At 37.5% G+C, this 71,917-nt stretch overlaps 2 protein-coding genes across 8 annotated transcripts in view; both read left to right on the top strand.

Moving 5' to 3' along the window:
* The window catches only part of TMEM33 (transmembrane protein 33), a 185,775-nt gene extending 175,396 nt beyond the window's left edge, over positions 1-10,379 (top strand). For all 5 annotated transcript variants that reach the window (XM_049834765.1, XM_049834740.1, XM_049834750.1 and 2 more), the window contains 5 exons: positions 1-70; positions 1,006-1,073; positions 1,845-1,978; positions 3,923-4,006; positions 5,370-10,379. The exon at positions 1-70 is cut by the window's left edge and continues 118 nt beyond it. In XM_049834765.1, coding sequence (XP_049690722.1) covers positions 1-70; positions 1,006-1,073; positions 1,845-1,978; positions 3,923-4,006; positions 5,370-5,499 — 486 coding nt within the window. In that variant the 3' untranslated portion in view covers positions 5,500-10,379. The remainder of the gene's footprint in view (positions 71-1,005; positions 1,074-1,844; positions 1,979-3,922; positions 4,007-5,369) is intronic.
* A 12,075-nt stretch (positions 10,380-22,454) lies between these two features.
* On the top strand, positions 22,455-65,588 carry SLC30A9 (solute carrier family 30 member 9). 3 transcript variants are annotated; one of them, XM_049834622.1, is made up of 18 exons: positions 22,455-22,683; positions 24,656-24,832; positions 28,326-28,388; positions 31,934-32,033; positions 33,430-33,522; positions 33,915-33,997; positions 35,426-35,484; positions 36,273-36,340; positions 41,062-41,164; positions 44,526-44,581; positions 46,180-46,315; positions 46,729-46,768; positions 47,203-47,274; positions 47,734-47,841; positions 49,130-49,295; positions 54,866-54,995; positions 57,549-57,662; positions 59,174-65,588. In XM_049834622.1, the coding sequence occupies exons 1-18, from the start codon at positions 22,587-22,589 to the stop codon at positions 59,216-59,218; spliced, it is 1,710 nt and encodes a 569-aa protein (XP_049690579.1). In that variant the 5' UTR covers positions 22,455-22,586; the 3' UTR covers positions 59,219-65,588. The 3 variants fall into 3 exon arrangements, 1 of the variants encoding a protein (XP_049690579.1); XR_007510229.1 differs by lacking the exon at positions 54,866-54,995; XR_007510230.1 differs by lacking the exons at positions 57,549-57,662; positions 59,174-65,588 and adding an exon at positions 49,988-50,089 and having other exon boundaries at positions 54,866-54,939.
* Positions 65,589-71,917: the final 6,329 nt, after the last annotated feature.

Below are 71,917 nucleotides of genomic sequence, written 5' to 3'. Positions count from 1 at the left end.
GCTTTGCTGGAGGACAGCTGCCACTACCTGTTGTACTCTCTTATCTTTGTGAATTCCTACCCTGTTACAAGTATCCTTTACTTGTGTCATCCTGGTAATGTTGTTGAATATCTTAAAAACTTGATTCTTTTCATCACCTGATGAATGATTTGAAAAACTACTTTAAGCTAGAATATGTTAGCTATTCATAAAACATGCTTTATGTGAAATAGGAGAGGCTTATGTTGATTGATCCATATTCAGGTTAATCACCTCTATAAGTAGTACACTGCAGTCTCTGGCAACTTAGATTTTCTTTTCCTGAGACTTAAGTTCGGTGGATTTTATGACCAGCCTCAAGTGATACTTTGAAAAGCTGGTAACTTTCATTTATATACCAGTACGGGGTTTATATAGGACTCCTCCCTGTAAGCAATATTCAGTAGTAGCTTTTTCAGATAAGTTATTAAACAGATAAAGTCTGCAAAAAAGACTTACTCCTGTGGCTTGCCAAAGGTGACTGAAGAACTGACTTGACTTTATGCATATGCTTAATGTCCTACTCTTAAAATGTCTTTGGCAGAGGAATGTCTACATTCTTGCTCTCTAAAATCTGAATGGCTGGCTTGTTCCTTGATAAAGAAATGCATTTTGTAGCATCTCTTAATAAAAAAATATTAGGACTAAATGTGTTGGATAGATTTTAAGTAGTAACCTTGTGTGTCTTTCATGCAGAAAGAATGCATTTCAGTAGAAACATACTGGTGTGTAATAGCGTATGTTGTACTTTGCATACCTGCATACACACACATTTTGAAGTCAATAAAAATGCATAGCGAAGAGGTGTAAGAAGCAAAGGGAAGAGCTATAAATATGGCTGTTAGACGTATGTGTCTTAACCCAGTTAAGGTCATTCCAGCCAACTTCTTGCAAAAAGCCATTTAGCTATGACTTGTGTGTTAGCATAACATCACGGGGAAATGAAGCACTTGTGCAGCCTATAATTTTCCTTATCGCTTGCTTCAGTGAGTATTTTTCCTGTTCTGCTCTTTTCTTTGCTTCATGCTGCCACATATACAAAGAAGGTTCTTGATGTAAGTATGATATGATGTATGATACCATTAATACTGTTGGTATTCTTGGGTGTTATAAACATGTTTGAGTTGCAGCTATGGTTTCCTTTAGCTAGACTAGAGGAGTTAGAGTGAAATTGTAGTATTGAATCTCAGCACAGAGAATCTGAGAAGTCTTTTTCTGGGTTGCTCCCTGCCCCCCCCCCCTGCTGCCTTCTGTTATGACTCAATGATGTGTTGGAGTTGACACTAATTACTTTTCTTGAAATGCTATTCTTTGAAGGAAGCAAAAGCTGTGTAGCAGTTAAGTTGAAATTTAAGACATGTCTTTTCAAGCTAAACTGTAGCCTATGAAATTTAATGTTCTATCTCAGTAGTAAAATAACAAACTGCAGGGTGAGGCTAGCAAGCAAAATACTTGCCAGTTGGACAATGGTCAATGAACTACCTTGTGCAGCTTAATATAACTCCAAACTTTGGCGTTCCTAACTGGGCTATCTTGCAACCATAGGCCCCTTCCGTCCTAGTGGACAGAATAAGGCTCACGGCCATCTCGTTGCAGTTGAACCTAAAATGGGTGGGTAAAGGAATTGCAACTTTAATGCTATGTAATTACAGAGTTCCAAGCTTCCGGCAGTTTTCTTTGGGATACTAATCTCCGTACTTTCAAAGGATTTAATCTTAAAATGCTGAAATGAGTTGTAAATGATAATTGTTAGTATTTTGATTTCTTTGTGCTAGAGAAGATAGATGAAACTTGTATGTTTTCTGGCAATCTTTTTTTCTTTAAAGGCACGAAGTTCAAACAGTCTGCCCTTTCTGAGAAATCTTCTGGAGAAACTGAATGCTAATCAACAGAATATTCTAAAATTCATTGCTTGCAATGAAATTTTCCTGATGCCAGCTACAGTTTTTATGCTCTTCAGGTAAGAATTACCACAACTATTTTCATAATTGGAAACTTTCTACATAGGATTACTTTTTTGCAGGGAGAGTTCTCTGCTGGCCACAGATCTCCATTTGTATGGTTCTGGCTGACCAAGGCTTGAACTTGGGAGTTAAATTTATTTGATTCCTAGACTTCTCAAGTTGGTGCATCATGAAATCAAAAAGCATTCACTCTGATATAACTAAGCACCAAACCCCCCTTCCCTTTCATAGCATAGGTCACATTGTTGGGTCAAATTAAAGTTTTTCAGGCCTGTAAATTTTCTCCTACACTGTTCAGTAAGTTGAATTTTGGTCGGTGTAATAGAATATTAAGATCTTAAGCTTCACTGAAAGTGAACTCTTATTTTTGACTATTAGATTCCAGAAATTTAAGTGGCATGAAATTTCATTGTGCTAAAACTGTGCAAGCAGGAGTAGGTTATGTCCTCTACTGTGTTACTTCTGACCAGTGACCCTTGTTTTGTTTTTTGTGGTTTTTTTTAAATTTTTTATTCCATTTGGCTTTGCTGGCTGTGCAGACTGTTGAATTCATTTTGGGGATCTTGAGCATATGCATGTTAGAATCCTACTGAAATCATATAGGCATAATGACCTGCCAGTCACTGAAGTTTGGGTCATTTCCTTTTAATATTTGGAGGAGGAATAACACCCTTTGTTCTATGTAAGTTGTAGCACAGTGAGAGCATTTGTCTTGAGTGGTCTCGCAGGCAGCAGAAGGGAGGCTTTATCTTCTTGGAAGTTGGTAGAATGCTTAATTTGTCTTTATCTTTTGATATGTCAGCTGAACACTTCAATGCTCTAGCCCTGAAGGATTCCATTTTGTTTAAGGCCACTTACCAACTGACAGATACATTCTGTATCCAGTATCTGAAACTTTCAAGTGCTTTAAACTTCTCTTTAGGGTAACTTTTTTCTCTCTCTGTGGAGAATTTAGTATGCGAAGTGTTGCTACTTGGTATGTCATCTGGTAGATACTGAAGCTTATAAAAGATCATACACCAAATTTTGAAATCGTATAATGGTTAAATGCAGCTATTGTGAGAATTTGTTCTTTAAACTGTTTTAGAATATTAAATTGCTTGTAAATACTGCACAGGAGCAAGATTTCCTCTTTTTCCCTTTCTGTAGCTTACTTTCCTTTTCACCTTATTTTTTTTCTTCTGGGTAAAGATACTGCTCATACTTGAAGGAGCTCTAGTTACTGGAACTGTCATGTTCAACTTCAAACAGAGCTTTTTAATATTGTGTTATATAAAGAAGCTCCAGTTATTAAAATTAAACTCATGGTATTTCTGTGCTTTGCTATGTATGGTTTGTATGCTACCCTTTTGCTGTTTTACAGCACTGTGATGTGAAACACAGCAGCTTTGTAAAGTATCAAAACCTAATTTCAGTGTAACTGAAATAGTTGGATATCAGCTTGGCATTAATATCTCAATACAGCTATAATAGTCTCCAGTGTGTTCTGAGAAGTTTTGCAAAAGATATTAGAAATATGGTCCAGATGGTCAAAGTGCTACAATTGGAGCTGAAGAAGCTTGCTGTAACTGGACTACTTATGTCAGCCAATTTCTGTGCTTGACCAGCAAGCTTCTTAATCCTGAACAGGTGTCCACCATCACTTCTGTGATTCTTTGCCCACCACCAGAAATGAGGCATATAAAAAACTTCATAAATATAGAATCAATAAAAGAACAACACTTTAACTGCTTCATTGAGCAGTTTTGTTTTATAATGTAAGTTTCTGCTTTTGTAAGTGTATGGTTATGTACTCTTTCTTGTCAGATCTAGATTATCTGAACCAATGTGACCCCAATCTAGGTTTTTTTGAGCCTAAGTAGTTTGCTTGCTTTTATTGAGAAAAGTCTTGATTTTTTTTTTTTGTCAGTACTAAGCTCTACTTCTCTATTTTCTTGTAGTGGGCAAGGGAGTCTGCTCCAGCCATTCATTTACTATAGATTTCTTACATTACGCTACTCCTCTCGGCGAAATCCATACTGTCGGTAAGCACTAAATTGATTTTCAAAGTTCATGTCTAACTGCATAGTGTTTAGGCATTCATAAATTTTTCATTCTAAAATGAATGTATAACTCATAATACTGAATCTGCAAATAGTAATTGCAGAATGGGGAATACACCTGGATGCTAAACCACCCCCCCCCCCCCCCCCCCCCCAAACAGCTGGTTTAAGATTACATTTATTTCATATAACTGAACTTTTCTGAAATGTACCATCATCCTTGAATGGGAGCTTTCAGAACATGTTTGTGTAATTAAAATTGGGAAAAGAAAGTCTTTTAATTGTTCTGTAACCATTTACCAGAAAGGTGTCCTTATTTTTAGATTCCAGGCCTATCTGAGGCTAAGTCTATGCATGAACAGGCACTTATGAACTTGTGTAATGTTGACAGAAATAAAATCTGTGGATCTTAAACATGTTCATTACCTCCTTCAGTTAAATTCATAAGTCAGGTTAATTATAATTGAAGTAGAGCCTTATTGATTTTTGTTTGAAAGTTAGTCAAGCCAATGCCATTGCTTTAAACTTTGAAAACATAAATATTTCCATGAGGACTTGCTCAGGTCAGTGTTTTCTCAGAACTTTTCTTATGACAAGCGTTGTATAGCATAAGATTTTGTGAACATACTTTCCAGTCTGTTCACTACTCAATTAGAAAATGGTTTGCTAAATTACTGAGAATGTGGCTTTGGCTGCCATGGCATGCAAAGATAGGTCTGAGGATCGTAAACTTAATCACATCCTATTCCCTACTATTTTGTTTAGTTTGTTTGTTTGTTTTTAACAACAATCTATGAAGGTGCTTTACTACTTTCATATCTAAAAAAAATTTAAGTCGTGCAATACTAAAAGTTTCAGTAGAACTAGTTTATCCAAGATGTTCTGCTGGCATTTATGTAGTTTTAAGGGGTGGTGTGGGTTTTATTTCTCATGTCTGTCTTCTCATAGTTGCTTCTAGAGTGCAGGGTTCTTGCATTCTGACATGAAAGAGTGCAAACACACAATTACCTCCCAAGTCCTTACACTATTTCTGATAAAGCATTACTCTTCCTTTTTTTTTATAGTGTGGGTTTTTTTCTTGGAAGTGGAATTTTTCTGCTGTCTTTATATCTGTCCTCAGCTGAAAGCTGCTGACTAAAGTTAATTAAAATGTTGATGTTTAAAGGACGAGAGTTCTGAAGCTCTTGCAAGATACTGCAACACTGAGTTGATCTAAAGAACTTGTTAAGTAGAGTGTGTGTGGGGTGTTGAGAAAAGAAGTGAATGAAAAAGATAGATTTAGATGATATTTACTTCTGATAAGTGCTGTAGGATTTTAAAACTCTCTTTAAATCTGATTTTTCAGGACTCTCTTCACTGAGCTGAGGATTGTTGTTGAACATTTAATAATGAAGCCCTCATGCCCTGTTTTTGTAAGAAGACTATGCCTCAGCAGCATTTCCTTTATAAGCAGATTGGCACCAACTGTTGCATAGCCAAATTTCAGGCACTTGTGTTTTGTGAACATTATGAGCAGCTGGCACTTCTGCTGATGACTATAAATTCCTGGTTTTACAGTGATCTCACTCCAGGCTGTATAAAAATGTGTATATGCTTTTCTTGGAGATAATATGAAATTTAGCATATCAAAAGCAAGTCATGGAAACTTAAAATTACTGTGCTGTATTGCTAATTGGTGGAAAAAAAAAAGTAGCTGCATCCTATCCAAAACATGCCCAGTCATACAGAATTGGTTTTTTAGGAATCGAGGACTGTTTGAGGTTGATTAAAACTTTAAGAAGTCTGTGCTCAGTAGGTTTAAGTTAGTTGGAACTATAGCTACTGTAGGATGTCTCTAGTGGATAGCAATTGGTACACATACCTATGCAGTACACTTTGGACAGTGTTCTCCTGCTTACTAAATGTATCTGTAGAACCATTTTGTCTAAATTACTATACTCAATGTAAAAATATGGCCCACTTAGATTTTGATCCCTTTTGTTAAATTCAATCAAGCTGACATAGTTAACACCTTTTCTCAAGGAGAAGCTATTTTTATTAATACTATTTAAAAAGAACTCTTCCAAGTTTCTACCTTGTGACATAGTCTTACATTATGTTGTTGGAAGAAATCTCAAGACTCTGATCATGGAAAACTCTGTGCAGTTGTCTTGTCATAACAAGATGTTTTACCAAGCCAAATTGCTGACCTGTAGGCTTTTCAGACAAAGATGCAATGCTTAAACTTTTAACCACCTCTTAAGTGAACTAATCAATGTAAACGAAGTAACTTTTGTAGAATCATTGCAGATTTGTTCTTGTGTCCACATAAATGTGAGACTGCAGTAATTCAAGCATGTCAGCTTTTTAGAAAATTAATCTGTAGCTAGCTCTATATAAATTCTTATTCCAGTTTCTGAGACTCTCATTGTGATGGGAAATTTGCATAAAGGATTGCACCTGTTTAAGCAGCTTCTGAAACAAATGGGTGTAGGATTTTTTGGCATAAATCCTTCTGACTGATCTGAAGCTAGTGTCATGACTACAGAAGTGAATATTAAATTGAGTGCTGATTATGCATTCACCCAGCAGCTGAAAGGTAGGTCGTGGAAAAAGAATATTATCTGTCTGAACACAACTTCTTTCCGTAAATTCAGGGCAAACTATTTGCATAATCTTCTGTGGTTAATGTTAGTATTCTAATTGCATAAAATTAAATGGGTTTCATTGGCCTTTTGTAAACTTCTGTAGCATTGTACTTAACTATTCTTCCTTGGTCAGAGAAATCTTACGTGAAACACTTTTGAAAACAGTCTTGAAGCAAAGTATTTTCCTGTAACTATTGAGTTATCTTGTCTGTGATGTGGATATCATTCAGACTTGCCAGTTGTGTTAGTTTGTTAGATCAGAGCCATGTATTTATAAACTTAATTCATTTTTTGCTCAACCTCTTGGTACTTATGACCAATTGGTAATTCAATACGATATTTGACTACTAGTCTAGCTCTCTGAACATGATTAGCTATTTATAGAACACTTCCACACTGCAGAAGCAACTGCATGCAGTAATGCTATACAGCTGCTAAAGACTTGCAATGAGATTCACTATATGTATATCCTGTAATTTGAGGATTTTATAAAAACTAAAATTTCTACTGCAATAAAAGGAGTGTTAAATGTAATTTGCTAGGCTCTTCAAGCTTATTTTCTCTCTAACAGAACATACTGATGCTTGAACCTGGAAGTTGAGCAGAATGCTGTCCTGTGTGTATGTGTGCATGTTCTTATATCCCACTGCTGCTTGTGAATTGGGACATAATGTCTTGTGCATTTCTAAATTGTTTTTTAGGTAATCTTTGCTTTCTAAAGTGCAAAAATTTATGACCCTTTCCTTCAAAATTTAACCCAAGAATGAGCACTGCAACAACAGTTATCTAATCAGAGGAGAAATCTAGATCTACTTACAACCTGTTCAATTCTTCAGCACTATTCTAGACCCTCTTTCCTGTTACATGGTGTATTTTTCAAGTGGTGATATCAGATTCTGTTCAGCTCTTTGCACCACTGTGATTTAATATTTAATTTGGTCATCTAAATTCATCTTGCATACTGGGAGTAGAAGGCAAATAAATACTTGTGTAATTACTGTAAGCAAAATAACATATTACTTCTGAGAAAATTTTTGTGGCCTAAGACTGCTGTTATGGGTGCAGTCTACTGTTCCCTTAATTGTATGCTGTTACTAAATTAGAGACAAGTCTAAATTGGATCTGATGTATTTCAACTGTAACTGAAGGATGCTGTCTTGAGATCCAACTCTGTGAATGGATGAGGAAGATCAAAAGGAGTGAGTGAGATGTCAGTAAGTAGGGAGTTGGAAGATAGTGCCATGAAGTAGAGCTTTTATGTTGATACTGAATTTCTTGTTAACTCCTTCTATTAAGTCTTAAAAATAGATCAAGAGGAGGAAGATGTTTCATAAACAGGATTTGATTTGATTTGGCTAGTAGTATATTCTTGGATTTGCAAGGAGTTGCTTGACAAATGACTTGTGGCCTGGTAAAACTTGCCTCTCTGATGTGCCAAAAAAACATGGAACAATGGGGTAAGGATAACTTCGAAGCCAAATAAATAAGGCAACTAACCTGTACTCTGCATCAACTTTTTTTTACTGCAGCCTTTAGGTTGCCTAAGTGATAACACTGAGTTTCCTCAATGCTAGCAAAAACATTTTGTCCTTGTGCCTGCCTCCTTACCACAGTTTGTGACTGTTTCTATACTAACAAACACATGAAATGCTGGTTGTGTCCTGATAGCCTGAGATTTTTCTGGTGAAAATAACTGTATGTTCATGTTGCTGCACTGTCAACAGCTAGTGGTGATGCAGAGGCTGTAACAGAAGTCTGTGGTAGTAGAGAATTTTTGCAGCAGTCCGTAAAACACCTGCCAACCCCAAATGTGAAGCAGAAGAGTCTTTGTCCTGCTGAAAGGTTGTCTACCTAATGTGGTAATTGTTTCCACTGGTATACATCACAGTGGTGATTGTTTTCATCATCTTAGCTTTCATAAGCTGAAGTGCTGTTGCACAGATTCTGTGGGTAGACCTACCCCTTGCTGTCCACAAGCTTGCTGTAGAAGTGATGCTCCAGTGTAAGACTGGTCTGTTCTCACCTGTAGATAAATAAAGTGTCAGGACCCACTGGGTCTGTTGGAGTAGCTAATGCTAGTTGAGGTTTCTTACACACACAGTAATTCACTAATGCATCCATCCGTTCCTTTATTGTCTTTATACTTTTATTGTCATTTTTGTCCTGTCAGTTTTATGTTTTGCGCTCTTCTCTGGTGGATGTTCAAGGGGAGCAATATCTGTCAATATTTTAAGTTACATGTTTTAAGGATTTTTTTTTAGTATATTATAGTTATGAGCCACTATTCCAACAGTTTTTGAGCTGCTAACTATATATGTGATAGTACTGTTCCAAACAAATAATGTAGCTGGTGATTTTGTACAGTCTGTGTTGGACCTTTTTATCATTAGGCACTGGTATTGCAACATTTGCTGTGCAGATCCCTTTTTAATTAAGGAAGTACAGTTCCTGCCCATTTTACAGACAGGAACTGAGGCATGGAGGGAAAGACCACTTGCCTGAGGTGATGTAAGAGCTCTGGCAGAGCAGGAAATAGAAAAGAGTTGGACAAACATCCAGGGGAACTGCGATTTGTTTCTACACCACATATGACTTCTTGGTCCTGTTTCCAAAATGATAATAACTGCTGCTTACACAGTTTCAAAAAGTACTGTACCTTACGGTGCTCGGAGTAAGGGTAGCGAAGACCATTGAGCTAGAACAGCATGTTCTTTTAAACAGTGTCAAAAATTGATTCTCATTTGCAAGAGCTAGGTATAGCCCCTGGTATTGTCATCTTTCTGGTGAGGAAAAATAATGCAATAGAGTAAGATTGCAAGCACTTAGCCTACTAACATCTAGCATGTATGCTGATCTGTTGTAATTGTCTATAATTTTTAATTGCTGCAGTGCAAGTATTTGTGGTTAAACTATATATACTGAAAGTGGTTAGTTTATCTTTGTACTGTAACTTTTATTGTGTTACAATTATCTTAAAATCATAGGAAGAGTCAGACCTTGCTGTTTTAAATTGCCTTTTAAGGGTAGACCCTTAAGCAATCCTTTATATCAAAGATGCATTATCAGTATGGATAATGTAATTGAATTTAATCTTAAATGTGGATTCAAAAATATCTTTCTCATAAAATGTCAGCATTACTTACTAATTTTTCTGCAGAAGCTAGCTCTGTGCTAATAGCAGATATTGTGCAGGTAAGGGAGTTTCATTGCCTGGTTCTGTGCCATCCAGATGGTACAAACTTCTAAAATGAATTGAAAAATTCATCTTTTGCTTGTATTCAAGGACTGAGGCACAAAATGCTAATGTAAGGGCTCAGAGGGGAAATACAGTTCTCCTGCATATTTGAGAAAATGTGAAGCCCTTTCAAGAAAATCTAATAAACATAATAATCACAGGCTGCTGACACTAAGGAAAAAGCACCTCATTCGCTCTTTCTTTTATGCAGCGATTTACTGGTCCCTACTGATTTTCAAATTGGATCACTGCAGTAAATTATCCATGCCAGTACCTGTGAAGAAAGCACTGGGATCCATATTTGTTTAGTGCTGTGCTTAAATCAGCAAGAATGATAAATCTGATGGTATGAAATTGGAAATACCAAGGGTTTTTCTCAGTGAACGAGCAAGTATCTCCATTTGTAATTTATTGTGACCCTTTTTCACTGTATGTGCTTTGTATGTCAAATATTTATTTCAAAACAAATTAAATTGTTTTCTGTATTGATACAGCTATGGTTTTGTTGATGTTCTTGAAATCAAATTGTGTAGTTTTTTTTCTGGATTTAAAATATTACCAATATTGCGTTGCAAAACAGCACTTGTTCAAATCTCTGAGTTTGAGTTACTGACCAACAGCTTTGCATGTTAAGTGTTCTAGCTGTGTGTAGGGTGTTATGTTTTTTTGTCTTGGTTATTTTGTGTTTAGAATAGTGCAAGATGTAGTGAGCTACTTTAGTTTCTCATTTGCTTTTTCTAGAGAAAAAGGAAGATTAAGCCGTATATCAAAACCAAGAAAAGTTTATCCCTGTCTTAAGTCATTGGAGCTATTCTGTTTTACACCTGGTATAGGTAACACCAAGTCCTGTGAAAAAAATTTACCTATGTGCTCAGTTTACTACCATATTTTCAGTGCAGGTATTAATAAAGTTGACTGTACACCTGTGTTTTGGCAGGAGTCCTGTCCCTTTAATCTTAAAATAGGTTACTTTGTGACTATGATTATGTCCCACTGCCTTAGTAAATGCCACTGCTGAACTGAAAAGGAGTCATAGCTAGCACTTGATTATTTGGAATTTATATCAGCATAATAATAATTTGTTCTGCAACTAGTAAGCAAAATTATAAACCAGTGTTAATAATGTGACCCTACATTACCCTCTTCTTGTGGGCTAGGCCTAGCTCATTTGTGATGGCATGTTAAATAGCTGACTTCTCTTTAACCCCAATTCCAACCAGATAGGCTTTATTCTACCACAGCTGGCTACCACTATACAGCTGCAGTTTTGTTGAAGCAGTAGTGTGGATTGCTTTCTGAGGAGCCATGAAAGACTTGGTTCTTAAAGCAATGATTGATTTGAGTTCATCTTCCTTTATCCCAGTTTCCATGTGCCTGACCAGGATACCTTGCTTGTGAGGTGATGAGTGAAGTGTTGCAGCAGTCCAGACTCCTGCCTGGGGTGAGGAAACTGGTTTCCTTAAGAGCAAGTGCAGATCATGGTATTTTCATTTGCTCTGTGTATTCCTATGAATGTTAATTTATGCACCTTTGCCAATGTGAAGAGCTAGAGTGTGTTGGGTAAAGATGGTGTGTCAGTTGGTTGAGATATTTCACAGGAAAATTAAGCTGAAAATGAGAAATGGTAGAAGTGCAGGGCTAGATTATCTGCAAAGGTTAAAGCGATGTCAACTATAGTTTTCACAAAGATAGAAATGTAGTAGAAGGAAGAAGAATGGGGAGAAAAATAATGAGAATGCAGAATAGTTTAGCTCCATGACAAAAAGAGGTATGGAAATCCTACTGGGTGCTCTGTTGCTTTCACAAACCCCAATTCACCATTCATGGTTTCATGCCATCAGTATACTTTGGACAGTACTTAAGTTTTCTAGCTGTAAATTATTTCCAACTTAGTCTTTATGAAAATACTATTGGAATAGCATGTTTGGATGCTGCCACATTGCACAAGAGCTGACAGGCTGATCTTGGTTTACTTAAAATGGAAAACAGCTGCAATGGAATTGTGTTCTTGTCCATTATGTTTGAAGCTCCTGTAGTGGAAAAGTAGAGAAATAAATACGATGGTCTATATTGCTCTTGGCTTTTTTTTTTAAGCTTTTCTCTTTCCATGTTGCTTTGCTACATTTTTACACTGGCAGTCTAGGGGAAGATACAAGTGCAACTGCATGGAGTTTTGTCCTGATGTATGTTTGCTTCTGTGTGCGAAGGCACATATAGAACATAGTTGTACCTTAGCATTTTCAATTTTTTGTATTTATTTTTTAATCTAGAAAATCTGACCAAACAGTATTTTGAGATGACACGTTTGCCTATTACAATCCCTTTCAACATATTCTGCTATAGCAACTTCTGTTAGGTTCTGACTAAAGTGCAACAAAAACCATTGTGAATCCTTTTAGTGATAAAGTTTAAATCATAGCTGTTATTAGCAAGTTTTTTTTAATGGTAAATGGAAATCTGAAGTTGACTTTCTGAATTCTCATGTGTCCACTGGCATTTTATCAGTTGTATAACTGTAATACAGAGAAATACTGAAACCTTAGAAACTACAGTTAGAGCATGAAGCATTGGTTCAGCATGTGTTTGAGCATCCAGTGGTTCTATTCACATTTTTAATTCTCTCAATTTTTTTAACATCACTCTGGGGCAGAGGTAAGCAAGACATTTGGTTGCATCAATGTTTGTACTGTGGGTGATGGTCTTTATGCTTACTTCAAGCAGCAGATAAATGACTAAATAAAAGGTAATATTTGGAGGGTTCTTTGCTATTTGGATATGTTAATACACTTTGCTCTTTATGATTAAAGAACCTCTTTCTGCCCCCTGCCAGCCTTCTCTCTTTGCAGAGTGTTACATTTGTAAGGGAGATAGCTTGTAAATAAAGATTCTTGCACTGCATAGGTGCTTCTAATATACTGCCTTTATACACTTCAAAAGTACTAGTCAAACTTATTTCACATTCTTGCAATAAATTTTTTTTTCTTACAAGCAAAAGACTCAAGCTGCTTTTAAGCTGGTCCTTGTTTTGTTTATGTAAGAGATTGGAGGACAGGTGGAGTGGCAGGAGACTAGACCTGATGATGCAGGAAGCTTCCTCCAATCCTATGTTCCTATGCATGTCTGCAAATTACTGTAGAGAATAGGAGTAGTTGTTTCACTATGTTATGTATTATGTACCTAATATCGTGTTTAAGAATTTTAAACTAGCTTTCTGCTTTAGGATGAAGATAAGTGTTGCTAACCGTAACAGTTCTTCCTTACTCAAAGGCTGGAAAGCTTGTTTGACAATGTGATATGGTCATTTGAAATGAAATGGAATTCTTCTTTCATGTGCTAAACTTATTCCAAACCACTGACCTCTAGTGGCTGGTTTGCAACTATGAAGCAAAACATTTTAGTAATTTAATGTGCTCCTCATGTGTCTCTTGGCTGCCGGAGAGTCTTTTTCCCTTTACATTTCTTGGGAGAATAATGTTTCTTCACGATCTATTGTACTTTGCAAGTATCTGACTTGTGCATTAGAAAGGAGATCAAAAGAAAACCAGATTTATGGTTAAGATTTCTTTAAAGCAGTAACTACTCACAAGCCCAAATATTTGTTGTTTTTATTGCGAAGCTAGAAGACCCTATGATCTGTGAGAGCATCCCATAATAAAGATCTTAAAATGTTTATTGTCAAATCCTTGTAGCCATAAAGCACGGTAATTATGTTAGCATGTCCTGGTTTCAGCTGGGATAGTTAACTGTCTTCCTAGTAGCTGGTACAGTGCTATGTTTTGAGTTCAGTATGTGAAGAATGTTGATAACACACTGATGTCTTCAGTTGTTGCTCAGTAGTGTTTAGACTATAGTCAAGGATTTTCCAGCTTCTCATGCCCAGCCAGGGCACAAGAAGTTGGCACAGGACACAACCAAGGCACCTGACCCAAACTGGCCAACGGTGTATTCCAGACCATGGGATGTCATGTCCAGTATAGGAACTGGGAGTGGGGGCGGGGAATTGCCGCTTGGGGACTGGCGGTGTGTCTGTCGGCGGGTGGTGAGCAATTGCCCTGCGCATCATTTGTACATTCCAATCCTTTTATTATTGCTGTTGTCATTTTATTAGTGTTATAATTATCATTACTAGTTTCTTCTTTTCTGTTCTATTAAACCGTTCTTATCTCAACCCTGGAGTCTTACTTCTTTTTTCCCGATTTTCTCCCCCATCCCACTGGATGGGGGGGAGTGAGTGAGCGGCTGCGTGGTGCTTAGTTGTTGTCTGGGGTTAAACCACGACATAGCAGAATCCTGATTCCTTTTTGCTTAGGATGTTGCTACTTTACAATTGAAGTCTTTCCTACATGTGTAGGATTATTGATCCAGGAACATTAGTATTTTCATCTTTTTCCTGCATGACCATGAAGCACACATTTCTGAATGTATGCTGTATCAATCTTTCCCTTTTCCCTAGCTTGATTGTAGCTGCGTATGTCCCAGTATAACTCTCATTGATTTTTGTTGAGATAGGCAAGCGACTCTCCAGTGGGAGAGCAAGTTCTTTAAAAATGGAATGCTTCCCTTTAGGAAAAAAGAGTATTGGGTAGCTAAAAGGAGTGCCTGCATTACCATGTTAAATCAGAGGCATACTGTTTTTTTTTTTTTTTTAAGCGAATCCTGATTGTTCTCATTTACTGTGAAGCCAAACTGGAAGGTCTGCTCTAGGCTCGCTCCTAATGGGCTCCAGTCTGTCAGGGATGCAGGGCCTGACTGGTATGGGGGCTGCACTACTGCCAAGTTGTCCTGTGTGTACCGCGTGCACATGGTGATGGAGGGCTTCAAAACCATGGAGACAACATGTAGTGTCCTCAGGTCTTTTGAGCACTAAATAAAGGGCCGGATGATCTCTGCCTCTGTCTGCTGTCAACCTCTAGCTCTCAAAGTTTATCCCATCTTTCTCCTATCCTGATATTTCCTTTCTTTACCTGCCCTATCTCCTGTTGTTTGCTCTTGTGAAACCCTTTCTCTCTTCTGGAATTCCCTCCCTCTGCTTTATTGTACTCCTATTTCAACCAGTTCTGCACTACTGATGTCAGTGTAGCCTCCCAGAAGACCTGGCACGCGTCACCCGTGTTCCTGAGGAAAGAATGGGGTTGCCAGCCTGTGCCATGAGGACTGCGAGCGGCTCCAGCAGCAGCAGGAGGTCACTAGCTGCTTGGCTGCTGCTGGAGTCGAAAGGGCTGGTTGAACACTGCTGCCTGCAGTTCAAGAAACTGGAGATGACACTGCTGGTGTTCAGGTGAATGAACTGCATGTGAATAATGGGAAAAGCTTATCCACGTGCTGGAAATGAAAGGTATTTACTTCTAGTCTATGTTGATCTTTGACCTAGTGACCATGAAATAAGTTTACAGACCTGTGTGACTCGGTGTTATGCAGACTTCTGTAGATTCACCATTTTGTGCTTTGGAAGAGTCGTTCCCCTCATGCACCTGCCTGCCATGAAATGTTTTCTCTTTTTCTGTTAATTTAAATATTTTACCTGAAAAACCTAAAGGCCGTTTGGGATCACTGGACACTTCATATATTCATACTTTTTTTTTTTGGAACTCTCAGTATGTATTTGCTTGGTGTTAACAATATATGTGTAGGATCATAAAAGGTACAAAATCAAAACAGTCTTCCCCTTTTAAAAACCTTGCCATGCTGTATGGAAGACATACAAAGCAGGATGTTAAGAGAATTGCAAAGAGTAATTTAAACTAATATTAAGTCATTACCTCAGCTCTTGCTGCTGATCTGGGAACATTGTAAGTCTCCTCCACTGTATGAACTTGAAATCTTTAATGAATTTCAGATTTAAAAACATTCCAATTGGCTTTGTACTACATCCTTTTTCATTGTCCTGGTTTCAGCTGGGATGGAGTAAATTTTCTTCCTAGTAGCTGGTATAGTGCTGTGTTTTGGATTTAGGATGAGAAGAATGTTGATAACACACTGATGTTTTCAGTTGTTGCTCAGTAGTGTTCAGACTAAGTCAAGGATTTTTCAGCTTCTGATGCCCAGCCAGCAAGAATGCTGGAGGGGCACAAGAAACTGGGAGGGGACACAGCCAGGGCAGCCGACCCAAACTGACCAAAGGAATGTTCCATACCATGTGATGTCATGCCCAGTATATAAACTGGGGGGAGTTGGGTGGGGGGGGGGTGGGGTGGTGTGCAGATTGCTGCTTGAGGACTAACTGGGCATCAGTTGGTAACTGGTGAGCAATTGCATTGTGCATCACTTTTTTTAATATTCCAATTCTATTATTTAATTTAATAAAATTATCTTTTTTTTTGTCCTATTAAAGTGTCTTTATCTCATGAGTTTTACTTTTTTCCGATTCTTTTCCCCATCCCACTGGGGGGGGGGAGTGAGCAAGCAGCTGCGTGGTGCTTAGTTGCTGGCTGGGGTTAAACCACAACTGTCCTTTTTGGCACCCAACGTGGACCCCAGTGGGTTGAGATAACGATAAATCTGACTGGAATGCTTTACAAATTTATTGTAAGCATTCATTATATTAGTTCAATAGTTGCTGGTCACAATGTTGATTTATTTGCTCTCAAAGTCAGTGTGCTTGTTCTTAAAGTTGAATTATGTAATACCTTAGCGTATATGCTCCCTGTTGTGCCATTTATCACCTGTGGGAACTGGGCTAATGTTATCGTGTTGTACTTTGTAACGCTGGCTTATGATACAATGGAATTGCTGGTTGTGAAACTAACTAATCTGGTATTTGTACTCAGCATTGCCGTCATCTCCGTACCTCGGGAGCCATCTGTCAGAAACTATTAATAATTACACCTTTTACCTTTTCTCCTCAGAGACCCAATTCAAGGCGGGGAGACACATCTCTCCACCTTCCTCTTCTCCTCCAGGCAAATTACAATAGCTCTTGAGAATTTTGAAAATCCTTGGGATGTTCAAACCAGCATGTTCCTATTGCTATGTCTCCTGAATGTGTTCCAGATATTGTATAAGGCTAAACAATTATTTAAGAATATAACCCAGAGATCTGCCCCGAGGCTGGATAATCACAGGTGGCATGGCACGTGGGAGAGTGTGGGCAGGTATCTAGAGAACTTCTCACCGCCAATGGTTTGCAACTTCATTCCTGAACAACTACAGAACCCTGATGAAGTGACAAAATATTTGAAAGGAAAATGCTGTGGCTATTCTGAAGAGGCACAACTTACTGCCCTGTGCTGGGTCCTGGCCAGTATCTACCAAATGCTGCTCGACATTATGTAGCACCCTCAGGGGCAAGGGAGGGAAAACAGAGTGACAGGCACTGCGGCTACTCCAACCCTGGTGATAGGCATTGCAGCTGAACCAGAGAACCAACCTGTGCTAGTATCGGGTGTCCCTATACAGAAGAAATATACAAAAAAATCTAGTTCACTTAGTGAGGGATGAAGATGAACCAGGGTCATCACAAGAACAGGAGGAAGAGGCAGAACCAGAGGTAATCACCTGATCCCTATCCCTGAGCAAGCTGTGGGATATGCGAAAGGATTTCAGCTATTATCCAGGTCAGCACATTGCTACCTGGCTGCTCCGATGCTGGGACAATGGGGCTAGTAGCCTGGAATTAGAAGGTAGGGAAGCCAAGCAGCGGGATCCCTTTTTAGGGAAGGGGGGCTTTGACAAGGTGATCAGAAAAGGGACACAAGCCCTTGCCTCCTGAGGCAACTCCTGTCAAGTGTGAAGGAAAAGTTCCCTTTCAAGGAAGATGTTACATGTCAACCAGGCAAGTGGACCACTATGGAGAAAGGTCTCCATATGGAGAAGGGAATTAGCCATGCTAGCCATGATTTGTTATGACCTGGATGACGCAGTTACCCAGAGATCCAGATGACGTCCAATGCACGACCCACGTGGCAGAAGTTTGTATGGAGCGCACCATCGTTGTATGACAACCCGTGGGCAGTACTGACCTGGAAGGATGAAGAGGCACTGATGGTGGATGAAATGGCTTGCCAACTCTGGCAATATGAAGAAAACTTCTCTTCCTCCCTATGAGCCTGTGTCTCAGCTGTGGAAAAACTGTCCAAAAAAATCTGAAAACTGATCAAAGCGATTGAAAAGTCCTACTTCCCACTTGTACGGACCAGTATCTCAGCTATTAGGAGCAAGTGTTCTTCTGCTCAAGAGAGAATATAGAAGGTACACACCATGGGGTGCCCTGTGGTTTTACCTGTGTCATCACGGAGAGGACATGAGGAAGTAGGATGGAAAACCTACCTTGACCCTAGATGCGTGGGTACATGAGAGGAAAAACAAACACAAAAGGGGATTCTCCCTGGAAAAATGCTGCTCCAGTTTCCAGAGTAGAAGGGCTGATCTTACTTCTGATCCTCTTGAAGGGACTTCTAAGTAATTTTTACAAGAAGTGAGTAATGAATTCTCTGCCCAGGATTAGAGGGCCCTACCTCCAACCAGGTTTATTGGACTGTCTGGATTTGCTGGCCCGGCACCTCAGACCCACAGGAGTATAAGGCTGTGATGGACACTGGTGCACAGTGTAATGTCATCAAGTTATAAAGGGGCAGAACCCACCTGTATTTCTGGAGTGACAGGGGCATCTCAACAGCTAACTGTATTGGAAGCTGAAGTAAGCCTAACTGGGAATGAGTGGCAGAAACACCCCATTGTGACTGGCCCAGAGGCTCTGTGCATCTGGCATAGACTATCTCAGGAGGGGGTATTTTAAGGACCCAAAGGGGTATTGCTGGGCTTTCAGTATAGCTGCCTTGGAGATGGAGGAAATTAAACAGCCGTCTACCCTGCCTGGTCTCTCTGAGGACCCTTCTGCATGGGGTTGCTGAGGGTTAAAGAACAACAAGTGCCAGTTGCTACCACAATGGTGCAGTGGCGGCGATATCACACCAAGACTCCCTGGTTCCCATCCATAAGCTGATTTGTCAACTGGAGAGCCAAGGGGTGATCAGCAAAACTCGGTCACCCTTTAGCAGCCCCATAGGGCTAGTGCAAAAGTTTAATGGAGAGTGGAGACTAACAGCAGACTATCGTGGCCTGAATGAAGTCACACCGCTGCTGAGAGCTGCCGTGCCGGACAGGCTGGAACTTCAGTATGCACTGGAGTCAAAGGCAGCCAAGTGGAACGACACAATTAATATTGCTAATGTGTTTTTCTCAATCCCTTTGGCAGCAGAATGCTGGCCACAGCTTGTTTTCACTTGGAGCGATGTCCAGTACACCTGGAAATGACTGCCCCAGGGGTGGAAACAAAGCCCCACCATTTGCCATGAACTAATCCAGACTGCACTGGAAAAGGGTGAAGCTCTGGAACACCTGCAATACACTGATGACATCATATGGGGCAACACATCAGAAGAAGTTTTTGAGAAAGGGAAGAAAATTATCCAAATCCTTCTGAAAGACAGTTTTGCTATAAAATGAAGTAAGGTTAAGGGACTTGCACAGAGGATCCAGTTTTTAGGAATAAAATGGCAAGATGGACATCGTCAGATCCCGATGGATATGAAAAACAAAACAGCAGTTACATGTCCACTGACTAGTAAAAAGAAAACACGAGCTTTCTTAGGCATTGTGGGTTTTTGTAGAATGCATATTCCAAATTACAGTCTGATTGTAAGCCCTGTCTATCAAGTGATCTGGAAGAAGAACAATTTTAAATGGGGCCCTGAGCAACAACAAGCCTTTGAACAAATTAAACAGGAGCTTGTTCATGCAGTAGCACTTGGGCCAGTCTGGGCAGGACAAGATGTTAAAAATGTGCTCTACACTGCAGCCGAGGAGAATGGCCCTGCCTGGAGTCTCTGGCAGAGAGCACCTGGGGAGACCTGAGGCCAGCCCCTAGGGTTTTGGGGTCAGGGATATCGGGGATCCGAGGCTGCTATACCCCAGTTTTGGCAGTACATGAAGGAGTTCGAGCCACCTCAGAAGTGGTTGGTACTGAAGCACAGCTCCTCTTAGCACCCCGACTGCCGGTGCTGAGCTGGATGTTCAAAGGGAGGGTCTCCTCTACACATCAGACGACTGATGCCACGTGGAGTAAGTGGGTTGCGCTGATCACACAACAAACTCCAACAGGAAACCCTAGTCACCCAGGAATTGTGGAATTGATCGTGGACTGGCCAGAAGGCAACGTATTGCCAGAGGAGGAGGTGATGTGTGATGAAAAGGCCCCACTGTATAATAAACTGCCAGAAAATGAGAGGCAACCTCTATCTCCTAGCGAGAGGTTCAGATGGTACAGAAGCCCCCGCACAAGCATGACATATATAAATAATTTTTTTTTTTATCAGGTTGGTCAGAGTTTAGCAATGTAAATGTGAATGAGATTTTTTTTTTTTTTTAAACTGGCTTGATTTCATGAAATACGGGCTTAAAATAACTATTGAATAACCATTATTCAAAATTAAACCTTAGGATGCAATTCCAACTATATTGAATGAAAATGTTGCCACTTAGTGAGAAACAAGATCTCACAGCCTATTCACCATGGCTATATATAGTAGTCTTTGCCACAGGCAAAAAGTTGTTTAATTTAGTTTGGATGTGCTGAAATACATAACCAGTTCCCTATTATTTAGGGTGTTTCTCTATTCATTGGTAGTGATATCTACTGGTTGTGATGCTCATAAATAAGGATTTGAGATTTTTGTCTTGGGATGCTGCAGCTACATACCATGAACATGGTAGTTCCTTATCAATTGTTTTATGTACTTGGCTATCGCATACCGAATAGGCTGCTACTGATGCTCTTTTGCTTGTTGTTTGTCTCCTTCCTCAGGTTTCAGTAATAGAAAGATTCATGCAGAGCCCTTGGATCACGTGAATATTGGTTGACTGCCACACTGGTAGTATCTATTAATGTATATGGTATTTCAGCTTTATTATTTTCTTTCCTGTTTCATATTTACAACAACAAAACTAGATAAGGCAAATTCAATTATTTAGCTGGATAAAAGTATATGAAATAGTTTAGTAATTCCATTTGTGTTTGGATAGGAAATGATAAACCTAAAGAAAAATACTTGTAAAAGTAACATAACAGCACCTTTTCTAGAGTATAGCAGAGAGTCTTCAGGAATTACAAATGTTTCAAGAATTTCTGCTTATATTCTTTCAAATATCTTTATGCAGGGAAAAGAAAGGATACTCTGTTAACCTCACATTTCTCTTTTTTTTTTTTTTTTTTTTTTTACTGTTAGGCTCTTGCCAAAATTACAAGCAGCCAGCAAAACATACATCAGCTGCATGCTAGAGTCCAACTAAAATTGGTGAATCGACTCCATCTTTGGTACTTTATAACTTGCAGTGAATTTAGTATTTAACTCCATTGCTCTACATCTGTTACTTAATGATACAGCATCTGTTGCAATACTCTTGATTCACCTGGTATGGCTGTGATTGGACTATTGGGAAGATGGGTGTTAATTATTTTATGCAAGTATTTTACTCAATCTGCCTCCACTGGGCTTCTACGAAAACTTGTATTGGCAATGCTAATGACTAGCTGGCTGGTAAAGAAGTTACGTGCGAGCAAACCTTGTTCAAAATCTAATTGGGTATGTTACAGACAGGCACCATAATAATTCTCCACAGTGATCAAATGCTTTGTGGATTTTCAGGTGTACATTAATTATCTAAATTCCCTGCCAAGCTAACTTCTGGTGAGCTCCCACGTTCCTCATAGCGTGCAACTGAAGGCAAGGAAGGCAGAGACAGTTTGTCAGAGTCGCATAAACTAACAACAAAGCTATACTGGAAAAACATTGCCAATTTTTTTTTTTTAATTAAAAAAAAGCATGTAAACTGATGCCAGTGGGACTAATTGCACGCATGGTCCTGCGCCAGACTGTAGGTGAGAAGAGCAGAAGGCGGTGTCACAGCAGGGCTGGGATGGGTACAAGACATCACAACCCTCTGACAGCAGCATCAGCTGCAGGGCATTCTCTCTCTGCAGAAAGAAACAGGTTTTTAATTAATTTTTTTTTTTTTTTTTTCACCAGCACTGATCTGGGAAGCACATTTTAGGGGAGACCTAAGGGTAGGGAAGAGCATTATCACAAAAAAATCTCGCAAGCAGCTTTAGCTTGTGTGCTTTAATATTGTTACTACCGATAAAACCACGTCTCTTTACATGTTTTTACCTGTGCTAACGCGTTTAGCGTACATGCCTATGCCGTACACGCACGTCCATATTGCCTCTTTACTACGAGCAGCAAATTAGCCGTTCCCCCCGCAGGAGGCGCTCCCGACGCGTCCTTCGGGCGGATGCAGCCTCGCTGCAGGCGAGGCGGTGGAGGGCAGTTAGGGCCGAGTCGGTTTTAAGCGCCTGTCCGGCGCGGGGCCTCCCCGTCGCTCCCCCGGGCCCGGGAAGGCCTCGCCCGCCGCGGGCGCGGAGCTGAGGCGAGGCGACGCGGGGCGGGGCGGGGCAGGGCGGCTGGGCCGCTCCGCGCAGGCGCAGCGGGAGGGGCGGGTGAGTCAGCGGCGGCCGCTGGGCGTCGCGCCCGCCCGGCGGCCCCGAGGTCCCTTCGCACATCCGGGTGCCGAGGCCCCGCCCACCGCCGGCCTCCCGGCTACCGCCGCCGCAGCCGCGCCGGGCCTCTCCGATGCGAATCGCCGCTCGCTCGCCGGCCGCTGCCGTGCGGCGGGGAGCGGCCGGGCTCCGCGCGCGGTCGCCGCCATGATGCCGGCCCTGGCCGCCCAGCGGCGGGGCTGCCGTGGCCTCTACCGCCTGTACTTGCGGTGCCAGGCGGCGCCGCTCCCCCGCGCCTGCCACGGTGAGTCCCTCGGGGCCCGGCCCGCTGCCTTGCGCCGGCGGGCTGCTGGGAACCCCCCCGCCTCCGCGGGCCGGGCCGGCGGACCCCGGTGGAGCCTCGTAGAGAGCTGTAACGAAGGTGTAGTCGAGCTGCGAGCTCGCGTGGGGGAAAGCGAGTGCCAGCGCTCGCAGGCGGCGGCTGGCAGCCGGCCTCGGGCGCCAGCAGGGGCGGGGAGGGATTCCTCTGGAGGCCGTGGCGCTGCCCCCGGCTGCGGGGCGTCTCCGGGCCGGGGGCTGCCGTCCGAGTATCGGCCCGAAAAGGCGGGGGAACGCTCGAGTCGTTCAGCGCCTCGGTAGGCGAGGCGTGTGCGGACGTGCGTGATGCCTTGTCGCGGGTGTTTTCGCACGCCCTTCGTGGGCCCGCTGCCCTGTCGGCCCCACTCTTACGTAAGACTGACAACGTCACGCCCGTGTCGGGGTTGAAGTTTGCAGTAATTCTGTGAAGCGAAGCGCGGCCTCACAGGATTTTTGTGGGTCTGAGGAGCGAGGCCCGGCTTTTCCTTTAGGCCACAGGTCCGGTGAAATTTAAATTCTGACCGGCTGTTTCCCCCTTCACGTCATCACTTATGGTTGAATTGCAGCAAATACCCTTTCTCTTGAATGGTTTCTTTTGTATGTATGGATTAGTAGGAAAAACGTCCTCTAAACGTGCTGATCAAGTTTCCCTTTTTCAGCTGCTCCGGTATCACCAAAGCTTGGGGAAAAACACTGCTCCTCGTGTGCCATATGTTTATTGTAGTGTTTTATGAGTCGTAACCAGTAAGTTGACGGAGCTGCGTTCAGTTGATTTTTCTGGGCTTTTGTCACACTAGCAACAACTAATAGTTAGTAAGAGCTTATCTTACTTTTTTTTTGGTGAAACTGGTCTTCCGTAAGGTTCGGTTTGCTACGTGCACAGGTGCAGATGCCTTGGTACTGTAGAGGACTGAAATAAAAGCAAAGCTGTTCAGACTCTTATGGAATACACAGTCTTAAAATTAAATAAATAAAATAAAATATTTTCATTTTGTGAGAGGTGTGTTATTCATACATGATTAGTCATACTTGGTATGATTTGACTTAACAGCACTGCTTAATTTTTTTTTTAAATTTATTTATTCTTTTAATGAGTGCTTTCCAAAACAGCCAGTTTGCATGTTGCATTGGAGGAGTTATATGCCCTCTCTACAGAAGTGTTTATGCTGCCTAAACCAGGTTGGCCTGTACTTCATACAACTCTACTTTTGGCTGGTTTTTGAAATTGAAGATTGCCTACCCAGGGTGATTTCTCAGTAGGCTTTTTACATACTTACTTGTAATTTGTCTGTTGTAAATGTTGCAAAATTTAAGATTCTTCTGTATAAAATGTTTTATACAGAAATGTGTGCTTTTCTATGTAATTTCTTTGTAAGAGCAAGTTGCTCTTAATGCATAATGCACACAGTTCAAATTTTCTTAATTGGTAGGCTGTGGTTTCTACAGAGTATACACAGAGTGAAATGAAATGGCAACACTGCCTAATAGTTCTGTAGTGGTCTGTATTTGTTCTTTTATCAGTACTTGTTTTTTAAAGATTTTGAGGTGGTATGACTAGAACGGGACTTAATGTGTCAGTAAGCCAATCTTATTAAATAGCTTTGATTTTTGTTTTGGTTTTGTTTTTTTTTTTTTACCCCGTTAAGATCATCTAGAGGTCTTTGGAAAAAGTGTATACCGGATTGTTCGGGGAAAACCCCCTAATGTTAGAATAAAGTTTAAAAGTGGATGTTTGAAGGGAGGCAGTGAAAGCATGCTGTGTACTCCCATTTTGTAATTTCTAAACATGGGTAAAATAAGCATAAAGCAGTACTTAAAAGCTCACTTTCCATAACTTATGCAGGTATAGCTGGACCGCTTTCCCTTCTTTTTCCTTCCAAAATGGTTGCCTGAAATATCTTTTTTCCTTCCCCTGTTAGGATGGCAAGCTTCAATGAAAAGTGGGAGTCTGTCTTACATTCTGTCATGCAATCGTCTGCCTGTGCAGTTGATGAGTCAAGTGAGAGTTTATACCTCCAACGGTCAGAAAAAAGATCTTGGATCAGAAGATACAAATGGATCAACACCTGAAGAAACCCTGCATAAAATTGGAACAGGTAGTACTAAGTTAAAATAAAGAGTATTTATATAAATGTGAAAACTTTGTATTTAACAATTGATAACTTTTTTTTGTCCCAATTGTGTGCTATTACGGTTGCAGAATTCTTGGTATTTGTTGCTTGTAGGCATCTATATATATAAATTTCAAATGCGTAAGTAGGGAGGGATGCTGAAATTTATTTCTTTGTCATTCCAGTATTTAAAGGATTTAAGTTTAGAGTAATCAAATTTGAAGTGGCGATAATAAAATGTGGATGTCAGAAGGGATTGGGTGACTTAAGGGATAAGAAACGGAATGTATTACTTGTCTCTAACCACTTAGCTTGCTTACTTGGATTCTTTTTGTAGTATTGCAGGTTTGTTGTGTGAAGTGAACTAGTGATAAAGATTGAATGAGTGTGAATACTAAGCACTGTGACTTTTCCAGGTCAGGCTATAGATGACTGGTAAAGAAGGTCGAGCTGTTTCACTTGCTAGAGCTTTCTAATCTGACTGGTGCCAGAACTGCAGCATTCGCATTGAACACTTGGTACAATGGACATAACCTGACCCTCCTTGCTGTTCAATTTGATTGTCAATCCTGTGCTAGTTAGGTGCTTGTGAAATTCACAACTGTCTTGTCCTTGCTCCATCGTAGCGTCCTCTATTTTTTCTGCTTATTAAGTGTAGGACTGCACAGACATGTTTGGAAGACTACTGCGCTTAAGAGATAACAATGCATTTTAAAATGCTCTTCCTGTGTGCTTTTGTCTGAAACTAAATGGTCTACTAAAGAAAATTTCTTTCTCTTAATTGTCAGGTTAGCAGGTATTCGTTCTTTCTTTAGTAACTTTTAAATTCCTGAGGCTTACAGCAGTCTTTAAAAGCTGGTAACTATGGCCAGCTAAGAGTATTACTTTTCTGATGTTTTGAAGTACAAAAGTGGATATTAAATGTTGTTCTGAGTGTAACGATTAGATATTGTTTAAGTCTGTGATTGGATTTTAGAAGAGGATAATACTTAAGACCATTTACGTTCCTAGGAAAGTCTTAAGGTGAAGATGGCTTCTAGAGGGTAAGATTCTTGTCGAAGAATGTGTGCTTGAATACGGTGAAAGACTGTAGAGCCAGTTTTAGTTGTTGGTGTTTTCTGGGTTCTTAATGTGCAGTTACTGGTGTTAAACAACAGACGTGAAAACAGTCTAGCACTACGGCTTTCATGATTGCCTTAAGTTTATATAATTGTTGACTGTTATCATAAGGGGTGTTTCTGCCTTCTCCTACCCCTGTCTGATTATTCCCTCTCTTGTGCTGGCATTAATTACGTTTAGGCCTGTTTTGTGAAAAAACTAATTGCTTGTTTTGCAGAGGTAGGGTAGAGGTAGGATGGATCAGTAAGCTGATCCTTCTCACTGTCTCTAGAATGGCTGGAGGAGAGATGCTGCCCTCTGTGGCAGCGCAGCCTTGAGTCATAGTAAGCCTTGAGTGGAACTGCACTACGTGGGCACCATGAGACTTATCTTTTGTTGAGAGTGGGGTCTCACATATGCAAGTGTATATGGAAACTGCAGCCTAGAGATATTGTGCATAGATGAACAATCACTTTGAAGTTTATTTTGCAATTCATGTTGTTATATGCATGCTTCATAAGGGGGGGTGGTGTATTTTCTGGGGCCTAGTGGGTAGAATGTTCTTATGCATTGTGGACATATTACTACTGCTTATTTAAAAAAGCATGAGATTTTGATAGAATTCTGAACAGGTAATATACTACTTGTAAAGATTGCCATACTTTTCCAGAAACTTAAATATTTAGCAAATAACGGATATCTTTTGGACCTCCATTTCTTTATCTGTAAACTTGGGAAATGCTGTTGTGACATTGAAAATATTAACGTATTCATCTTGAAAGTTCTATCGTATCAGCTGCTGCTAGTCTGAAAAACAGTAATTGTGAATTCAAGTATTCTGTATTTTTTTTTCTCACTGATGCACTGTGATTTTGTCCATTCTCTAGGCTAAGGTAGTAAACTCTAAAAGGGTACTTGATGTACATAGATCTCTACGCGTATATATATAAATCTTGATACATCTCTACCTTTTTCTCCCCCCTCTGAAATCTTATGACTCAATCTTTTGTTAAATAGTGTTGGTGATTTTTCTTTTAATGACATAAATGGTGGCATGCAGTTTCTGAAAAGCAGCTACTGTTCAGTTTTTGCTAAGCAATCTTAGCTGAAGTTTTTTATCATGACTATTGATAGGTTGGCTGCCTGATGTTCTAAACCATGTAACAAAAGAAAGGAAAGGAACAGCAAAGGTTTTTTTTCTTCCGTTTTCAAGTCAATAACAGATAGGGGTGACTGTTTTAGGAATGCTAGTTATTTGTGGTCCAGCCTTATTTTTTGTGTAATAAGATCAGTTTCATAAATTTATAAGTGTTATTTTTCCAAGAAGGTATACTTGGATTGTTATTAGCCTTAGTCCTCAGTTGCTGTTAGGGCAATAACTAATTGCCTGATGAAAAGACAGTTATGTAGTTCAAGCTTCAAGAATATCTGACCTTTGACTAATTTGAGTAGTATGTTAAGCTAGGAGTATCTCACTAATTAACACAAACCTGCTTGAAAAATCTTCACTTTTTTATGTATCACTTTCAATACGGTCAGTTTTAATTTTGTTAATGACTGTGGATGTGTGGCAAACCTCCCATGTCAGAGAGTGTTAGGGCACAAAAGAGTGGGTGTGTTGGTTTGACGTGTTAGTATCATAAGGTTTTTTGTTCTAAAAGTTATGTCGAGATGTGTGAGGTAAGGATGCAATATTTGTGTTTTCAAGGAGTACTTCTGATTTCTAAGCAGAAATCTCACTGAAATTACTAGAATTTATTATTTTCCAAGTATTAAGATTCACTTAACAGTACTGTAAATTGTATTTTATTAGCTTTTTCTTGAGTCACATCCTCAAATTTCAAAACTAGCTAAAATACTTTTTCATTCTAGCTCCAGCTTGTGACACAAGAGTTGTGGATTTTAGTTTAAATATTCTGTATTTTAAGGAGCTTGCTTTTTGTAAGTAGTCCCTAAAAATTGAATTACAGCTTGAAAGCTCTATGAGACTGGGCTGATCAGCAGCCATAAGCTATATAGGATTCACTATATTTACTAATCTAAAATTCTGTATAAGACTTGCCCCACACCATAAGTGCACTGTTAAAATATTTTTAAAAAATTCAGGATACTTTTTGAAGTATGTTGCAAGTTCATGCTCTTCTGCTAGCTGCTAGGAGTTTATTGATCAGTGCTATATTAAATGTCTTTTTTTTTTTTTACTGTTTCTGTCTTTTGAGAGTTTTAAATGTTGGAAATCTAGCAAAAATGTTTTTTTTAATTGTTAGGGTGGAAAGCAACATTAAGATATATTCTTAATTTGTTATGTCTACCAAACTCTTTACTAAAAAGAAAAGTAGGTACTTCCATATTTACAGTGAGCTTTATTTTTATTTTACAGGACAAGATACTACCAATGCAGGTCAAAAGCAGTCTTTCCTTAAAGAGCCAATCCAAGTAAAAGGTAAAGAAATACTTCCTGTATTGAAACTCTACTGTTGTCTGCTGCTAGTAGGCAAAAAAAATAGGTGTAAGGAAACTGTGGTTCCTCTTCAATAGTGTACCAAGTTATGTGAATAACATTTTAAAACACACTTGTATGTCAGCTTTGTTTGGTATGCAGTTGTTTGAAAATGACTCCCAAAAAATCAAATGTAGCAATGTTCCTTCTAATTACTCACTCCTCTGTGTCTGTTTTTAATTATTTCATTTAAGCTGATGAGTTTGTCAGGAAAAGACTAATTTGTTTTCTCATGTTACCACAGTCTATCCTCCTTGCATGTTTTTAGGCATGTCCATTCACCATCTCAGACTTAATGGGGCTAAGCTTAATACTTGATCTTCCCCTGTTCTTTGTTCTAAGTCTTCATCTGTTCCTTCTTATTGCTAAGTTAATCTAATCAGTGTTGCTTCTAAATATATTGAGACCGCATGAACTGCCTAATCTGAATCCTGTAATGTTCCCATTTGTGCCTGTAGTAATGGTGGGTTGACCTTGGCTGGATGGGACCTCAACTGGGCAGGGGAGAGAAAATATAATGAAAGGCTTGTGGGTAGAGATAAGGACAGGGAGAGATTATTCACCAACTACTATCACTGGCAAAACAGACTCGACTTGGGGAAATTAGTTTAATTCATTACCAATCAAATCAGAGTAGGCTAATGAGGAATAAAACCTAAATCTTAAAACACCTTTTCCCCCACCCCTCCCTTCTTCCTGGGCTTAACTTTGCTCCTGATTTTCTCTACCTCCTCCCCACCCCCAGCAGCACAGGGGGATGGGAAATGGGGGTTGGGGTCAGTCCATCACACCTTGTCTCTGCTGCTCCTTCCTCCTCAGGGGCAGGACTCCTCACACTCCTCCCCTGCTCCAGCGTGGGGTCCCTCCCATGGGAGACAGTCCACCACGAACTTCTCCAACATGAGTCCTTCCCACAGGCTGCAGTCCTTCACGAACGGCTCCAGCCTGGGTCCCTTCCATGGGGTGCAGTCATTCAGGCACAGACTGCTCCAGCGTGGGTCCCCCGCAGGGTCACAGGTCCTGCCAGAAAACCTGCTCCAGCGTGGGGTCTCTCCACTGGTCCACAGGTCCTGCCAGGAGCCTGCTCCAGCGCGGGGTTCCCATGGGGTCACAGCCTTCTTTGGGCATCCACCTGCTCCAGCATGGGGTCTTCCACGGGCTGCAGGTGGAGATCTGCTCCACTGTGGACCTCCCTGGGCTGCAGGAGGACAGCCTGTCTCACCATGGTCTTCCCCACGGGCTGCAGGGGAATCTCTGCTCCAGCGCCTGGAGCACCTCCTCCCCATCCTTCTGCACTGACCTGGGGGTCTGCAGAGTTGTTTCTCACATATTCTCACTCCTCTCTCCGGCTGAAGTTTCTGTTGAGCAGCAACTTTTTCCCTTCTTAAATCTGTTATCCCAGAGGTGCTACCACCATTGCTGATGGGCTCAGCCTTGGCCAGCGGCGGGTCCGTCTTGGAGCCGGCTGGTATTGGCTCAGTTGGACACGGGGGAAGCTTCTAGCAGCTTCTCACAGAATCTGCCTCTGTAGTCCCCCTGCTACCAAAACCTTGCCATGGAAACCCAATACAAGTAGATACATCCTTTTGTCTTTAGTTACATTGTTTAAAAATGTAAGTGGATAAAATAAGGGCATAACTTTTTTTCATGTTTTTAATTTATCATGACTTGATTTAATTCCATCTTCACTCTGGTAGTTTCTATTTTGTTATTGTGGGAATTACGCTATTAAAAACTTCTGTGCTTTTGATCACTCCTAGCCTTCTATGTATGGAAAGAACTTTAAAGTGAAATGGCAGGTTTTATTTTAATAAAGTCTGTAAAAAAAAATAAATAAATCTCTAGAGTGAAAGTGACTCAGCAGGCTATAAACTGTATCAAAATTCCTTCCTGTTTTTCCCCAAATTTAAATTTGAAACCTCAAATAATAATACTTATTAGTAACAAGGTGAGATCAGTGTCTCTGTATGTGTATTTTCTGCACACTTTTATCTACATCCTTTATATCAATTTCTTTGGGTCTATTGTCATTTAGTGTACCTATGCAGGGGGAACATATGAGGTGCATAGGAGAAATCAGATAGACTGTGAAATTATTGTAAAAATAGATATATCTTGCCTCTGTAGATTATAGACGCACAAGCAAGAATGTTTATATTAAAGAATTTGATAGTGTCTAGAAGTAAATTTTAGTCTTCAGATGCTGCTGTGACTTATAAACTCATTGATCCAAGTATTACTAAGACAATAACATTTTTAAAGTATCACTAGTCTTAAAAATTTGTGCTATTTAAAGTGTTTTATTTACATCATCTTTTATTGGGCTTAGTCCTTCTCTTGGAAATACTAAATTGATTCCCCCCCCGTTTATTGCCAATTTTATGCAGTTATTTGAACTAAGGGTAGGATTGTTGAGATATTCTGCAATGTACAATTGGTTATAGTATTTTATTTTAGTGAAATTTACCTGTGTTTGATAAATCACAAGTTATCTTTTACTAAGGTTAATACACTTTGGATATATATCTGTTTTAAATAAGAAAAGATGGGAAACATTCTTCTTGTTTAAAAATGTTCATCCTGTTCTAACTTTAGTAAAGTGATAGACTGTTTTTAGGAAAGCTCTGATTTTTTTGTCAGAGCATTGTGGGATGAATATGATTACTCAAGTACTTACAAAAATCATTTAAGTTCAGACTGGATGACAGAAATCAGATTATGGTAAATATTGGTATCTAGTGTTAGTATCTTTCTGTAAGTATCCTTGTAAGTATCCTGTGACTTAAGGAGAAGTTCTGGACTAACTATAGAAATCACATCAGTCCTATGGTATGCAGGAAGTTTGTGTGTCTTCATGTGAAGATATAAGACTTCTCACATGCAGAATTTGGGCTTTTTGTTTTCAGTTGTGTTCTTGAATATTATATCCTTCAGCAGTTGTAGCTCTTCTTCCAATAAGCATAATGTTTTTAATGGAAGTGAGTGTATAGTGACTTACATTTGAAAATAAGATGAAGTTCTAAGCGTATAGACAAGCAGGAAATAATGGCATAAATTTTAAATTCCATTTATCCTTTTTCTGAATACATGTGGTATTCTTTTCCTTGTGCATGAAAATCTGATGCGATAGTAGTATGTCTTCTAGACATACAAAACAATGTAAATAAAGAATGCATATTTTTAATTGTTATAGATGCCCCATATTAAGTGTGCTAATTTTGAAAGTAATAGTTGAAAAAAACGAAGTATACAGTCTGTCTCAGTTCTCTGTATGGTCTGCAAAGGTCAAAAATCTTATCTCTAGAAGATGGAATTGGTTAAATATTGGAAAAAAAGAAATGTAAGTTTTCTGTTTCACTGACAAGCATTATTTTTCAGATCTCCACTTAGAGGTATCATGATACGACACTAGATTGAATTACCTTTTGAAGTTTCTACTGTAGTCTCCATGAGTGACATGACTTGCTTATCTATTTCTCTTTTTTAAGTGAAAGCAGTCCTTAAAAAAAGAGAGTATGGACCAAAATACACACAGAATAACTTCATCACTGGAGTCAGAGCAATAAATGAGTTTTGTCTTAAATCCAGGTACGATGGGTTTGAGTTGAAATTTAAATCGTGAATATTTGTTTGTTCGTATGTGCTTCAAAAGTAATTGTGATTATAGAGTAATCTATACACAGCAACTTTTTCTAAATGCTTTTGTGGTATACATAACCATAAGTGACTGAAGTTCTTATTTACTTAGTGTTACATGGATTAGAAACTTGCACTTAGTTTGTGTGTTTCTGTAGTTGCTTCTTAAAGTCATTTATTTGTACTTTCATGGCCATAAATGTAGTTAGGGGGTGTCCACCTCTACAGCAGCTAGTTACAGGGGGGAATGACAAATAACTCTTGTTTCAGCATTTTGGGGTCATGATAGTTTCATGTGAACATCTCTAAAAGATCAGTGGAAGCTTCATGTTATGTAATGTACTGTCTGTTATATCTGTAATTTGGAATAAAATATAATCTGGTTTGTTGTAACCTAACTATTGTTACTTGATTCATATTTACTGCCATTCACTATGTGGCATGCCTGCCAGCAGGTCTTACTGAGTATTGCTATAGTTCAGGTGTCTGTCAGATTTCACGCATATTATGTGTGTGACCCATATTAAATCTAAAGGCTTAGCAGCTTTGTTTATAATTTACTATGCTGTCACTGTACCTCCCCTGCTTTTACATATAGTGTATGTCATCAGACTTGGTCTTTGCTGAAAATCCAGTGACAAATTGTGCTTAGTCCTCTGCCATATTTTTATCAGAAGTGGCTTGTCATGCAGAGAAATAACTAGCTAAAGTTTTGCTGGATTGACCAAAAGAGGAGGGGAGGAAGAAAAAAGGGACTAGATAATTGGGTGGGCTAAAAATGAAATGTTCTGTTGTATTTTAAAAAATAAAATAAGAAAAAAACAATCCCTGATGCTTCTTAATGTAGATGCCCTAATGTGTAGCTCATCATAGGAAACTTATCTGTTCCCCCAAATAGTTTTATCTCCAACCTTTTATAGCTTGTGCTGGGTATGTAGGTTTTGAAGTTAAATTTCTTAATTTTTCATGTTGTGTGACTTCTGATTTCTGTTTAGAAATGTTAAGCCGTGAAACCTCTTGTTTAGCACTTGTGCATGTTATTAATTACATGCAGATCATTCGTCGGATGTTTTATTATTCAATATTTTATTACTTTGTCTTCCATCTGTAGTACTTCATGGTGTGAGGATATGATTTGGACTTTTGAGTGTGGAAACCACAGTGTTTTTTTCAATAGCATCCAAGAGAATGCTTGCTTCATGTTGTGTGTATGTTCTGTTTGTCTCAAGTAAACAACTTCAGTTTTTGTACTGCAAATTAATAATATTAAAATTGTGGAAGACATACAAGTAAAATTAGAATAATATGAACTGTTTCTTGCACTAAACTGTTTGTCCACTTTCCTTAGTGATTTAGACCAGCTGAGGAAAATTAAACGACGAAGCCCTCATGATGACACTGAGACTTTCACTGTGTACCTGAGATCGGATGTAGAGGCAAAGTAAGAACATTTTTATGAAGGAAAATGTTTGGATCATTTAAAATGGATTATCTGAGAGAGGAAAAAAACCCAACCCATTACAGTGTGAAAGGTTTACAATGTGAAAGGGCAGTAATGTTTTCCATTTTCTATCTGAACGCATTTTATACCCTCAACATTGTAGTAATTGCATGGTCTGTATAAAATTGGAGGGTATTTCATGTGTCCAAAGATTAAGTGCTGTCCTCAGCCCCCTCTTGCCCAGCTTTTTATTCTGTAAAGTAGTCTGCATGGCTTCTTATCAGAAAGAATGATGTGATGTTCTGCTTTTAGGAAAGGCATTTGTAATGTAGTCAAACTGAAAAGAAGTTGCATAAATAGAACCATTGTTAAGTTACTTTTACTCTGTGCAGGTCTCTTGAAGTTTGGGGTAGTCCAGAGGCTCTTGCTAGAGAAAGAAAACGACGTAAAGAGGCAGAGATCAAGTACAGAGAAAGTGAGTATAGAGTTTTCAAATACCTTCAGATGTAAACAACAAAGTATGATTGTTAGAAATCCACTAGATGGTGTGTTACTTCATTGAGAACCTACGAATTTGGAATTGGCAATTACTGATAAGGTTTTATAGCATAATGTTAGAGTAACACATTACTAACTATGCAGATATAGTCTGTTACTATCTTACAGTTTATCATCTATGTGATATAGCAAGAATATACATTCAGTTGAGATCTATAGTCATACTTTGATTTTTTGGGGGGCTTTGAGTTTTTTTTATTAGAATTCACATCTTCAATGGGTTTGGATTTTTTTTTTAATTGAGAATTTTGAAAAGACTTAAAACCAATCCAAACCTTGATACCATACTGTTACTCACTTATTTTTCCTCTGAGATGAATTCAGCTTACCTTTGTGCTTCAGAAGGGGGGGGGAACACCCCCAAATTGTCTTTTTGCTTAAAATTATTGATGTTGTCCTTGCTGGTATTATCAATAACATGTACAGTCAAATCATAGTTTGTAATGGATTTCGATCCGTCTAGTCAGTTGAAATCACAGGAGAGGCAATATTCAAGGTACTTATTCCAATTATGCACCTTCAAATTAGAGTGGTGGGTTTTTTTTTTTTTTTTTTTGTTTTTTTTTTTTTTTTTAAACAGTTCTGCCACTGAAACACCCTCCTAGTAAAAAGACTAGAGCTGCAGGCACTTGTTAAGGTACCTGTATTTGTACTGAGAGTGCAGTCAGTAGCTTAAAAACTTCTAGTATTCTAGAGCAACAGAATAATTCTTGGACATAATCAAGAAAATGAGATTTAAAAAAATACTGCTCAGTTATAATAGCATACTGAAATGTTGTATACGTGAAGTGGTAACACCCCTCCCCCTCTTTTTTGCATTCTTGTACTCCACTGACTGTTTTAATCTATTTAAATTATTTTGTACAATGTATTTTGTATAACTTTGTAGGGGAGAGTCTAGCATTACAGCTTCTAGATACTGTAGTATACCAATGTTTATTTTGAAGTTACTGAATATCATTAGTGGATGGAAAAATACTGACATTAAGAGACTTGCTTTGAAACATCCTTCCCCCTCTCCCTCGTGGTTAAGGGATAGGAGGGAGGCAGTAGAATGCCTGGAATTGGTATGGTGTATTTTATTTTTTTTCCCCTCTGTGTATCATCCTTTTTTGTTAGAAATGGCAATGACGTATAGGATCATAACAGATTGTATTTGGCATTTTGCATGATTATATAACAACATGTGTTTCTGATTAACAATACCAGTGGAAGAGTTTTTCACAAAGAAAGATAGACTATGTAGCTCTTACCAGAAGTTGACTGCTGCATAAAAAACACAGACTTCAGTTCCTGAAACTACTGGTTACTAGTATGTATTAATAATAATGATTTTGTATTGCAGATCTATTTAGAAACCAAAGGCTGTTGTGGGAGTACAAGGAGTTCTTTGGAAATACTAAGGTAAGAGATGTTTTAAAGTTTTTGGCTGGAAAAATACTACAACATGTACTGTGACACCTTTTGAAGGAAAGAGTTGTGAAACAGTTGAATAAGCTTAATTATTATTGGAAGTTTTATTTGCACTGTAACATACCTGATCTGTCTCTGATTGTAATGCAGTGATAAATGTTATGATGCCAGTTTAAATGGGTTCCTACTGTGGCAATGTAATCCACCGGTAAGGTGTGTGTGTGGGTTTGTTGGTTTTTTTTTTTGTTTTTTTTTTTAGTCAATTGCCACCTTGTTAACAAAATTTCAGCTGTATTTGTGATTTCATCTATATAAACATGTATAATAAATACATTACTAATATAAAGAAATGAAATAGGTTTCTTTAAGGTAAAAAAAAACCAAACCAAAACATTAACACTTTGCTCTGTGCCCTACTGGCCCTTCCTCTTTGCTTAAGCAGACCCATTGCCTAGATCCAGGTGCTCTGCTATGGTAGAATGATTTCTTAATCTTTCTGCTGCACAGCTGGCTCCTGTCCTTATGGTTGCAGTGGCCCCTGCTGGAGTTTTTGTTAGTTCTTTATTCTTTTTATAGCCATCCATTTGTAGAAATGTGTAAGACCCAACTGCAGTTTTGATGAGCATTCAGTAGTAAATTGGTAGGCTTCAAGGACTGTAGTTTCACTTTTGCAATAACAGGGCAATGCAAACTTTTTATTTAATAATTTGTATGGTAGGTCCTTCATGAGGTCAAGATTTGGTTATTTTATTTTAATAATATCTTATTTCTTTATGTAGCCACGCTCCAGTGCAGCAGCTATGTTTTTCAAGGGACCAGGGAAGGTGGTAATGGTAGCTATCTGCATGTAAGTATAAAAAAATAAATGTTTTGTTTATGCAAGTATAAAACAATTAATTTGTATTATCCTGGAAGTGACAGCAGTCTGTGTATTCAAGCTAAAGGTATCTGTGTCTCTGTAACTGAAGTTAATATTTATTCATTGTTGATGGGAGAGAGTTAAGGTAAATAAATTCATCAATATATAGAGATCAGGGATAGAATATATCTGATCAGAGATGAGCAAATTTTTTGAAGTTGATCAGGCTAAACAGTGTATTAAAGTAAACGCTAAAATTTTGAAGGACATGGAGAAGCAGGCATTTAAAGTTGTCCTTTTTTCTTGCTCTTTCTCGAGAGGAAGCTTTTCATATGTTTTGAACAATCTTCCATATAACCAACAGAAAAGAATTCACTTTTCTATTTCTGCTGTCACTCAGCTCTTTATCTTTCTAACTGAGAAGGAGATATTTTAGGAGGTTTTTGCCTTTCACTTGTCTTACAAGTTTGAATGAAACAAAACTAAACTAATGATCCTGATTTTTGAAGCAAATGAACACAGATACTATCTGGTATGAAATACACAGAAGCGTGTTAAGTTTCTCTCGGGAGATGATGGCTAAAATTTACTTGCCATAAAATCTGTAATTTTAAAAATAAATTTGATTTTATAAAAGGTATTTATTTGCTAAGACACTATGGATATAAGGGAGCAAAATAGAAACATAGGGAAAATGCTTTTTTGGCACAGGAAACATTTTGAGCAGGAAGTAACTTGAGTTTTTCTACAAAACTATATGCTTTTTGCTTGGGGGGGAAAAAACCACAAAGCTCGTTTGACTGAAAACCTCCCCCTTTCTTTATTGAGTATTCTACTAGTAACTACTCGGAGCTTTCCAAGTTAAAAAACATACAAGAACTGCTAGTATGGATGTTTCTAATGGAAAAAAAAAAAAAAAAGGGTGGGGTGGGGATGGGGGAAATGTTCTATGGCCACTTCTACCTCCTTCACTTTCTTATAATGATCTAGAGAAAACAGACCTTTCCTCCTGCTTTGTAAATAGGGCATTGCTATAAACATTGCACTCTCTTTATTTCATAAATAGCATTTGGATGATTAGGTATTTTTGTAGATGAATGCCTGGCAGCCAGGCCAGCAGAAGTTTGTAGAGCCTGTTGTATTTCTCAGTCATCTTTTTGTGGAGCTTTTTTTAGAAGTTAAAGGATCTTGTGGCCCTCAAATACCTGGTGATTTTTCAGAGATTAAGTCAAGGTCACCATCAGTGCTGCTGCTTTGGTGGCTCTGATTTTGTTGACATCAGCATGATTTTTAATGGCTTGTGGTTTTGGGTCAAGAAAGGCCGGTCTGTCTTAACTTCTCCAGTTGGAATGATTTGGTAGACTTTTCACCTTCGGGCACCCCCAGTGAGGATGAAATGTGGTTCAGTCAAAAGCAGAGTTCTTCACTATGGATCCACTTGGAGGGTATAGACCAGCTGCACTGGCACAGTTGATGTTGTTAATAGAATTCTGTGTGTGAGGAAAAACTTTGAAGCTCTGTTTGAGAAATACAGGAAGGTAATGTTTTTTTTATCAAAAAGGGAATAATCTATTATTAGTAAAACATTCTTCAGAGTCTGGTTGAAGTGATTTCATTGTCATGCTAATGCTTTACCTTTTGAACAATACAAAGTTTGCACAGTATATAATATTTTAAAAAAATGTTATAAGAATATTAGTAATGTTACTGCTTCTTTGGAAATAGATGTGATGAAATGTGTTTAGTTCTCAAATCTAGAGCCTAAATAGAAGATTGTTTTCCATAGATTCATAAGGATCTGAATAATTTGTTTGATTTTTTTTTTTAAATTTTGACTTTTTTTAATGTCCTTTCTTCAAAACCCTAAATATTTTATGTAGGTAGACAGGGATGGTTGTGTAAACTAGACCAGGTCCTTTTAGACTATTATCTTACTCTGTAAGGTACAGTATAAAAAGGGCGATCACATGATTGCACAATTCCCTATATGTATATTTCTCAATTCCCTGTAATTCCTGTTCCCCATATACATCTTGGGGTTTTGAGGTGGTTATCTTTTGAAACAAATTTGGAATGGTAGATATGTAAAAGCAAGTATTAATGTCCTTTAATTTTTTTCAAGTTTACAGTTCAGTCAGGATAGACTTATTTGAATTTGGTTTAATTGTAATTTAAATAGTTAAGTTAGGAACCTTGATTTGAATAATTGATTTTGATCTACTTTTGCATTTGTGTATTTCTGTGATTTTTTTTTTTTTGTCAAAGAAAGACTGATTCTGTTCGTGTATCAGAACATTTTAAAGTTGCCAATTAAATTTAGACTGTACACTAAAATTGACTTCTGACCGCAAGGAAGATGTATATCTGTTTCAACACCACCAACCCCCTCTTACCTCCCCTGCCCCCATTTGGTTGGTGAATGTCTGCCTCCTATGGGGACTTTGGACAACAGTTATGAACTGTTGTGTTGAATGAAACTGCTTATTTTCTAGGTGCAGAAGAGAGGCTTATTAGAAAATGCTGTATAGTAGGAGCTTTAATAAGCAAGAGAATCGTACCTAATGAATCACAGTGTTGGGGTTTTTTTGTTGTGTGTGGGTGGTTTTTTTTTTTTTTTTTTTTTTTTTTTTTGGTATTTCTTGGCATGATGTCCAAAACATTACAATAAAGTCCTTTTCAGACTTTACCTAGCTTTGGTTTGAGTTCTGTTAAGATTTCCTATTGTTTGAAGTCCATGCAGATAGAAATTAGGTAGCTAAATCAGGCAGTTCAGTTCATTTCACTACAATAGAGAAAATACTTTCTGAATTGGTGGTCACTGATGTAAAAGATAACTTTGGTTCAAACTGATTCAGAGTATTTTAGCTGTTTTCTCAGAATCTGCTAGTTTTGGATTATTTTTCCTCTGCTGTTAAAAAACTTTGTAGTATCTCTTCAACAGAATTTAGGCTTTCATAGGGCTTATTTTCAAATGCAGTGGTGAATTTGGTTTTTATAGCAATACATATTTTACTTGCGGTAAAAACATGACTTCCCCCCCCAACTGACTTTTATCTATTGTCTTATATTAATGTGAACATCTAGTCAGACAGGAAACACCAAATAGCCTTGATGGCTCTGTAGGCTCACAAGGTTTTTTGTAATTTCCCATTTAGCACTCTTCATCTTTCTACCCTATGTCTCCAACTTACTGGACATCTTTAACACATTGGTTTTCCTGGGCCTGACATTTGAAAATCTTAGTATGGTTTCTTTTTAGATTTCTAGGATGTCAAATCCCCCCACAAATTTGGAATTTGTAGGGGTGAAATAAAATACCAGCTGAGTGCCTGTTGTGTCATCTGAACAGGTGGGGGCCCCACAACTGAATTGTACCTTCAGATAAGCTGTCAACTCCATTAATACAACATTGAGAAGAACAATACATAAGTCAAGAGACTGTGCTCATGAATCTCACTGTAATTTAAGTAATTTTCTTTCTATGCTAAAGATGCACTATGCTGTGAGTTGGAAGAACTTGTAATTAACACAATGAGTTTAAATTATGGTTTAGTGTTACAACAGCCTTACTTTCTTCTTGGGTTATCCACTAACTTATGCATTTTTTTTACTTCACACCTATAAATCATGGTGATGCTTCACCACCTCATGAGGTTATGAGACTAAATAAAAAATTCTAAAGCACATTCAGGTCCTTGGATGTAAGGAGGTATAGAGAACAGTGCTATCTCTTGCTTGACGAAGTGGATGTACTCTCACAGAAATTCTTTAAGGATGACCTTGGAAATTAATGTTATTTAATCAACTGTATAATTTGGGGTATGGCAAGGGGCTGGACTTGTGCTTCCTCTAACTTAAATACAATTTCTTGGTTGTTCAAAAATGCAACTACAAGATGTTAATACTTAGTTATAACACTTAATTTCATTTTAATACTTTTAAAAATTGCCAATAAGCTAAACTCAAATATATTAAAAAAAGGTAGAGGAGAATGTTATAATCCTCTAGTCTGATTTTCTTTGCAATATGATTGTAACAATCTACTGATTCTGATAATGAATGTTTGAAGTGAGAATGTAGTCTTGGATTTTAGTGCTGGTAGTTACCTTTCTGTGTACAAGATAACACAATGTTTACTCAATTGAGCTTGTAACCTAAAAAAAGACTTGACCAGTCACACTGGACATCTTAATAGAAAAGTTCCATAGATTATTTTTACAGTGTAATCTAATGACAGCCTTGTCTTCCTGTCTGTTGTCTTATGTTCATATCCTACTGGGAATTGCCCAAACTGAGATTGAAGTGGGGAACCTTGCACTCCAGTATTAGGAGGGGATTTATAGGAGGCAAAGGATTGAAGAAATAGAGAAGCAAATCGTTAAGGCTTGTATTCTCCCCCTGGTAGGCAATTAATAGTGAATGTGATGGAAGTTTTCAGGAAGCGCAGCTTATTCAGGACTGCTTAGAAGTTAACAATTTTTGAAAAATAAATTGTATATCTCTACATATCAAGGTTAGCTGAAAGGGCTTTTTCACAGTAACCATGCAGAAAATCTGTATGCCTTATCTGCCTGTACAGGTCTCTAGTGATTAAACTGATACCACTTACTGGCAGGTAATGCATGATTATACAGCACTTGTGGTTTTGCTGAAAATATTAGAGGAAATATTCTGTTGTTCTTTAGCTTATTTCTTGTCTTTGTTTTCAGAAATGGGTTGAATTTTTTCTTTAAGCTACTTGCTTGGGTTTACACGGGTTCTGCAAGTATGTTTTCAGAAGCCATACATTCTTTAGCAGACACATGTAACCAGGTGAGTGTTTTTTCCATTCTGCTTAAGCTAGCACTTGTAATAATTTTTCAGGAATAAAGACTTACTTACAGTAAGTAGCTGTATTACACTTGAAAGCAATAATTCAATCTACTAGTGTTCCTTAGTTTGCCTATACTGTCTAAATAGTAAACACCAGAGAAACGAAAGCAGTATTTTCTTTAGGAGGACTATAGTGCATGGCAAAATACTCTGTTTTTCTTTACAAAGTTTGCTCATAGATAATATTGGCATTGTAGAGAGGCCTAGAAGTTCCAAGTTTATTAGCCACAACTCTTATTAAAAATTACTCTCAGATTCTGCTGTGGTGTATATTTATAGTGCTTTTCCTGTTCAATACCTGTGATCATTTTTGTACTGTTTTGTATGGTTTACATGCCTCCTAGAATTAACAGTAATATATTCTAGTCGGAAAAGAGCTAGTACTTCATCTAATGACCATTTAAATAATTCTGAGGCAAAACAGTCTTAAAGGTATTTTTTAAATAAACAGTTTGATTTGGGAGAGGGTGGGGTTTTGTTTCACTTTATAATTAAATAATTTCTGGTTTCAGTCATTCAGATTACAAAGCCTGCCCAGAGTGTGACAAGCTCTGTGTGCATGCAGTGGGAGGAAGATGTACTATTTTCTGTGTGTTATGTAGTATACATGTGTATTTTTTAGCTTCCCAGAGACAAAAGCAAATCTCACTTACAAAGTAGTGTTAATATTATATACAGTTTTTATCAAACTGTAGGCAGATGAAGGCATATTTTGCCAGAAATTCACATTAGTTTAGAAATACTGCTAAGCCCAAAGTTGTTTCTGCTGTTCCCCAATCTGAGTGCAAAGCTGTTGTTGCTCTGTTGGAAATTTACTCGACAAAACTAGTGGTTTCAACTAGTGGTTTCTGCAGTTTTATCTATTTGCTGTCTTTTTTTTTTTTTATATTGATGCCAGTAATTTGATGGAGGGTTTATAAGCTAACAGTAAAATAACAGACCGAGTCTTGAAACGTTAAATGCAGAAGGAATCTAGAAAGAGTCACCTGTAATTATAAATAAAATCTGTTTGAATGGTGTTTGGACTAGTATTTCTGCTAATACACTATTATTTGTAGTACATCTACATTATTTCAGACTGCCTGCCCCAATTAGTTCTGTTCTTTTCTAAACCCTTGTTTTTTCATATAATAGATTGTTCCATACTTTGGTTGCAGTTTATTTTCCCTATAACTGTCAAGATGGAAGTGCACCAAAAAAGGTTAAATGGGTTATAATATTACTCAAATATACAGGCATTAGGAAATAAGTTGCAGGACAGGCTTAATTTTGTTCGTCACAAGGCATATGTGTAATGTGACCAGCCTTATCTTTAGGAAGTGGTGTCAGAAGAAAATCTTAGTAATTTGGGTTACATGCTCCTTCCCCTCTGCCTTGCTCCCTGCCTTTCCTGGACAAGAATGATGTGTCGGTCATCTTAAAGGTTTATTGAGTGCCTGTCCAGATAATAAAAAAAAATTAAAATTAGGCGTTTTTAATTTTGTATTAATGTAAGAATGCAACAAGTCAGAATGTAGATTCTGAAGTGTTTTTTAGAAATGAGTTGAAAGAGAGGAGTTCTGGTAAGCAGAACTGTGCTCAGCTACTTCATGTATCATAAATGGGACTGGAAACTAAGATGATGTATGAAGTATACCTCTCTCTTATTTTGGTTAAATGTTAACTTGAAATACTTTTCCTGTCAGTTTTTGTAATAGAATGACAGACTTTGTTGTTGCTTTGTCATCTCTCGGTAGAATAATGATGAGAATTTGAGCATCTCTGTTTCTTTTTCTATTCCTAGACTGCCTTAGCAGCCTTGCATAGCACAAGTAGCCACATACCTGGCACATTTAGTTTGATAGGTGGTGTGGCAGACTCAGAGCTGGGCATGTAATATTAGTGTGCAGGGACAAAATTAATGTTTTTTCCACAATTTTCTTTAGTGTGCTTGAGGCATACATTACGAGACCTTGTAATTTCCCCTTCTCCCAGTGTAGAAAGAATTTTTCATGTTGCAGTTTTTGATATAGCAAGGCTTTGTAAACAAAAAAAGTACTTAAAGATGAGTGGCTGAAACCCACCTGCAGCTCAAGCAGGAGTCCTTGGATAGCTTCTGATTCATACAAAAATGCAAGTCTTGTGCTTCTCCAAATTTGAGGAATGCATGGAACCTTAGAGTAGACTTAATGTCTTAAAAAGCATTTTAAGGTAATTTTGGCTACCTTTTTGCTTCAGTTGTATCTAGTATGTTCTCTGTCCAGAAAGACTGAGTTGAGGATTCACATTTTGTTTTCTATTTTTCTGTAAATGGTTTTACACAACCTTTCAGCTGTTCCAGCTGTAAAGTGAAGTTGGGGTGCTACTAACTCAGCTGATAATACTTAAAGAAATTTATGGGGAGGTAGCCTTAAAATGTGTGATTTTCACTTGGCCAAGCATGTCAATTTATAGGTGAACCAAGTTTGATAGTGGTATTATCTACCACTTAAATGTGGAAGAGCTATGTGAAAGTTAAATGTTCCACTGGCAATGCAGGGGGTTTTTGCTCAAATATTCGAGTATGTGGTTTGGGGAAAAACGCAGGAGAAACCTTCCTGCCTCAAAGCAGCTTGCTGCTGCAAAGACTAGTGTGTCTAAATTTTAATACTTGTTATTATGTTTCAATAATTCATAGTCCTAAACCAAAGCATGTGCTTTGCAAAATCGAGGTCTAGATTTATAACTTACTGCATCAATAGTTTAATACATGCCTAATTAAATATATCCCAAATAGGCCATTTAGATAGCAAGAGGTTTTTATTTCTTTCTTCAAAATAATTTTTTTTTCTTTAGTTTGGAGAATACGAAGTTCACTGCTGAAAGCAGCTGCAGTGTAAAATTATTGCTTTAAATGTAGTATCCTATCACCATAGTCTCTCTATAATTTCTCTTCAAGAAGGATTTATTTAAATAGCTTTGTTTCCTGAACAACTTCATTCCTTCACATTGAAGCAGAGCAACAACACTTGTGATTACATGTAATGTTCGTTTTTGGTTGAAATTCTAAAATGATAATTAACAGTAATTATATATATACACACTATATAATTGCCAATATATTATATATATAGGTATAATTAACAATTTTGGGGGGGCAGTAGATTTAGGCGACAGATTTTGAAGTTTATATTCCAACTCTAATAAAATATCAGGAATAAAGCATATGTGCAGATCAGCAAATTGCATGTGCTTTTATCTTTCAAGTTCAGTTGATGTAGAATGTTTCAAAATATATATATATTTTTTTTTAACAAGGGTTTTTTCCTTTTATCCTAAATAGGCATTGCTAGCTTTGGGCATCAGTCAGTCTGCAAGGACGCCTGACCCTAGTCATCCGTAAGCTTTTTGAGTAAATAATGATTTTGGTAAATATATATAGGAGTAATTTCACTTCTTGTTTGTGTGTCACCTTGTTCTTTTTAATCTTCTGTTTCATATAGTTTCTGAAATGCATAGTTTCTGATTTTACAATAGATAAAATAAAAGGGTTTTCTTCCAAACTGCAGGAGTTTTAGCTTCAGTGGCTTGATGAATGCTGTATTTCATGGGTTGTTTTTTTTGTGGTCTGCAGGGTTGTTTCTCTTACATGTTGCCACGCCTCTCTCCAGCTGCTATTTCTGTACACCCTGCAACTTTTTTTCCTTCTTAAATATGTTATCACAGAGGCGCTACCACTATTGCTGATTGGCTTGGCCTTGGCTGGTGGCGAGGTCCGTCTTGGAGCCGACTGGTATTGGCTCTTTTGGACATAGGGGAAGCTTCCAGCAGCTTCTCACAGAAGCCACCCCTGTAACCCCCCTGCTACTGAAACCTTGCCATGCAAACCCAATACAAAGTTGTTCTAGGCTCTTCTACCTCTTCCGATGGATAGATTTACTTTGTTTTTAAACCCTGTTCATGTGAATTGCAAGATTTTTTTTAAAATAAAAAATACTGTCCTCTTCCTGTTTTCAAACAAGTGCTTTTCTGCTAGGCAGCTACTTGTCTCGTCTCGTAAGGAGATGTGTTTGACTTAAACTACTCTGGTTTTATCTGAGTAATAGGGATATTATTGATAGGTTTTTACAACTTCATGAAAGTTAAGCTAATCTCTTCATGAGGTTTTCTTGGTGTTGACCTTTACAATTCACACATTTGGGCAAGTCATTCATGCTGTAAGCACTAGTTCAAAATATGTCTAATTTGCAGAATTAGTTAAGATTTTCTTCATTAAGAGCATCAGGTAATTTGAAAAAATATTTTAATCTTAAATTTGTTTAAATATTCTTTGTGTCTCCTTCCCCTTTCCCATTTTTTTCCTTTCTTCTTTAATATAGTCTTTTGTACTATTGGTTTTTAAATCTTGCTAAAGAAATATACTGTTTGTAGTAGCAGTTAATATAAAAAAAAGGGAATAAATGTACGCTTTTAATATTGCTTTAGCTTTTCCCACTGCTCTTAAAAACTGCAAGTGTTGAATGTCTGCAGTTAGCTGAACTACTTAAAGATGTCACAAATTTTAATCCCTTTAAATTAGCATTATAAAATACATAGGCTGGCTGCCTATAAGGCTAGAGTTTTCATTTAGAAGTAGCATTTCAAGGAAATGTAAAAGTGACATGAATGTTGGGGGTTTTTTTTGTTTGTTTTGTTTTTTTTACTGTAGTAAAATCCTCAGTCTGTGCACAGGAGCTGATACAGCTGTGTAAATAGCTTGTTTAAAAATGAATTAGAAAAAGATCTATGCTTGATATCCTTGGCATGTACTAGATATCCTTTTCCAGGTGGCTTTTTTTCCTTGGGTTGGATTGGATTTGGCAGCTTTGTCTTAAATAGATGTCCAGTCATATGATGATAATTGAAGACATATAAAAATTAATGGAAAAAACTTGTAGATATGTTTGCAGAGATAAAGAATTTTATTTTACTAAATCGATTCCTTTGTTTTCATCTAGGTATGGTTTCACAAACATGCGCTATATTGCCTCCCTTATTAGCGGGGTGGGCATTTTCATGATGGGTGCAGGACTTTCTTGGTATCATGGGATCATAGGTTTACTCCACCCTCATCCTATAGAATCTCTTCTCTGGGTAAGCTAATCTTGTCTGATATTGTATCTAATGCTGGTGACTTAATAGAAAGTAATGGCATGGTCTGAAATTCATTTTCTGAGTCGGTTTGAATCCCGACACAATTAACTCAAATGATCCTAAATGAGAATGTGTTTTAAGAAAAAAAGCATGTTAAACTATAGCTGATCTTATAGCAAAATGAGCTGTTCTTTAAACACTGCATCTTCCCTTCATACCTCCCAAGAGGTCTTCCTTTCCCATTTTGCAATATATTGCATAATTCAAATATTGTTGGTTGCCTTCTGTTTAAGGACGGCTACATGACACAGTGGGTAACGAGGTTCTGGAATGCTGCGTTTGAATAGTCTATGGTAAAGAGATCTGTACGAATATGCATATAACATAGTAATTGAGACTTTTCTTTTATACAGGCATACTGCATTTTAGCAGGGTCATTGGTATCTGAAGGAGGTATGCAGTTTCAAGAAATATTTCTATTCAAGTATTCATAATCTCGAAGAGTACAGTGGAATTACAGTAATAATTGGCACTTGCTTACACAGTAAAGTTTTGAGCTCTGTTGCAAATACTTGTGTTGTAAACAAAAAAAGTTGGGAAAACTTTTTTTTCTTACCTGTCTACATAATAGAAGTTGAAGAACACATTATTTGGGAAGTATATGTAGAACGCCTTTTTGGTATTCAACTATCAGCGAATATAACTGTTCTGATTTGTATGGGAGATGCATGTAGAAAAGAAGATAACTTTATGCTTTGTCATTACTCAAATTATCAATAATCAGAGCTTTCTTGATGTTGCTATGATATGAAGTTCCATCTTTTCAAAATGGAAACAAGTCTTTTTGCCTCTCAACATTTTCAGCAACTACTTTGGTGTTGTTTCAGCTACCCTTCTTGTTGCTATAAATGAAATTCGCAGAAGTGCTCGAGCCAAGGGTCTGTCATTTTATCAATATGGTAAGTGTCGTTACAGCAATAAGGTATGTTGTTATTTAAAACAGAATCTATTTACCAGTGTTTGCATAACGAGAGAAACAATTTTGTCTGTTTTCCCTTTCCTCTTGCTATATTGATCTGTTTTCTATTCTAGTAACAAATACATTCTACAAGTTAGATGAAAACCTGTTAAGAAACAATACTTTGATACTTTTACTAAACTACTTGCATTTTTCATGTTAAATGCCTCTTAAAATTTTTCAAACATTTTGGAGAAGCTTTCATAATTGGCACAGGGCTTGTTCTGTGTATTTATGAATGCTTCCAGAAGTGTGCATATGCAAAAATTTGGTTTACGCTTATATACTTACGGAAATTTTTCTTTTAAGTTGCTGGTGTTAATATAGTTTAAGTACTGTGCATAATGTGGTAAAGCTAGCTTTCCAAAGCAATGTTATTTTTTTGTCGTTGTATATGCAGTTGTGCAGAGTCGTGATCCTAGCACAAACGTGGTGTTACTGGAGGATGCTGCAGCAGTTCTGAGTGTGGCTGTAGCTGCTACCTGTATGGGTCTGACTTCTTTAACAGGTAAAATTCTGCCTCAAACTGAGGCAAGCAGGATGTGAATTTCCTCCTGTGCGTGATAGGAACACAGAGCACTTAGTTTATATTGGTTGAGTAAAATACATCTCTACTTTTTTTGTGATACTTGTACTGTGTAAGCTTCTGGAGGTTTATACTGTTCTCTGATCAGATTTCTAGAAGTTTGAGTTGAAAATATGTAAAATATGAAAAAACCCATACTTTTTTAAATGTCTTATTATTGGTGGGGTTAAGCTTGAAAGAGTACTCACAGATGGGTCTAACTTCCTTTTGAGCTATTTTGTAATACAAACTAAGGGTTTTTTAACTGAACGTGTATTTATTGTCAGTTATGTAAATCCCTTTGTGCCATGGTGGGATTACATAATTTGAGCTTCATTATTCAGTGGTGTGCAGCTCCATGTGCATGTGGGGAGGATTTAAGGAAGCAGTTCTTTCCTTCCTTTTGATATGTAGTGGTATTAGTGTTATCTTCAGATTACAACAGCTGCTCCTGAACGGTGTGGCAAACCTAACTCACGCAGGTAGGATGATCTATATGGCAACTGATTCAAAGGCTGTCTTTGCTGCAGTTTTCTAAAGAAGAAAGATTATTTATTTGTCCCTTTTTAAGTATTGGCCTTGGCCTTTCAATTGTTTAAAAAAATAAATGTGGTAATTTTGTTTCTTGTGGCTTCTAATGACTTAGTTGCAAGTTTCAGTTTTATATAGAAGGCAGTTTTTTATTCCATCTCTAGTTTCTTTCATAAACTTAAAAATACCTTACTGTTTCTACAAATCTGAATATGAATGAATGTGTGTTTAAAACTTCTAAGTACTGTATTCCAGAAATGGTTAATTCTTGCAAGTTTCTGAGTTACTGATAAAAGAACACAGACTTTTGTGCTACTATCTGTGTTTAGGTGTATATAATTTTGTATTAATAAAGGTAAATCTGTACACAGAATCCCAAGTAGCTGACGAGTTTACTCATTTATTAGTCCTGCAGGAGACAGGAGTTGCTGAGGGACAGGAAGGACTTTTGAAACATTATCTTAAGATAACTTGTTTTCTTCCAGTTTCATTTTGTTCCTCAGTAGGAAAGAATTGCCAGTGCATTAAAAAAACCAAACCACCCAAAACCAAAACAAAAAAAGCCCACCAAGAAACCAAAACCCAACACCCCTCCCCCTCCAAAGCCCCTAAAACTATGTACTCTTTACCGTGTGAAATCTGAATTATCTGCTATGTTTTATAAATGCTCTGTGAAACTAATTTGATATGTCTTGTTTAGGAAACCCTTATTATGACAGTGTGGGGTCTCTAGGTGTTGGAACTTTATTAGGAACTGTGTCAGCATTTCTAATCTACACTAACACTGAAGCCCTTCTGGGACGATCCATTCAGCCTGAACAACTGCAGCGACTCACTGAGTTACTTGAAAGCGATCCTGTAGTAAGGTAAGAATCTTTACAGCTCAATCGCTACTAAGAACAACAAAAAGCAAAAAAAATAACATTTGGAAAAAATAGTTCAAGCACTTTAAATGAGAGAAATCTGGTGAAATTGATTATTTTTAGGGTGGATTCTTCTGTATTGAGATTTTAGAATCTTCGATAAGTGCATACTCGTACCTCTCATATTCCACAGCTGAAATAAAATTGCAAATATGTTCTAACAGTTACACTAATTACAGGAGTTGACAATGACTTAATGAGAAAGCCATCACAAAACTATTTTCAAATGCACGAAATGCAAGTGCTTACATGATACTGTAATGTTGCTTTTATAGTTTATTAGCACTTTAAATATTTAATTCTGTTACTGTTAATATTCAGCATCTGGAATTCTGTAGCTGTTGGCAGTGAAGTGCTGCAGTATTATGATGTAATAGATTCTGCATGGTAAATGCTTACAAAATGAACTTAATGCTAATTTTTCTTAAGAAATCTGCAATTTGTAGTGAAATAAATTTATAACTCATTGTAATTATGAAATCTTGTTTAAATGCTTTTTAAGGAGCTATTTTAGCTTTAAACACTATTAACCTTAATTTAGAAGCAACCCCCTTTTTTCTTCTTATTCTATATTCAGGAATACATTTCTGTGTAAATCAGCCGGAATATTTTGGTGCTTTTTTTTTTATTTGTAGTCATTAGTGAGCTCTGGAAAAAAACCCAAACAACCCAAGCCCATTAGTTAACACCAGAATACTTGAAAGAAAGTGCTGCATCATCTCAGTTGTGAGCAACAGGTCTGAACAACATGCCCTTCATTCCAGACGCTAAACAAGATTCCTTTCTTATTTTGGAACAGAATTGTGTTAGAATTTTCATGTGTCAGTAACTAAACTCCGTTAAAGTATTTGTGGTGGCCCTGGATTAGTCTAAATGGTGGAGCATGTGTCAACAGTGCTGTGTTAGACTAGGTGAGTTCACATGGTTATTTGTACATGACTTCTGTAGTTCTTTTTTTCCAAAGTGCACAGTTGGCTTTTGCTTTTCTCAGACTGGAATCATAAAATTTCTCCTATTCCAAGCACCCTTTTATATTATAATCCATTTTGTAGATGGCTATAACCTCTCAACAGAGCAGACTTCATCTCCTTCTTGCTGTAGACATTTTTTAAAAACATGAAGTAACTTTATTCTTCCTGCTTTTTTAAAAATTAAAAAACTGAAGACTTGGTAAAAAACCTGCATGTTTCTCTTAAGGTTAGAAGCTGAAACTCATTTAGGTACTTCTCATAACACTGTTTGCAGGACCTTTTGTATGCACTTTTGTCTTGAGTGATCTCTTTCTTAGATCCATTACATTATCCACTTTGATTTCTTCTAGCATACACTTCATCTTTGACCAAGTTCTTGTTGTAACAAGCCTAATATCTTGAGCTTGGTTAACTTACATATTCTAATAAGGCACTGGATCTTGATCTCAGAATTCTCTGAGGTGTAAATGTATATTACAGTTGCTTGTAACTAGGCAAAATTATGGGAAAAAGCTGCTCTAAATGTTTTTTTTCTTATTCCAACCTTTGGCTAGTTATGTTTTTTGGTTTGTTTGTTTTCAACTTTTTTCTGTGAAATGGGGAAGTCTTTTAGCTTCAAGTATTTCTTCAAAAGGCTACTTGTACATTTTCATCACATAGCTTTGGGCTTGTAAGAGTTTCAGCATTTTCTTGTACATTCCAAATCCCATTTTCTTAAATGGAGTTGTGTAGTAGTATGTCCTACTCTTACATTTTTTTTTTTTTCTAGTGACACAAAATGTAAAAGAAAAAGCTCCTGAGTACTGGTCTGCTTCTGAAGCTGTGATTCATATTTGCTCTTTTTATTTCAACCTTTCAGGGTTTTAAGCTGTCAAACTATATCTGAGTTCTCAATGCAATCCTTCTTGCAGCTGCTGCTTCCCAGAACAGTCCTCCCTTGCTCTTTCAGGGAGTGTTTGCAATCTTTATTTTCAGATGTGTTCTGCCAAATATGAAGGGGATATATTAGAGAATCATTTAGTATTCACCAGAAGGTATTTTAGATCCAAATTGACCAAAGGGTCCAGAAGGTCTGATTTCCACTGTCCCCTGTCCCTGTCAGCACCACCACCACTTAGCTTACTATTGTAGCAGTAGGTTGCCTGAACATCATGTTCCACTGCTAATTATGAAGTGTTTCATTTATCAGACAATAGTAACTGCTGTGCTACTAAAATAAATCTGTGTTGTTGATGTTTTTTCCCCAGCTAAATCTTGATTTATTTATTTATATTTTTTTTCAACAGAGGGCAGTTTGACAAGACCTACATTCCCTAAAACCTTAATGACTGGAATTAATGCTCTTAATATATAATTCTTTTCCCTACCTTTTTTCACTGTTTTTCCTTGGGTTGTCAGGTGAAGCTGTCTTTAGTTAAATGGATTGCCTCATTTGCTGTTCTTAAATTTTGGCACAGTGTTGTTAATCTACTCTTTTTTTGAATTCTCATCAGTATTGCAGGATGAAAAAATAATTGGCCTTCACAGTTATTCTTAGTTCTTTTTACTCTTGAATGCAACTTATGGAGCCTGCTGAATTAGAAGCATTTTTTTCCTTTTAAATATCCAGTATGCTTCTCTGCTACTAACAGGGAAATGTTTTGTTGTTTTAATACAGTTTTGCTTTTTTAGATCAAGACGACAATGATTATTGCATGTTTCTGCCTAATCTGTATCATCAGTAACAATTTTACCATTTCCATCTAGTAGCAGGCTTGTTTCCAGGTTATCTTTTGGTGTTGCTATACTTAAAAAATGTTGGTTTGTGTCACATACAGTGCCTTCTTTTATGCTTCTCCTATCAGTTTGCTGGACATCATAATTTCTTTCTTAGGCTCATGGCTATTTCCCCTTTCTTTTCATTTTGCTTGGTAATTTCTAGTTTTAGCCCTTATTTAATTTGTGATTCAGAATGGGCTTTCAGTCAGAGTTGTTCTCAGCTGGAAAATTATTTGATTTTGTTTTTTGCTGTACAAACATTCCATTCTTAACTCTCATTCACACCTTTGGTGTCTCTTTCTTGTGTTCAGCTTAACTGAAGTGTAGGAGATTAGGCTTTCAGAACTGTGAAATAAAATATATGATGTGGTACAGACTGTCCTGATTCTGTTCTTACGGAATGTAATCATGGATCCCTAGGCATAAACTATTCTTAATGACAGTTCCATCTTTTTAATTTTTACTTCATTGTAACAGCTATTGGGTAATGGTGCTGCTGTTGTGCTGGAAAAATCTGTTATTCTGGTTGGAGGAAAAAAAAATAGTATTACAACTCATGGCTCAAAACCAGTAACTTGATATCCTCTGACAAATCTTTCTTCAATGTGAAACTTGCTCTTTTCCCTAGTTTGAATTACCTACTAGCCATCCAGAAGCTTCCATAAGAAAGCTTTGTAGATTAAGTTTAGGCTACACATTTGTATTTTTGAATTATTAGTGATTTTTCTCCTCCTGACTCACTGTCTTATCTTTCTTGGACAGATTATAAGCAGTAAGGTAGACATTTTTTCTTCAAATTTACAGAATATGCATCATTCAACTGAATTCTATCAGGTTACTGCTTAATGAGAATCTCAAATATCTCTTGTTAGCTTATTGCATAGCTCCGATAGGCACTTGATACTTCTTCAACATTTTTGAATCACATGGATTCAAATTCTTTTCAGTAACCCTCACTGGATCACATCTGTTATCCTAAATACCCTTTGTGTGAGGAGGTAGTTTGCCAGTTAGGTTACTCCAGTTAATACTGTTATGATTTGGTAGCTTCCCACAGAATAGCTGTGTAAATTTAATTGGAGCTGGAAATTCTTTATTGCTACCAGTAAACTGATAGTTCTTTTAATTTGCTTAAATGTTTACTAAGATGTATTTTTTGGTGTTTCTATATTTAGTGCATGTTTTATTTCTTTTTTAATGTGCTTATCTCTCCTGCACCCTGAGTATTACAAGAAATATCCCATAAACATTTCCTGTGACTGTTCATCTTATATTTCAGCCTCCTGTTCTTTGTCAGCTGTTCACTCTAGCAGGCTACTTCTGAAATATATGCCTTCCACTTTCTTCCTGCACCGCCTGTGAAGTTAGTTCAGATTTATAAACATTCAGATGAGGAGAAACATTTCTAGTTCGGAAGAGTAAATTTGCTTAAGACAAAGGGCATGCTAAATTTAAAGATGCTGTGAAAATGCAGAACTTAGTAAAACGAATGGGGAAAAAAGTTTAGTAACTTTCCATCAAGTGAGCTTTATTGCTGAATCTAAATTTTGTGTTAGAATTTTAAAAATTATGAAGATTGCATTTTTCTGTTAATAAACCCGAAGTCTTTGGAATATTTTATGGTTGACTTCAGATACTTGTTTTGCTTTGGAAATGTCAGAAGAAGTAGTTTAAAAAATTTGAAACTTTTCTGTGATTTATGTCCCGTATTTTGGTATCCACTTTTTTTTTTCCTGGCCTTGATGGAAAAATGTGAAAACGTACTCTGCAGTGGCTACTTTAAATTCTACTTAGCCTTAAAGACAAACTAAGTTTCTGTTAATCTAATTAGAAAAAAAACCTAGAGTATTTTGTTATTTTATATTAATTCCATTGTTAAAATGCACCACAATATGTCTGGGTCCTGAGTTTGCTTCATATCTTTTTATCCCTGAAAAATAGAGGGCTTTTTGTTTATTACTTATATTCACACATCACAGAGTTTATCTAACAAACTGGAACAAAACTATGCTATGGAAAAGCAGAAGTTTTCAAAGGACCAAAAGATAAACATATTGCAACATTCATGTTCTACTATTTATTAGGAACCTTTAAATAAATATGTATGTTCAGCATTTGCAAACAGCTGTATTGTGACTAGTTGTGATCAATAATTCAACACGATCAAAAATTAGTTCCAAACACAGTATCCGTAACTTTCGTATATCAAATATAACTTTGATAGAAAATTCTCCAAAAGGCCATGCCTTTACAAATTGTAGTTATCTAGGAAAGGACACTTCTATAGTTGCAATGTGTGCTTTCAGTAATTGACAATAGATTATTGTTCCTTACATCAGAACTGAGGGTACTTAGATTGTTAACATGTCATGTATATGTACATGCACAAAGACTTTTGTATAGTAGCAAGTAAGTTGAACTTAAAAGTTTAACTCAGAATAGGGAAGTGCTCACATTCTATTGTGGGATGTTTTGGGTTTTTTTTATACTATTGGTCTAGTTCTAAATCTGCAATGCTTCTTGTAGTCTGTCTTTTATTACAGCGAGCCATTTCTAGATGTTTTGGTGTAGCGGATACCTGTGGAAGTGGTATAACCAGTTAAATATAAATCAGTATTTAATGGAAGTGTGTGGTGGCAAAATGAGGATATGTTAGTCAAAGGTAGTGGCCTTTTAAAATTACAGGATCATCTTACTGTGACGATATTGTTAATATCAGAATTTGAACTAGCTAGTTGTTTGTTTTATGTTGTTTTACATTTTTTAAAAAATTATGTGTTTCAGAGCAATTCATGATGTTAAAGCCACAGACATGGGAATGAGCAAAGTGAGATTCAAGGCAGAAGTAGACTTTGATGGACGGGTTGTTACTCGTTCTTACCTGGAAAAACAAGACATTGAACAGCTGCTACAAGTATGTTTAAAAAAAATAATTTTGGAACTTCCAGTATTTGATATTTACTTTCCAGTTTCAACTATGTCTAAACCCAAGATTTTCAAGTAGGTGACATATTTAAGTTTCTTAATTTTCAAGGATTGCAGATGTTTCTACTTTGTGTTAGTGTGTTAAATTTCTGTACATGGAATCATATTATGTGCTGCAGAAATAGAGCCACTTCTGGGCTGAGTAGGGCCTGGGTAGGAGGAGGACCAATCTTTTTTTTTTTTTTTTTTTTTTTTTTTTTTTTTTTTTTTTTTTTTTTTAGTTCAATTTTTTGTTAGAAAATACAGATTTGTCCAAAATAATTTTGATGAGAACATAGATATTCCAATAAATTTTTACTGAATTACAAGATCCCTAGTTAAAACTGGAAGCCTGTCACCTGAGAATAAGCATCTGTTTTTGCAGAGCTGTTTGCTTTGGGTGCTGGAGATGCAGTGTTACAGTTTACAGATTCTGCCATTCAGACTAGGCTTGAATATGGATTGCTTGCATCACATGACTTAGCATTTTGACAGCGTTTAACAATTAACCATCCTTAAGTAAGTGTCTGTCTCTGATTTTAGTGTTGTTCAGAGTAGCTTTTCTTAACCCCTCTCTTCAATATAGAAATGCAAAACTGCTTTCAGCTGGATTCTACATGGCAAAGCTATGAAGTAAAGACTAAATTATCTAAATTACAAGGAGAGTTTTAAGTGGGCAAAATGTTTTGCTTGCTTACCTGCTTTCATCAGTAACTTGCCTATATACATTTGCTTGTGTACCTACAAGATTTCTTTCTCTGCTGCACTTTCAAAATGAAAAGTAGATGTCAGATGTCTGCATTTTATGTCTGTTAAACACTACTTAGAAGTTATCTGAGTTTACGTTTAAATTACTGCAATTTTTTAAACCATTAGTCAGTGTCCCAGTTTTTAAAAAGTACCGCCCTTTAATGTCAAAATAAGAATGTATGTATATTATATATGTAATGCAGTAAGTGATCTGTTCATGTGTTGGATTTCAATTTGATACATTTTTGAGAAGAAAAGTGCCATTGGCTTTGTACAACTGAGGCACTGCAGGTTTGCTTGGTTTTATATTGCCAAGTCTCAGTTGTTTTGCTATTGCAGCTATTTAATATGCTACTTTTCTTTTCAAAGGTTTTGTTAGCTTTTGTTCTTTACCCACTATTCCCTTTGGCGATAGCATACAGCCTTCCCTGGTTCTTCCAACTAGTATTGTTGGGAAAGTTCTTCCTGATTGTTTCTAGGTTGGCAACTGTTTTCTTACCCAGGTCATTGTAGTTTCATGTAGTAACCTCGTGTCAGCTATAAAATCATGGTTGAAAGATAGCCGCTTTTAGCAGGACTCAGCCTCACAAAGTCAAGAGCGGACATAGTGCTTGCCTTTTGATCTATAGTTTTTCAAATAACTAGGTCATTCAGCTGGCACTGCTATCAACATTACTCTTTCTAAAGTTGTGAAATATTTGTTGAAATTCTGTCATTCAGATTAATCTCATTTCTTTTTCTTGTTAGACTTGCTGTGATCATAGTAATGGATTATTGTGGTTGGAATATCTTTTAAGCTCTCTCCAATTACATTATTCTTCCTCAGTTTTGGAGTAATGGGGAGGGAGGGAAGAAATTGATCTTGTGTTGCAGTTATATACACAAGAAGAATTAGCTATTTAATAATTACTCTGTTATCAGTAACCTGTTTGTTCTAAACATACTGCAGCTGTATTGCCTAAACTATGGCTGAGATACTACAGGGCAAATGGCTTCTGGCCAACTTGGTGTGAGACCTCTAGGGAAAGCTCATGACAGTGTTGTAATACCTGCTTTGTTGTTTCTGGTGTCTGTGGTTTTTTTTGGAGGGAGGAGCATAGTAGCATCTTGTCTTCCTTAACATCATTCCATCAGTCTTGTATGCTGTGGGTCTCCTAGTCTGAGTTCCTAACAAGTATGTTGGGAGTTTTGTGATATTATGGAGGAGCCGTATTTACAGCAGCATTCGTAGTAATCCTTGTGGGTTTTCAGATGAGTTGATAATGTGATGCCAGGAGTAAGCAGTGTAATGGAATAGCAAGAACATATGAAAATGAGGAAAGAATACACAGGGTACCCTGCTTTGCCTTGCTGTGAGCAAGGGATACCCCAGAACCTTTTAGAAAATGAATGAAATTCTCTAAACTTGGAAAATAAAGCAGGAAATCCATTAAAGATAGAAGGTGATTTTATATCAAGTACAGGAGGAAATCCATTAAAGAGAGAAGGTTTTATATCAAGTGCAGGTGTAATGGGAAGCCGGCTGTTTTCATTGAATAGATGCTACTCTTCTGTGTCTATGAGATATAAGAACAGATAACATTTTGAAAGGAAATGGCAAAAGCTGAAAAGTGTTTGGTGTTTGGTTTTTTTGGGAGGGTTTTTTTGTTTGGTTGGTTGTTTTTTTTCCCCACTTGAAACATGTCAGGACCCTCTGTAGTGTTGTTTCCTTTCTTTCCCTCATCTCAGCCTCCTAAATTTGATTTCTTCCTAGGAAATTCAACAAGTGAAAACTCTCGAAGAATTAGAAGCCTTCATGCTTAAGCATGGTGAGAATATCATTGACACACTGGGAGCTGAAGTAGACAGACTTGAGAAGGACCTAAAGGTAAAATTGAGCTGCTTATTAGGGAGTCCTTATTCAGTGATATACTTTAAACAATATGACTCCATCTACTTTTGGGGATTTTGTTTGTAAATATGGGAGAGGGGAAGAGGTCAATAATCCTAATGCAAATTTTCTTGCTATAGTATCATTAATTAAGTTCTGACCAGTAGCAAACCCTTACTTTGCCATTGATCTGTTTGTTATGTATTTTGTTCAATTTTATACCACTGTAGGACAATATTTTTGTGAAATGAGACCTGATCGTGTCTTTGTTACTGTATTCTCAGAATGTCAGGTTATTTACGGGCTGTTGAATTCTGTTTTGGTTGTAAAGAAGCAAATTTCAATTTATTTATTTATTTTTTTAAATCTGGTACTTAGCGTTGTATCAAATATATCAGTGTATGATGAGGGCTTTATTCAACATGTTTTTGCTCTTTTTGAAGCAGTACAGTGTTTACTTACTTTTAAGCCTGTCATAACTTTCTAATAATCACCTTTTTTTTTCATTCTGTGATTTAAAGATCCTTTGGTTGATGCAACAAAGGATTGTTTCCACTTTTAATTTTATAATTATATTGTGGCTGTTAATTTTACCTTTTCTGGCATGAATACAGAACTATAAGTATACTGACTGCCAGACAAATACAGTCCTGTCATGACTGCCTTTTCTGGTCATCAGGAGACAGTGCTCAAGAGCATGTCTGTCCTTGCTTATTATACTTGATAAATATCCTAGTTTTAGTTTCTGTCCCTAGAGTGGTGCTGTTTAAAAATCAGAATATTATTTTGGAGTTTAATTGCACCAGCAGATCCAGTTCTTCATGTTTTTTGAGGAGTAGGATCATGACTAATTATTTTATAAACATGAATTCTGTTTTTTGGTATAGGCAGGGATTTCAGTGATTGTGTTGCTATTGAATATGCTTTACTAAATATGCTAGTCAGATTCACATGCTGGATGACTTTGAAGTTGGTGACTTTCAGTAAACCTGTCGTGGATTACACAATCCATGTAATGACGATAACATATTTCTACAATATCAGAAAATTAATCTTTCTTAAGAGAAACAGTATTTTGAATCTTTATAAATAGCTTCAGTGTCATGGAGCAAATTATTTCAGCAATCTTATCCTTTATTCAGGAAAGTATCTGTTAAAACTTTAATAAAGTGAGATATATATATACGTTTATTTGGACAGTTTTTGTATAAAAACTGTCTTTAAAATCAAGAGAGCTGCTTCATACTTCATAAAGCATAAGAACAAATTTATCTGTGATGTTGAAAAATATTTGTCAAATAAAAAGATGACGTAGCCTTCAAAAAATTGCTTATAGTATGGGCAATGTTTGCTGAGGCTATTCCTAATTTTAAAGTAGTCCCTATGTTACCAGCTAAGGGGATTTGTTATCCAGCTGCCAACATCATAGCAGAAATACATTAATTGTATCCATGTGCAAAAATGTGTTTGAATATTTTCAATTTTTTTTTTTTTAAATTTTATTTCAGCAACGGAATCCTGATGTTCGTCATGTGGATTTGGAGATACTATAGCCTTGGCAGAAGAAATCAGGTTGCTACCATTTTGAAAAGAAGTCATGTAAAGGGCTGAAAAGCTTCTGAAATTGCAGTGACCTCAGCACCATACCTTGCTTACTTTTGCTGTAGGCTTCCTGGACTTAGCACTGCTTCTGTTTCTGGAAGAGTGCTAGACTTGCAGACAAAAATTTCCATGGCAAAATCAATTTTAAAAAGCTACTTGACTTAAATTACACAGGAGAGTCTGTCAGAGTATATTTACTGCAATTCAGAACTTAAGACTTGAGGCTTAGTTAGGCAAATGTAGCTGTCTGAAAATACACAACACACTTAGTTTTTCCATTTGTGTCCCTTTGCAGTCAGTTTGCACTTCTTTAGTTTCTTTCAAGATATCATTAAAGGTTCTTGGGAGATATTAAGATTAGCTAGGAAGAGTTTGTTCCAGTGGAACCTGCCAACCTTAAACTAATTGTAATATTTCAACTGTGTGATTGTTTCACAGTTTTTCTTTTCTATGAGATAAATTCTTTAACATAGGCGCTGGCCTTCTCTCAAGTACCATGACCTGGAAACCTGCTTTTTGCCACTGTTGTGATTACCAACTGCACTTCAGAAAAATAAGGTTTTTCTCCTCAGTGGAGTCAGCTGTATGTCATTAGCCAGAGTATGCTAAGTTACTGTGAAGAAATTACTGTGTAGAGATTTCACTGAACTTCCTCTGTTTTAATTTTGTTCTTTTTTTTCCCTACTTTGACACTTGTTCTCTTATTTGTAAGTATCTTCAGATGTAATCTGGGAGATATTTATGGTAGTGCTTATTTAAAAGTTACCTGGCATTTTTGGCGGGTATACTTCTATACTTCTAATAGGCTGTGTTGCCAGATATGGTCTTTGCTAGAAGGTGTAAGAAACATAGTTGGAAGTTACAATAGTAAAAAATGTATTGGAACTATTTATAATTAAACAAATGAATACATTGTATTTTTAATTTATTTCTCTCTAGACATTATCTGTTACCTGAATTCTAGACTGCTTATTTTGTGTTTTTTAAGACTTGACCTTGTTGTTTGGGAAAGTAGAGTAATTCTATCAGTGGTCCTCAGCAGTCCTGAGCTAAGTGTTTAGAGTTTCTACCCTGGAAATGTGCAATTCTAGCACTGTATATAATCAGCCTCAAGGCTTTCTGCAATAGGCGCCCAAGTTGTACCAGATTCTTTGAGACCCGATTGTTATTAATAAGGCCATGAGTACTGATCATGCAAGTTGAAATATAAGTGAAATAACTGCATAAATAACTCTGAGGAAAATCCTTTATGCACTTTAACATATTTCAGTAAAATGAGAATTGTTCATGGATGAGAGGTGGTAATAAGACCCTCCTAGTGACCCAGCTGCTGAGTAATGACTGATTTGCTGAGACAAGAAATGTTGATATGAAACACAAGTCTTCAAAAATAAATTTAAGATTAAATTATAAGCATTGCAGCAAATAATAATTGTGGAGACCAATATGTCCAGGTATGACTAAAAGCTTTTTAGAATGTTTGGTTTTTGTTTGTTTTTTTTTTTTCATACCAAGTGTATCTTACCAGTGAATGATGAGAATTTAAAATAGCATGTGTTTTGACAACTCCAAAGCACTTTGCATGCTGGTCATTTTAAGTAGAAAAACATTCCAGAGTTTAGTTACAGATGGGACTTCACATACAGTAATTGTGGGTAAAGGGGTCTCTTTAGTACCCCTGTCTATAATCCCTGTTCATCGGCGGCTTCTTTGTAGCATATTAGCTTATTATGGCTAATCCAAAAGAAGGCTTACTTTATCTGGTTTTCTCCTGTTGTAGAACTAGTTAGTATATTTAAGCCTGATGATTTGAAATGCAGTTTAAAGGTAATTTGGAAGTGTACTGTATCAAGTAAATAAGGCATATTTTAGGACACTAAATCATTACCTTTCTCCTCACCCTTCCATGTAAATTTCATCTTGTCTCAGTATGCAGTCTGCTGATGTTAGTCTTATTCATGAAGAGCACTGGAATCTGATAATGCATAACTTCTTTCCTTCTTCCTAGGATTTTTATGTGGATTTTGAATTTGAATAAACACTTTAATAAACCTGTTATTCCAGAAATCTTAAAAACCTGAAGAGAAGTAAAACTGGGAAAATGTTCTTACTGGGAGGTTAGTGGAGATAGCCAACGTGATCTAAGTGGTTTGTATGCTGAAGCTGCTGCTGAATGAATAGTGTTAATATGCAATTTACAGGGCAGAAATTTCACTGAGAGGTTAGTAAATGTTATCTCAATACTGAAGTGTTCCCATGTCTTGTTTAAGAGGTGGCTTGAGTTTATATTCCTACAAGGCATCTGCTCCAAAAGCCTATTAATTTTTTTTTTATTTATCAGAGATGAAATTCATATGAATTCTGATCTTAATTTCCTTATCTGAGTCAGAAGCGTACCTTTCACGCACCTTTTGTTTGTATTCCAAGATAAAATTCGGATCCTGGTCTCCCAGTAATGTTATTGATTATAGCATCACTATATGTTAAATTTAAGAAGCCAGAACTTGAATGTTTCTGGGTACATAACAGTTGCATAGTTTGAGGACCCAGTTCCATTTTCAAAAACAACCTGTATGGTGATGTACCACAAAAAGGCAGGCAGACTGGTTTTGGCAATACCTTGTAAGTTTACATGTCTTGCAGTTGAGTGAAAATAATGATTCATTGAGCTTGTCAGGTCGGAAAGGAAAAGTAGTTCCAAGCTGTTAAATTTTAATATATATTATAACTTGCAGATTGTTTTTTAACAGTTTTGACATTTTTACGGCTTTTTTTTCTTAACTGTATTTATGCTCTACAACTTGAGGTGATGTGGGTCCAGTACTTAGTTTACTTTTGGTTTAGTGGTTTTGGGGAAAATGTTTAGCTAATACATTTACATGATAGAATCCTCAAAATTAAAGAAAACTTATAAAGTGTGGAGGAGTGGATTTTTTTTGAATCACAAATGTTATTACATAATGTTTCTTTTAGATTGATTTTAAGGAAGAGGATTTTAAGGAAAAGGAGTGAGGATTTAGCTAACAATAGAGTTATATTCTAGAATTTTTTCAATTAAGGTGTGATCTTTTAAAATAATTTATTTTTGTAGACTGGCCTTGCAGGTTCTATTTTTTCAAATTGTGTTCAAAGTATTACTGCTCTCTGCTTTGTGAAAGATTGCTTACCTGTTGTGCAATGTCTCGCAATTCTGTAAAACTTGCAATGTTTGGAAAAAATTGTCTTTAATGTTCCAATACACTGAGTGATCTGAATATATTTTAAGTCAAACTTGACTGGACGCTAATAATACACGTTTTCCTGTAGAATTTATATTTCTATAAAGTTCTGAAGTGATCATCTTTCCCCCATGAACCAATTTGAACTCTAAATTGTCTCCTTTATACACTGTGGAATTCAATATTTGATGTGGTCCCCCTCTACACCTCCACTTTCCAAAGCACTTATTAAGCATATTGTAGTAGTAAATACTTTGGTGGACTACTGTATTACAGAGACCATTTGCTCTGTGTTCTGGTCTAGAAGTAGCAGGGACTTAGCGAATGGGAACTTTTTTTTTTTTTAGGACAAGTTGCATCCTTTATCCTTTGTGACTCATACTCAAGCTGAAGGTTTTTTTAGCCTCTGCTTTTCTCCTTCCTTGAATTCCCCACAGATTTTACTATATTTTTTAACTCTTAATTTTAGAGGAGGAAGCCATTATGAGCATCTTATGTTTTTAACAGCAGGGCTAGATAATACTCTTGGTCTCTGGATTTTGCACTGTACTTCATTGTTGATAGTTGACAATAGTGATTGCTGTTTTGAAAGCTATAAGTCATGTTAGCCAAAACTACCAGAGTTTTCTGATTCTGGCAGGTGCACTTTTTTCAGCTATATTCTGAGACTCGGTTTTTATTGAGAGGTTTTTACTGGGCCCTCTTTGATAAGGGGGAGTATGGGGAAGAGTTTCAGGTATGTTTTGTCTAGGTAATACACCGATGGCAATTCTGTGTTCTCCTTATTTGTTATCATTTTAGCAGACTTTTTTCCATAACAAAGAAAAAATTATGCATTATGGAAGTACCTCTACTAATGATGAGTGCATTGAATACAGGCTTCCTGCAAAGAGTTTTTAGGTTTTTGTGTATTGAAATTGTGGCCATTTTTGAAAATTCTCAATGAAGTAATCCTTTTCCTAAAGTTGATTTAGATGTGTTTCTTACAAAAGAATCCACAGAAGCATATTGTTTAAGATTTGAAAGAAGAGTCGTATGTTCTTAAGGTGTTTTGGCTTGGTAGAATAGAACAATTGATTAATATTGACTCCTGTACAAAAACTGAACTTCTGTGCATGCCTGAAGGCTTATGTTGCAGAAGTGAATATAAAATGACAATGTGCTTTTTTCCTCTAGCTTAAGTATTGTCCTGCTTCTACTCTTATTGTTAGCTCTGAATAGAGAGTACAACTAACATCTTTTTTGCAGTTTACCTGCTTAATGTAAATGAGAAGTTGAGGTGTACCAAAAAGATTTTTTTTTTTTTGTAGAGGAGTTGCATAGCTTAAATAAGTAATTTTCTTGTTAGTGAGACACAAATAATTAAGATCAAAAGTAGACTATATCTTTATTACATATAAAAAGAAATGGGAATCCAGGCTTTAAAGCACAATAGTCAGATTTCTGAAATGCATGTCCTTTGAGGAAAATAAAATGTGCCAGGAGCTCTAAGTGGTTGTATGGACTATAGAAACTGCATTCAATCAGGCTTTGCTGAAGCAAAAGAAAAGAAACTATAACAAAGTGTGTGGTAAAAAGAAAAGAATACAAGGAAAGAAAAAAACTAAGGTGTTGAGTACTTGGCCATAGGAAAAGATGAACACAATCTGAAAAATGTGACCAGAAGTAAGAAATGATGATTGGAGAGGAAAAGAACAGAAAGAAATGATATTTGATTGGAACGCATAAAATGATGTAGTATGACATTCTCTTTCTTTTGGCAATATTCAGATAGTTGGGTGATTCTTCCCTCCCACCCCCAGCAGAAACTCATCTTTTTTTTCCTGTAATGAAAAATCAGTGCCTCCATTTAACTGTTTCCTAATACAGTGTTCAGTCTTGCAGTTATAAACCTATTTGCCCTCTGAAAACTTAGTCTTATTGCTAAGGGTGATGGTGTAATCTCAGTCTGGAACTTTGTTCTTGAGGTATATATTTCGTGAGTGGAGGGTGAGTAATTTTAAATGTGGAAACAGGAAGCTGGTGTGAGTTAAATGGAAAATGAATTTATTCTTTCAGCCAGAAAATGATTGTAGCACCATACTGAAAATGTTACGGGGGAAAAAAACCACCCAACTGTGTTCCAAGGTCTACAGAATTCTTGCAATGGACTGTAATCATTGGTGAATATGTTAGTCCGTATTCTTCAAGGTGCTTAAGTGTCTGTGGATAAGTAAGATTTCTAGTTAAATCATCACATTCTGAAAAGGAGTTAAAGAAAACATACAAAGCATTATGTGAAAAGGATGTACATTTTTTAAATACTAGAGACAGATACTATAACAGATTATAGTAGATAGGCAGAACATTGTTCTATATTACATGAGGTTGTTGAGGACAATTGCTTTTTTTCCTGTGTAAATCAAAGCCACCAATTCAAATAAAAGGTCTCGATTACTTTTTATAAGTGTTATACTAACAGTAAGCCTGGTCAAATTTTTTTATTGGCTGTTACGGGGAGAAGGTGTCTGTTTAAATAGTGGAATACAGCTCCACACTCTAGCCTATGTTTGATTTTTGTAACGTAAATTTAGACTATATTTAAAACTTTTGATGTTGTGATCAGCTGCTTCAGATCTGAAGATAGAAGAAAAAAATATGCAATGTTGTATAAATGATGTAATATAAAGGGGTTTTTGTAAGTTTCTCTTCAAATTAAAGATGCTGAAGAACTATGTGAGAAGAAGCATTTGAAAAGTTCTGAAACCATTTTGGCTATTGTCAATGTATTAAACCTGAAAGTCAACGGTGAGAATTTTCACTGGTGGTAGAACTTTCAAAGGGCAATCTCAAAGTTGAAACATGTTTTTCCATGCAGCCTTTTAATCAAACATATTTGCCCCCCTCCCTGTCCCCTGCCATGCTTTTTGGTATATTGGCTTTTTCATTCTGTGTCTTGGTTATCCCATATTAGTATGGGGCAGTCATTTTGATTTGTGAGGTGTAGATATTTAAATATTTCTCTGCATGTGTTCTTTCTTTTGTAATTACACTTGAGTTCGGTACATCCTGTAAAATGTCTGAAAGTTGTAATTACTCAGTAAAACGTTACATAGCTGGTAAAGGTTGTGTTCTGTTAATTCACGCAATTGCATATATACAGTAAAGGTAAGCAATAACACTGGCTTTAGGCAGTTTATTTGGTACGTTTCTGAATTCAAAATGCATATAACAGTACTTTATGGATGCAAAACAAAGGTGATATCCATCTATTTGTACTAGTTATTCAATCTGCCTTTGTGATGTTGACGGTACACACTCTGTTAAATAGCATGCGCTTGGTACATGAGCAACCTGCCTAGGGTAGCCAAGCTGTATTTATGTATACTCCCTACTTCACTGGCAGCTGTGCTTTTCATTGTATTCACCCCCATCCCCAAAGAGTGCACTTCCTTTCCCAGTACAGAGTAAGCTCTTTCTGCCTTGCTCAGAGGCCCCGCTGGCACTGTCTCCAGTTTGGACTACCAGTCCTGATCCCCATCTAAGGATGATGTGAAGAATGGTGGTAAGGCAGATGGGTTGCATGTCTGTGTATAGTCAAGGGTATGGAGAATTTCTTGAAGAGGTTGGGTTTATATAGTAGACTTTCATAATAACTGTAGTTTGACAATCCCAGCAAAGCTGTCCAAACCTCTTAAGAAAAAGCTAGGTATCATTCACTTGAAATTGGTCAGCTCAGAAAGGATTTAACATACTGATTCATTAAAGTGCCACTTTTTGTCACAAACATTGATGAAAACTGGTGATTTATCCAGTTATGGAAAGAACTACTTCTGACTGGGCTAAAAAAAATAATCTGTATGTGGTTCGAAAGAAGAGACAAAAATGCTAGAAGCCTGGGCGATAAAGTAGAGAAACTTGAAAAACTGGAGTTTTTGTCTGTATGGTACCGGATATCAGAAAGCTGCATACATCAAGCAACGTATTTCAGGAAAGATTTTGGATATGCAGCATGTGTCCTGATTGCTAAAGATGTTTCATTTCATAGTCAAGAGACTCCCTTTCTCAGGGGATTTTCGTGGAGGGACACTGGGCAGTAATGTGTGGTGTTCAGATTGCAAAAGGCTGTGTGTCACAAACTCATCTCCCATGTTCATCAACATTATTTTTGGGTGGTGATATCATCGCCAACAGTTTTGGTTTGGGTTTTTGTTTTTTGGCTTTTTTTTTTGTTGGTTGGTTGGTTGGTTTTTTTAATAAACAAAATGGCACAAAATCTGCTTGAGAAGGTAAGTGACAGACTTCAGGGCCTTGTGTGTTTGAGGTCAAGTCCAAATACTGGACTGTCTTTTGGGCTATCTGAATAACCAGGCAGATGGTCTCGGCCACTTTGAAAGAGGGAGAGAGCTCTGTCTTTTTGCATAATGTAACCTGGAATCTTCAAAATCCTTTCTTTATTTGCCATTTGTGGCATTTGTTGAAGGGCCATTCTTTAATTGTGTTAAATGGTTGGTAATGGGTTGAAGTGGGACCTTGCAGTCAGCTGGTTGGAGCCAATCTGTTTAAGAATCAGTTTTGTCTGTCTTTCCAAATATTTTATGGAGGACTTTATTAAAAGATCATGGAAAGTAAACCTTCCTTTACCATTTGAGTTAAACTTTTTGAAAACCTTAGCAAAGGGATATAATTTCTGCCTTCACAGCTCAGCCTCTAGTAAATTACCTATATTGACTGACTCAAGTTCTGTACTGTGCGGTTTTGGGGGTTTTTTGAGGTTGTTTTGTTTTGTTTTTTTTTTTTAATTTAGACTTCTTCAGTTCTTCTGGTGCTGAATTGGGGCTTAGTAGGATCTTTTCTAGGTCCTCTTTCCTACAAACAAGGTGACTTAAATGTTATTCAGTGTTCTAGCGTAGACTGGTATTCAGTGTTAGAGAATTTTTTTTTTTCCAGAAATACTGATGGAACAGCAGTCTACCATTGAAATAAATCAGGCCACTCTGAATACACACAGCATTAAGTTTAGGGTTGAAATGTTTTTTTCCAAAGCAAGCTGCAGTAGTATAAAGAAAATGCATCTTGCATTTGATGCACACACAAATACATTCATATGGGAACTTGTGTCTCTGCATGTTATAATTGTATGTAGGTGTCTTTGTAGATTTGTACCTCACCGATGGTGTTTCTTGTGAAAGAGAACAGATAACTTAGCAAAAATAAATACTGTGGAAGAAGATTCTAATGAATTTGGACAATTTGGAAACCTTGATTAAAAGATGACATTTCAGTGAGGCTGTGGCTTTGAGATGACCAAACTTTCTGTGTTCTGCCCTATGTTTTCATCTGGCTGCTGTCAGAGACAGCTTAGAGAGGTTTAACAGACCTGTGGTTGCTCTTAGGTCTTTAGCCACTCAGACTGGACATTAGAGGAAGAAGGTAGGGAAGACTGAGCAATGAAACAGTTAACTTCAGAAGTATATTAAGCAAGACACCTTACAAAGGGGATACCTAAGGTATACCATCGTGTTGCTGTGGAAGCTAAAGAAGTTAACAGAAATGGAAGGGATGCTCTTCACAAGAGGGAGAAGTTTGAATAGTTTTATGACAAAGTTTATTGCTTTGATATCCTCAATCTCCAATGTACATAAACAGTTTTCAAGTGACTGGGACAGAGATGTATGGTTTTTTTTCATGTTCTCCGCTCACTTGTTTGCCAACGATGCATAATTTTGACATCTGTATGCTAAATTAAAGGTATGTTAGTGCTAATCCTTACCAAAAGCTGATGCCTGAGCAAGACATCCAGGGCTGAAGTCAGGTGAATTCCTCGGTGGGAGAATACTTTTGGCAGCTCTCAGTTTCTCCTGACAGCCCTTTTTCTAGCCCCACTCCACCTGGACAAAGGATCAAAATGATGTATCCCCAGCAGAGCAAAAGTGAGCAGAGAACAATGAAAATCATATACCTCCCTCTTGCATGGTCTTCTTTCAGCCTTAGCTTAAGGTTGAGGCACTGGCAAGGCACCCTAAGTCTAGTCATGGGGACAAGTTTCTCATGGGAGAAGTCTTTTTGCAGCCCTTCATTTCCTTCAGCAGGTATTTGTCTATCAAATACAAGAGCTAAAAATCGGAGAGGGATGAGAGAGGAGGAGCCACGTTTGTGGTGGTGGTTTGTTTCTCAATGTTGAATAAGATCTCTGCCTTTTAAGATTTGGTCCCACGGTGATAGACATGAAATATTTGCTTTGGTAATTGTTGAATTTGAATGAGGAGATGTTCCTCTTGCAAGTTATGGTTATGCAAAATTTTCATGATATGCCTACTTATGACCCCAATCACTTTGTCTGTTGCTGGAGTGAAGCTTCTAAATAGATACGCTGTTCACATTTCTTAATTCTCTCCAAGCATAAATATGCAGGCATTTGTTCTTTCTTGTGCCATTGAAGAAAGCCAAGCTTTCTTAGAACCTAATTGTCCCCAGCTTCTCTAAACAGCTCAGATCTGTTGCTTCCACAGAGCTTAGGTTTTGATCAAAGGCAATGGGTAAATACTCGTATCATCTCATCACAGAGAATGTGGCAAAGGACAAGACTGCTACTTTTAGCTAGGCCTATGCGAAGCTTGTGGACTTTGACCTATTCTGCTCTTCTCCCTTTATGCCTTGCACTGATTTCCTTGGTTCTGACCTTCAATATGTAGCTTCAGTCTCCAGGTGGTTGAAAACAAGGGTTTTGGGTGGAGGAGACGAATTCCAAAGTCTGTGTTCCAAGAGCTCCATCTGCTCAGTAGACAACTGGACACTTCTAGATCATTGGGGGAGATGTGCAGCGATGCTCTGGCTAGCGTTTGGTGGGTTTACAAATGTGCCAAGGTTAGTTTCTTTTCTTGGAGATTGGTCTTGCCCGGTAACTGTCTTTCCGATGCTGTGGATAGGAGAGGTAGCCTGGGTATTTCCTTCACAGTCCTTTTGTCAAGAGACTGTTAGAACTGCTTGCTGCTCTGCTGCTCATTTTGGATTATCCTTTAGAAAAAATTGCATCTTTCCATCAGTTCAATAAATAGTCCAGTTGTTGGCTGTTTAGGTTCACATCCTTTTGCAAGAAGACTTTTCAGTTTTTCACTTGCATTACTACAAGGCAGTTCTGAATGGTTTAATTGGACTTTGCTGCTGTACTACTGACCCTGTTTCTAAATGGGAGCTAAATTAATATTAACCTTTCTAATGGGAACCTTTGAGTCATTAGCAAACCTGTTTCTTTCCATTTTCCTGCAAAGATTGCCTTGGTTGTGGCAATTATATCTGCCACGTGAGTAGGAGAGTTTAAAGTGTTTTTAAGGACAAAAGGTTTTTTAGTTTTTTCCCAACGCTGTTATGTAAGTTCATGTCAGATTTTTTTTTTCTCTTGTCTCAGGTAATTACTCTGCTGGTGTGTGGTGGGGGGTGTTGGTGGTGTGTTTTGTTTGTTGGGGGTTTTTTTCCCCCTTAACACCATGCAATGGCAGTAGAAGCTGCTTTTATACTTCAGATGTTGAAGTCTTTGGAGGAGGGGGTTTGTATTTATAAGATAAGGTCATATACAGAGATCTGCCAAGCATTCCAAGGGACTCCATGCTGCAGCAGGGAGGATTTATCCCTGGAGAGCTGTTCATGTATGAACTTGCTAGGAAATAACCAAGACAGAGCCTTTGATTTAAATAGGCCCCACTCAAGGAGTGCTCAAGTCACATCAGTGGTATTGGTTTGCTATATCAATAACTAAGCTTTATATGGTTGTCACCTGGAGCTGTATTCATGCTTTCTTCCTGCTGAAGAACCTGGGGACCACTGGTAGTCACCTATGGTGCAGATGAGCCAGGTGAGGAAAGAGGAGTTCTTTCTTCCCTGTTCTTTTTGAGGTATCTATGTGCATATTTACAGACCAAAGCTAAACTTTGCAAGTCAGCACTCATCTTGTGGTGTTGTCCAAACTGTGAGCTAGTTGATTGCAAAGCTATGAGAAGAGAATGTTGTGAAGGCAGGATCTTAAGGTCTCAGATGTTAGGAGAGAGCAAAATTAATGCTGCTGTGCAAATGTATCTCAGTCTCCTTATGCCTGGGAGTCCTTACGTCTGCTCTACAATGCTGCTGTTTCCCAGTGCCCCAGCTTTCCTGCAGGAGGATGCTGCTCCATCAGCAGTGATTTGGTATTTTGTTTTATCCTCATCATTTGATATGTGGCCTGGTTTTACGTACTGCATGCACTCAAACAACACTGCAGGCAGGCTTTTTACTGTTTTCAATGGCTTTTTCTCTTGTGCTTAGCAGTCTAGCTCTGGTTCTTCAGTAGCACTAATCTTCACAAAACCCCTATGAAAGAACTGTGCCCCAAACTGGGATACAGCAGGCTGAAGGTTGAAACATGCCGTGTTCCCTGGGACTCTGATGTTCCAGTCTCCTCACCATGATGGAAGCACTTCTTCTGACACTCTGCCTTCCACTAGCTCCAGTCACAGAGGTGCCTCAGTAGAGGGAAGGTGGCAGAGAAAACGGCAATTCCTGGCTAGCTGAACTCCTGAGGGCTAGATTTTGCACCTTGAGTAGTCTTAATGAAATTAAGATTACAAAGACTTTTATAATGTGAGCTTGTGCATGACCTTGTTCTAAGCAAATGCGGTAGAAAACTAAATTCCTTCATACACATGAGGTGCAATGGCTGACTTTGACCTTAAAGGTCCCCTTCAGGGACATTTTGGTACTTGAGCAGAGGCATAACTGCCAGCCTGAAGGGACCAGTACTGTGGCAGAGCAGGAGCATGGTTTAACTATTGCCTTCCCAGTATGTCTAACAGGTATTTAGTGGAAGAGTGATAAAATGCAACATTACTGAATTACAGGCAGCTGAGCTGCCTGTTACCCTTCAGTTATTTCCCAGGCCTGGTTCTCCCCCATCCCAGGACCTCTTCCTTACCCCTTCTCTCTGCCTGTCCAGCCCCAGTTGCTACCTCTCATGCTTATCAGCTTCTTACAGACTCTGCTGTTAGACCTAATCTCTCTGAGGATCTTTCCAAGCTTCAAAAACCCAGTTGCTGCTTCTGGTTCCGTACCTACACACTCTCCTTCCCGGCCAGTTTCCTGCCTGTCCTGCCCCGTCACTCCGTCAGTTTCCCCATCCCCGTTCACTCTGGCTTCTGGATCTACCCTCTGACATCTCAAGTCATTGCCCAAATGCCTGGCAAGTCAGAGCTTTCCAAAGAGAAGTTAATTATGATTTTTTTTCAGAGGATTAGCACAAGTTTTTTTTACCTACGTTTCTCAGAATCACCTGAAATTATTTTGGTGTGGGTTTCACTACAGATGATTTTCACAAAAATCCCCCGTAGGCTGAAGCCCCTGATCTAGAAGATACCAGCCCAACCCCAGTTAGTTTTACAATGTTACAGGCACCCAAAAGCATTGTTTTGTAATGAAAATATTTAA

This window comes from Accipiter gentilis, chromosome 3 (genome assembly GCF_929443795.1).
Source record: "Accipiter gentilis chromosome 3, bAccGen1.1, whole genome shotgun sequence".
NCBI lineage: Eukaryota > Metazoa > Chordata > Aves > Accipitriformes > Accipitridae > Astur > Astur gentilis.
The sequence above is the reverse complement of the archived record's forward strand: the minus strand, read 5'-3'. Positions and strand labels throughout refer to the sequence as shown.

Bases quoted from the DNA above. Each gene is read 5' to 3' on its own strand.
- SLC30A9 (XM_049834622.1), top strand. From the start codon at position 22,587: ATGATGCCGGCCCTGGCCGCCCAGCGGCGGGGCTGCCGTGGCCTCTAC. The intron at 44,582-46,179 runs GTAAGCTTTTTG...GTTTTCATCTAG, and splicing joins ACGCCTGACCCTAGTCATCC to GTATGGTTTCACAAACATGC. The intron at 46,769-47,202 runs GTATGCAGTTTC...GTGTTGTTTCAG, and splicing joins GTCATTGGTATCTGAAGGAG to CTACCCTTCTTGTTGCTATA.